We start from the raw sequence: 63,440 nt of genomic DNA, 5'->3' as shown, positions 1-63,440 counted from the left end.
GCTCAATGGCGTTGAAAAAGCGTCCAGAAGCGCATTGTAGTCCAAAAGTGTTGATGCTTTGGACGACGATGCGTTGACGCTTCGTCGTCTAGAGACATCAATCTGGATGATGATGCATCATCCAGATGTCATCTAGATGTGTCATCCAGATGTCGTCTAGATGTTGATCTGGACGAAGATGCATCGTCTAGAAGCATCGATCTAGATAACGATGCATTGGCGCTTTTGGATGTTTCTCCACCTCCGTTGAGCCACCGGATTTCGGTGGATCAGTGACTCACTTCAAATATTGAAACCCTAGGGAGAAATTGTAGTTTTTTAAAGTTTTATTATAAAGAAAATTATTGATTTTCTAAACTACGAGGGAAAAATGATATAAATTTTTGGAGTTTTGAAATTTAGTAATAAAATAATGATTTTACTTTTACCTATAACAAAAGTTAGTATATAGGTGAGTATTTAGAGTTTTGAACTATTGTGAAACAAACACCTCCTTCTCCCCAAATCTACCAGCCTCCAAACTTGTGGCACATGTGCCTTATTAATCTATCTCCATTTCAGCTTTGGTTAGTTTCCCCTTTATTATCTTGTAATAAAAGTACCTTCGAAAATAATGGCATTATTTGCCTTATGGCCAAATAAACTCGATTGACATTTTCTTCGAGTTTTATAACAACTAAGTCTCCATTTTATTTATTACATTGTGATGTTTCATGTACTCATAAGGCTCAAAATCATTAAAGGACACAATTTTTTCTTACAATTATTGACAATTTTAATAGATGCATTCATACGAATTTATCTAATACAAATAAATCAACGGTTCAAAAAAGTCGACAATATTTTATTACCTTCACAAAGACACAATGAAAGATTATTTCCAAATACATGACATCGAATATCAATAAACTTGTGTTTATATCCATAACATGATGGGTTTGTTAAACAAAAACATCGTATTATTTTTTTTTCATGCACTCGTTTTCCAATCCCTTTTTCCTCTTCTCTTTTGGGGTGAATGTGTTTTAACCACAATATACCTTATAAACAACCTTCCCTCACCATTATTAACCAATAAGTTTCCCTTTGAATTACTTCATCATCGACCTCCATCCCTTGCTCAATTGAGAGTTTTCAGTTGTCCGTGTCCTGTCATTATCATTCATCCACTTATAAATTTGATCCTTGTGCCAAACAATACATTTTTGTTGGATACCTAATTGGTCAAAAAGGATACAAACTTTATGACCCAGAGACACAAATTATTTCTAAGTCTGAGATATTAAATTTCATTCCTTTTCTCTTCATGGGCACGGATATCTCCTCACAATTTTATTTCTCCATTTAACACTCAAATTGCTCTTTTATCATCCTTCGAAAATCCCACCGCACCATCTCCTCTGCAAAGTTCACTAAAACAACTCACCCAACTCATTCATCCATCTCCAAAACTCGAAGAACTGCAAGACAAAATCCCCCAGGACATTTAGCCCATCATCCACAACCAAGTTTCACCCTCTGCAGCGCCCAATTTGCAAAATTGAGACACTATATTAGACATATTATTAATTTCACCAGCAACACATTCTCCCTCAGAGCGTCTTGAAACCATATCCCTCACGACTGGCATTCTCCTCTTCAGTTCCACATACTTGATTGATCCTCTGACTCAAACTCTTTGCCATTCAACCTGTTTTAAGACCCCAACATGGCATAAAGACTACATCAGGTCTCCTCTCATTAATCATTCAACTTCCACACCAAGTTGTGACAAAGGTACTCGTTCTCCTTTTTTTCATTTTCTTTCATATTCACTTCTCCTGCCTGCCCATTGTTCTTCTCTAGCTACCATCACAAGTCACAAAGAATCAAACTCATGTTCAAGCTATTCTAGATCCTTATTGGCAAGAAGCTATAAAATTGAATTAGAGAGGATTAGAAAACAATAACACCTGGAGTATGGTGCCTTTTTCTCCTAGTCATAAACCAATTGGTTGTGAGTTTATAAGATTAAGCATCATTCAGATCATATGATACTATTGAACAATACAAAGCTTGTTGCTAAAGGTTATACTCAAGTTAAAGGTCTTGACTGAGACCTTATCTTCTATAGCCAAGCTCACAACTCTTTGTTGCCTCCTTACTGTTGTCTTTACTCAAGATTGCTTCATTCATCACCTTGATGTTGAAAATCGACTCAACAAATCTCTTTATCATTTCAAATAAGCATAAGAAATTTGTTTTCCACTTTTCATACACTATTTAGAAGGCTAGTTATCTACAATTCATTTATTTACTTTTCACCAATATTTCTCTTACTACAGTCCTCATTTATGTTGATGATATACTCCTCACATGCAATGATCTTCAAGAATTAAAATGTCTCAAAGGGTTCCTCCTCAAATACTTTTGCATGAAAGATCTTGGTGATTTGAAATATTTTCTAGGCATTAAATTTTCTAGATCAAAGAAATGAGTTTTCATTTCTCAAAGAAAATATGCACCAGATATTTTAGAAGACTCAGGACTTCTTGGTGAGTAGATTGATCTATTTTGCCACATTTTAGCTCTACGAGTTCAGGTCAAGGTTTGTTATTTCCTCACAACATCACAAGAAGGGTATCTCATCTCAAGGAAATCCAAAAAGAAAATGAATGTCTCAACTTGAACCTCATCCTAGAAAATAAACTTCCTTGAAATTTTGTTATTAAAGTTTCATCCTCAAACGATTTCTATCTTAGATTCCGACATATTTTGTAGTTTTTGAAAGCCAGATTGGATTGGTTAGTATTTTTTAAATTCAAATTGGATTGGATATAGCTTCTGCTTTTAGATATAGTTAGTTCATGAGAATCCTGATAAATAAGAAAAACTGCTTCGTAACTTTATTAATTATTTTCAAACTAAAACATGCATGCTAACAGGATAAGAGGGAAATTCTATCTAGCTGGGCATACACAGATATGATAAACAGCTTGCTTAATCCATTCTGTGGCAAGCCATTTCCAAAGGAGTAGGAGGATCCGAATAATCTCCATTAACAATATTGTCATATATAAATTTGTTAGCTGCTTCAGTGAAATGGACTCCATCCCATACAACATATTCTCCTGGGTTCTCACATGCCTTTCCCAACATCACTGTTGTCCCATTCACCTCTTCTGTATATCCACACCCATTCTTAATGTTGAAATTATACTTTCCACCGTAACCACAGCAATTCTTTATCGTTTCACTGAATCCTGCATTCATAATATTTCCTCAATATGATAATTCATAAAACAGATTAACATTTTGTTAAACTAAAATATGGTCCTACCGTGCTTGGCTCCCTCGTGAAACATTTTATATTTTAATGTGTAAATATCAACGAATGTGAAGGCACCCAGTGGTAACTCCGCCCTCAATTGTGCCACAGCTTCTTTCAATTTGCTGTTGAAATATTGTGCCACTTCATTGAATGGGATGGCACATCCAGCCTCGTCAATCTGTGAAGCTAAAACCGGAAGACGTTCTAAAACATACGGCAAACAGCCAACCGGGCCTGTGTTGTGAATCCAAAAGCTTCTTCCTCCTTGCCAGTATATCCACTGTTACAAAATTACATCAATAAAATTAAAACTACTATGAAAAAAATGATACATAAATGAAACAAGAGTTTGCTTATGTGTTATGTATGACTAACGCTGATGATGTCTTTGAGCTTATTAACAACTTCTGGCACATATTCTCGAACTTCATCAGTAGTCTTGTTTAGGAAGTAACCAGCGGTGAGATCGTTTTGGCCAATATCGAATGTGTACAAGCCGTTGTTAAAGACATCAATGGGGGGCAATATATCCCTGTAAGCTGATTTGTCCTTGGGCAGTAGTATCTGGTAAACTCCACTGTGTTCACGAACAACTTGGGATCTGTTATGAAAATCATAGAATTCGTTCCACTGAACATCCAATGAAATGGGACTGAAACCCGTGTCATGAAAAGTTGTGTTTTGGGGTCTTATCGTTGATCCTGCCGTGGCGAAGTTGGCTCCATAGTTTAAGTCGCTTCCCACCGCACTCAGATATGGACTAATATATGGCAATCCAAAGTACTCAGCTGAAAATCGACATAAAAACATTCGATGTTATTAAAGGGTTGACGGATACTATAGACACGAATGAGATGAGTTCAATAGAGAAATGATGGTGAAAGTTGATTACCAATGAAGTCGACCATGACACGGCCATCACAGTAGCGGCCAGCGGGACCGCCGAAGAATGTCATGCCATGAGGGGGAGGAGCCTGGCCGAACACTGCTGACAATCCACCAGTATCGGAATTTGAGTCACCAAAGTTGAATATTGCCGGAAAGCAACACTTTTCTTTACTACCATTTACAGGGCGTCGGGCAAACACTAGCCATGGGCTCAAGCTCAGTGATGAAAACAAAAGGAAGGTCAAGACGGATGAAAAGAAACGAGAATCCATTAGTGAGTTTGAGGGAGAATTGAGAAGACAAGTCTTGGATGGTTGAACAATGGACTGCATACACTGGTGTGGGTACATATATATAGGATTACAAGGGGCAATTTTGACGTAATTGGAAGTAGAAACTGATGTTGATCTTATCCCAAGGAGAATATATCATACAGTTAAATTGGCTAAACACCTTAGGATTTGAAAAAGAATTTGAAAATCTGAAGGGATTGCTAGTGTAAGACTGTTCAAATCATAAGTTTGAATTGTGGCTTGTTGATGACTATCTCATCAAGCAATTTAATTACAGGAGAAGTACAAAGTAATTATCAAGTTAATCAATAATTACCGAAATAATAAATTAATCACTATTGATTGTACTAAATCTTTTCTCCTTATCAAATTTTTTTATTTGAAATTTTAAAATTCATATAGAGATAGCAAATCGATACTATGAGTCATTAGATAACACTAATCTTTAGAATTCTAAACCCAAATTTGATGTAAGATTGTATTTCTTCGTAACTATTCAAGTTTAAACCAAATAAAGTCGGTTTATATCAAAGAATGAGTTCGTTTGCAAAAATAAATAATTTGAAGGGATTTAAATATTAATTACAAAAAGTACAAAATAGTTATGGAAATTAATAAATAATCACCAAAATGGAAAACTAATTACTACTCTTCATAATATACCTTTCCCGAGATGACATGAATTTGAACTTGTCATCCTCTTTATATTTTTTTCATTTGAAAATTTAAAATTTGTAAAAAGACGACAAATCGACCACATAACCCATTGTATAAAACAATTTTCCACAAAACTTAATATCCATATTCGATGTAGGGTTGCTTTTCTTAAAAGCTATTCGAGTTTGAATTTGAGTTTAAATCGAATGAGTCAATCTGAGTCAAAGATTGAGTTTTTTTTTTATAAAATAAATTGAGTTTCAATCAATCTGAATGTTTAAATTTAAATCAACTTAGATCAAATCTAAAAATTTATTTTATAGTTGAGTTTGAACCTCAGCTCATCAATCATAAGCTGATTTCAAGGTAATTCTTTTATATTTGACTTGATCACGAACTAGACTTTGTTTAGACTTAATTTGAATCGTTTTATTCTGCAGTGGAGTTCATAAATTTATATTTTTATTTCAACAATAAAATTATGAATACATATTTTTGGTATAGAATTTAAATATACAGGTCATGTGTCATATAATTGGATAGTTTTAAATTAAAAATAAGATAACACTTAATTATATAATAATATATTATTTATATACTTAAATTATATATAAAAAACTATATATAATATTATTCTTATTTCAAATAACTAAAAGATTTTCAACTAAAATCAAAATCAAATTGACTAATTTGGGAAAGAGACCTTAAAAACAGTTGGGGTTTTGTAAATGGGCCCAAGAAGTGAAGCCCATGTTGAACTCTGTTCAAGATAATTCTACTCATCACATTTGATTTTCCACTTGGTGTTTATAATAAGGCCAAACGACTATTTCCCACCCAATGTATGTGCTTTTGTCAAGTTTCCCCCTATTAGCTTTGAAAATACCATTTATCCACCCGTGACCAGTTAAAATTAACGGTTTTAAGGGTAAAATCGTCATTTTATCTGTATTATTAAAAATAAACTTAAATTTGATTTTATTTTTCCCCCTAAACCCTAAAAACTAACAATTTCCCCCAACCCAAGTTTTAAAAAATAGCATTTTCCCCCTAGGGTTTTCAATTTTCTGATTTAGTTTTCTGGCGCAGTTTCTTCCTCTCCAGCGACCTCCAGGCCACTCCTCTTCCTCTTCGACGTGGCCTCCTTCCAACGGTTGTCCTGGAAACTGTCATCGACAAAGATGAATCGTCTTCGTCGTCGACGAAGACCTCTTCTTCATTTCTGGATGAAGACGATTTGTCTTCGTTAGAGACGAAGATGACTCGACGACCGTGCCTAGCATAATAGCCGGAAGGAGGCCGCGCCGGAGAGGAAGAGGAGTCACTTGGAGGTCACCGAAGAGAAAGAAACGACGCCGAAAAACTAACTCTGAAAAATTGAAAACCCTAAGGGGGAAAAAACTGTTTTTTAAAACTTGGGTGGGGGAAAATTGTTAGTTTTTTAAATTTTAGGGGTAAAATGAGATAAAATTTTCAAGGCTTAGGTTTTCGTTAATTTTAACTGGCCACGGATGGGTAAATGGTATTTTCAAAGTTAATGGGGGGAAACGGACAAAAGCGCATATTTTGGGTAGGAAATAGTCGTTTGACCTTATAATAATGTAGTTCGTCATTGGTTTTAAAAAAAGGCCAAATCACTATGTCCCACCCAATGTTTGATGCAAGCCAAATTTCTCAAATAACTAACTATTTGAAAATCTAAATATTCACCCATCTGTTAAATTTTACTGTTACTATTAGAAATTAAATTGTCATTTAATAAAATATTTAAAAAAACTAAAAATTTATCATATTTACCCTTTTAAGTTTAAAAATCTAACAAATTTCTTTTCATCCAAAATTTGAAAAATCAACATTTTCCCCTAAGATTTTAAGTTGGTGGCTGAAAAAACCTTAGGAAATTGGCCAGAGTTGATTTTTCCATCCAAGGTTTTCTAGGCTTCTCTCTCAGTCTCGCTCAATTTTTGGTTGTCACCAACTGAGGAAATTGGCCATCATCGTCATCGTCTTTGTTAGGAGACGAAAAAAAGCCTTCATTCCAGCTTTCATTAATTGAGGTTGATCGGGAACAAAACGGGATTGATAGAGAAGCCGATAGGAAGAGAGAATATTGTTGTCATCGTCTCTAGCCACCAACAGGGTGCTAGAAAAACCTTAGGGGAGAATTATAAGTTTTTCAAACTTTAATGGAGAGAATTTGTTAGATTTTAAACTTGAGGGGTGAAAATATGATCAATTTTTAGTATTTTTAAATATTTTAATAAATAACAATTTTACCCCCAATAGTAATAATAAAATTTAACAAACAGATGAGTATTTAAATTTTTGATAATTAACAATGAGAAATTGCATTTATATCAAACCTTGGGTGGGAAATAGTCATTCGACCTTAAAAAAGGAGGAGTTTAGTGCTAAGTAGTTTTACTTTGATTTTTTTTATTTGTTCTCATTTGATGGTATAGTAAATCAGTAGTCTTAGTAGTGTCCTGGTATTAACTAAATAAAAGGCCAAACGATTATTTCCCACCCAAGGTTTGATGTTTTCTCAAGTTTCCACCCTTTAACTATGGAAACACCAAACACCCACCTATGACCGGTTATATTTAACAAAATCCTAACGGTGGTAAGGGTAAAATCGTTATTTTTGCTATAATATTAAAAATAAACTAAAATAGAATCTAATTTTTCCCCCTAAACTTTAAAAATTAAAATTTTCCCCAGCTTAAGTTTTAAAAAATGGCAGTTTCACCCTAGGGTTTGGTTTTGAAATCTCCGACGACCGTTCTGGCTCCATTGCCGACAGCCTCTCCCTCCCGAAGCAGCCTCTCCTTTCGGCGAATGCTTTCCTCCCATTTGGAGGCTCGATCGGCTTCGTCTTCGCCTTGGGAGACGAAGAACTTCTTCGTCTTCCCAGGCGAAGACGAAGCCGTCGTCTTCATCTGGGAAGACGGGCGTCTTCCCAGAGGTCTTCTTCTGGGAAGACGAAGAATTTCGTCTTCCCCGACGAAGTTCTTCATCTCCCAAGGCGAAGACGAAGCCGATTGAGCCTCCAAATAGGAGGAAAACATTCGCCGGAAGGAGAGACTGCTTTAGGAGGGAGAGGCTGTCGGCAATGGAGCCGGAACGGTCGTTGGAGATTTCAAAACCAAACCTTAGGGTGAAACCGCCATTTTTTAAAACTTAGGCTAAGGGAAAATTTTAGTTTTTAAAGTTTAGGGGGGCAAAAAGAGATAAAATATTCAAACGTTAGGGTTTTGTTAAATCTAACCGGCCATGAGTGGGTGTTTGGTGTTTCCATAGTTAAAGAGGGGACATTTGAGAAAACATCAAACCTTGGGTGGGAAATAGCCGTTTGGCCTAAATAAAATTTAATTCATATCCAAGGAAAGTGACACTTTCAAAACAATGGTTAACAAAATTGATCAAACTTCAGCAGAACTTTCAAGTAAAAGAAGACACGGGTTCGAGTTCAGAGCCAGAAGTTTAAAAATGATAAAAAGGATAGTGAGTATTTCTTTAAGAAACTGGTCACATTATAATCATCAATCATTAAGCTTGAATATTTGATTCCCTCAACCATGAATATCTTTATCGAAAAATAACCATAAATTAAAATCTGAAAAACAATAAAATGAGAAGCAAATGCTACCTAGTATATAAGTGCACCAATATTGCAGAAAAAGCAATTGTTGGTATAAAACTGTCATGCCCACTTAATTTCAAGCACAATTTATTATAAACCACTAATATTGTTGCCTTTTTATTTATTTTAGTAAAGGCTAACATCCTTAACAAAAGAAAAGGGCAATCACAAGCTTGGAGTATCTATTACTTCTCATGCTAAGGATTGGATTGGATTGGATAGGATAGAAAAAGTTTACATCTCTTAATACAAGAAATTTATAATTTAACACAAACAAACACAACTTTGAATTTTAACAGAGCAACGTCTTTGCATCTAGTTATGAAAAACTGGTTCATGCACTCAAGTTAAGAGAGAGACACTAACGTGCATGTGATCTCAAAAAAGTCAGAGAATAGGCTTTCTACAAGCTTTGTTAAGGGGAATGGAAGGGTCTGAGAATGAGCCATCTACAATGCGGTTGGCAATCCAATGGTTTGCAGCTTCAGAATAATGTATGCTATCCCAGCTAATGTATTTTGAAGCATCCTTGCATACTGCATTCGTTGCATTCACTATAGCTGTGTTCCAACAGTTGATATCATGATCCCCACAACAGTACTCAATTGGACTAACAAAACCTGCAACAGAATACCCCATTTCTCATTCAATTTTACACAGTATCTGCATTTGCCCCAACTTTATAAATCTATATAAAGAATGCATACCATACTTATTTGCTTCACTGATTAGAGTATATTTTGCTGAATAGATATCCACATAAAGAAGCAGTGCATCCTCAAATTGGGTCCTTAATTCAGAAACCCGGTCTTTAAGCTGCTTGTTGAATTCTCGAGCAATCTCATTGTAAGACTTAATGCAACCATTTTGGTCAGCATCAACAGGCTTTGGAGGATATGCAATAACCAATACAGGCAAGCAGCCAATGGGACCAGTATTATGAATCCAAAAATTTCTTGCCCCTTCTTGATATAGTTTCTGTAACAATTTCGGAAGACACGGTGCAAGATGAATAACTATTTAAGCCGTGTTGAGCAGCAAAATTGTACGCGGTAAATAGTTCAAAAGAAGAAAAAAACCTCAATGGCAAGAGCAAACTGATTAATTATAGGAGGGATGGATGGCTTCACTTGGTCCACCTTCATCGTCGTAAGCCAAAAATAAAGATCATTCTGTCCAATATCTAAGGTGTAAAGGGCTTTTGAGAAGTCCTCCGGTTTTGGGAGATTACTTTTGATCTTTGAAGTTTTTGCTGGAAAACAGACAATAGGCATAAAGTCAATGAATGAAGGAACTCTTTTGCTTTTGAGACATTTTCAAATTCAAAAGACACTAACCTTGACTGTACAACTCATTAGTGCGATCTTTGAGTTGCTCAAACTGGGAAAGTTGAATATTGAGAGTTAAAGGGTTCAAACCCGCCTCTAACAATTTCACATCAAAGGGCTGAATTGTAGAACCACCGGCAGCGAAATTTGCTCCATTTCTGAAATACGGTTGCAAAGCATCAAGATATGGACTCAAAAAGGGTCGTTCCAGCTTCTCGGCTGCATCAATTTCAGAAAGAACAGATAGACTGAGTTAATTTCAGTGGTTTATGGTTAAGAAAATGGATGACTGAAATGTAATAGTGGGTTACCTATAAAGTCAATGAGCAGACGGCCATCTGAATAGCGACCAGAAGGTTTACCGAAAAAAGTACGGCCATTAGGCCAAGTGACTCGACCAAATGTAGCTGAGACGGAGCCAGTGTCAGAATTGGAATCGCCGAAGTTGTAAATTGCCGGAAACCGGCAATCATCTGAAGTATCAGCAAAAGACACAATTAAAAGAAAGCTTGTCACCACAACTAATACAGTAATCTTTTTCAGTTTCCTGGGGCCTTTCCATCTATTCTTTCTAATAGATCTCAGACAATCCATGGATATCTGTAGGTTTTCCAGGACTCACTAAAACAAAGCAAGGCAGGTATGACAATCCATGCTTAGGGGTGGTTTGATTGACGATCACACATGTTCAAAGTGAGTTTGTAGAGACCTCCATTCAATGCCGTAAGAGGAATGGAGAACTACTTTTCGGATAAACGTTGGGAGACTAATCAATATGGCGAAAATTCTCGATTTTAGATAAATCAATCATATCAATGAATTATTTAGTTCTTGTATTATACTTTAAATTTTTCCATCACGTGAAAGACAATTTGGAAAACTTTGTGGGAATTTGTTTAATACATTGAGGGCTGCATCTAGTGCAAGCCTTAGGAGACTCAATTAGGCAAGGAATTCTTTGTCTTAAGTGTTGTGGCAGAAAATTTTCCGACATAAAGAACCCCTCCCCTCTTCTTACATTTTGTTGTATTCTCTTTCACTGTATTTAAGCATTTTGCTCTTAATCTTCAAGCTATAAATCATTAATATCATACTAGTTTCAATTTTCTTTCCAGTTAGTCAAATTTATAAAAGATGATGAATTATAATCTTTTATTTATAAATTAATTAAAATGACCACTATACCATAGGTTATGCGATTATGACTAAAACCCAATTTGAAATATAAAAATACCCTCATCTCTGGCCTTTTATAAAACCGTTATGTTTACGGTCAAACAAACAACCCAACCCGTCCCAACATTTTTTTATAACTTTCTCATTCACATTTTGACATTGTAAGTATCACTCTACCTCTCATATCTAAGTTTAGTGTATATGTCAAACTTTAACTAATAACTATCTATCATACTATATCTTTATTAAGATGAAGTGAATTCGAATTTTTTGTCTTTATCAGATTTTTTTATTTCAAATTTTAATATTCGTAAAGAAACAACAAATCAATTCCATAAGTTATTGGATAAGACACTTATTTATAAAACTCTAAATCCAAATTTGATGAAGGATTGTATTTCATTGTAACTATTCAAGTTTAAATTTAAATTTAAATTTAAATCAAACAAGTTAGTTCATGTCAAAGAAAGAGCTCATTTTCATAAAATAAATAAAGCTTGAAGGGATTTAAATATTAATTACAGTAAGTATAGAATAATTATCAAAGTTAATTAATAATCACCAAAATGGAAAACTAAATACTACTCTTCATACTATATCTTTCTCGAGATGACATTAATTTGAATTGTCGTCCTCTTTATATTTTTTATTTGAAAATTTAAAATTTGTAAAGAGATGACAAATCGACCACATAACCCATTGTATAAAGCAATTTTCCACAAAACTTAATATCCATTTTTGATGTAGGGTTGCTTTTCTTGAAAGTTATTCGAGTTTGGGTTTGAGTTTAAATTGAATGAGTTGGTTCGAGTCAAAGATTGAGTTTTTTTTTTTTATAAAATAAATCGAGTTTCAATCCATCTGAAAACTTAAATTTATATCAAGTTAGATCAAATCTAAAAATTTATTTTATAGTTGAGTTTGAACCTCACCTCATCAATTATGAGTTGATCTCGAGATAATTATTTTATATTTGAGTTGATCACGAATTAGACTTTGTTTAAACTTAATTTGAATTGTTTTGTTCTACAGTGAAGTTCGTAACTTTACATTTTTATTTGGCCAAATGACAAGTCCTATACTATGTTCAGCTTTAAGTTTTACAAATAATTGAGTTTTAAGTGTATAATAGGATGAGCTATATTTCACCAGTAAAATTATGCATACATATTTTTTGTATGCAATTTAAATATACATATCATATATCATATAATTAAATAATTTTAAATTAAAAATAAAATAATATTTAATTATATAATAATATATTATATATATACTCAAACTATATATAAAAAATATATACCTATAACATTATTTTTATTTCAAATAACAAAAAGATTTTCAACCAAAATCAAAATCAAATTGACTAAGTCGGGAAAGAGGCCTTAAAAACAGTTGGGGTTATGTAAATAGGCCCAAGCAGTGAAGCCCATGTTGAACTTTGTTCAAGATATTTCCACTCATGACATTTGATTTTCCATTTTGTGTTTATCATAATGTAGTACGTCATTGGTTTAAGAAACGGCCAAACGACTATTTCCTACCCAATGTTCGAGCAAATTTTTTATTTATTAATTATTAAAAATTTAAATATTCATCTGTCTGCTAAATTTTATTATTATTATTAGAGATAAAATTATTTTTTGATAAAATATTAAAAAAACTAAAAATTTATCATATTTATCTCTCTAAGATTAAAAATTTAAAAAAAAAATTTTCATTCAAGGTTTGAAAAATTAATATTTCCTCCTAAGATCTTAAGATGCTGGTTGGAAAAACCTCAGGAAACCAACTAAAGTTGTTTTTCCACCCAAGGTTTTCTCAAGCTTCTCCCTCAATCCCACTCAATTTTTGGCTGTCACTAACCAAGGAAACCGACTATCATCGTCATTGTTAGAAGACGAAGAAACACCTTTGTTTCGGCTTTTGTCAGTCAAGGTTGGTTGGGAATGAAACGAGATTGATAGAGAAGCTGGGAGAAAGAGAAAATGTCATCGTCATCATCTTCAGCCACTAGTAGGGTGTTGAAAAAACCCTAAAGGAGAATTGTAAGTTTTTTAAACTTTGATGGAGAGAATTTGTTATTTTTTAAATCTGGGGGTGGAAATGTGATCAATTTTTTTGTATTTTTAAATGTTTTAAAAAATGACAATTTTATCTCTAACAGTAATAGTGAAATTTAACAGACAGTTGAATATTTAGATTTTCAATAACTAGCAAATAAAAAATTAGGTTTATATCAGACCTTGGGTGGGAAAAAGTCATTCGACCTAAAAAAAAAAAAGAGTTTAGTGCTAAGTAGTTTTCCTTTGATTTTTTTATTTGTTCTAATTTGCTCGTATAACAAATTAGAAATCTTAGTTATGTCCTGCTATTAACTAAATAAAATTTAATTCATATCCAAAGGTTAACAAAACTGATCAAACTTTAGAACTTTCAAGTAAAAGACATGGGTTCGAGTTTTTCCAACTATGTGAAAAATTATTTTGGCATCCAATTTTAAATTATTACTGTTTAGTATTTTATCACTTAATGCATGCATGAATCATATGTTGAATGAGCCATATAAAGAGATTATTACATATCTTTTTATTATAAGCCACCACCAGGATTAAAAGACAAAGAATTCTAGTTAGTGGTAGTACACTCGACCAAAGAAACAAAAAAATGTTGGTGAGGGACTTAACATGTTCTCGAGGAAAATCGGAGGATCTGAAAATGAGCCGCTCACAATGCGGCTTGCTATCCAATAGTTTGCAGCAGCTTCAGTAAAATGAAAACGCTATCCCAGCTTAGCTTGTGTATATTGAAGGACCATTGGATGTACTAATCTTTGTTGCAGATGTCTCACAGCATTTGCAACCATCATTCTCACAACAATACTCCAAAGGAAAAGCAAAACCTGCAATAATTAACCATTTTATCATAATTAACTTCTCTCAAAAGTTAACTAGTTTGATGTATATAAAGAGTGTATCTATAGATACGTACAGTAACTGGTTGCTTATCTAATTCAAGTGTACTTAACTTGGTCCTCGGTCATCGTTGTAACTAGATAATGAAGATCATTATGTCCACAATCTATTTTGTAAAGAGCCTCTGAGATGTCTTTCGGCCTTAGCAGAGCACTTTTGACTTCGATTGGTGTATGAGCTATTGGTTAAAAATGTAGAAAGCAGAATGTAATGTTAAAGCATAAGGAGGGAATGGGAATTCCTTAATTTGATTTTCAGGTACTTTTTGTACCTGTAACCCTGAATGTAAAACTCATTAGTGCGGATTTTAAGTTGATCAAACTCCATAAGCTAAACACCCAGGGATGAAGGGCTATAATGTCCCTCAAATGGAGCATTTTCTAGCTGAATTGTTGCTCAATTAGCAACAAAATTTGCCCCATTCGGAAATTTGATTACAAAGAATCAAAACACAAATTCAAGAAAGGTAATCCCAATTTTTCAGCTGCACCGCATGGACAGCCGGAGGATTAAGATATAAATTGATGCACAAATACTTAACGAAGAAGTTTAATAAAAATTAGATGTCAAGCTAATTACCCTAAAACAAATGGTGAGACGACCATCACAATTCTAGCCACAAGGTTTACCGAAATAGGTCTTACCATTAGGGTAAGGAAGTTGACCAAATGTAGCCGAGTCAGCTCCAACATTAGAATTGGAATCCCTAGAGTCGTAAATTGCTGGAAAGTTGCAAGCACTTGAACTACCTATAATAAATGAGACAATCAAACAATTGATCCTCTCACTACGGCTAATACACTGTAACTCTTGCTCAATTTCCCTATTTCTTCATTTCTTACTTCACCTGACCATTTAATTCTCTTTATATGAGATTCAAACATACGTAACCTTCCTCATTGAAACTGCTAACTACTAAATTTTGTATTACTTCAGCCACTAACAGCCACCAAGTACCATCTTCTTACCTAAATAAAGTAATCAAGTAATTCCATGCACAAGAATTGTTCACTGCCAATGTTGACAACTGATATAACAAATTGCAGGTACCATGTGAACAAAAGAATTTAATTAAACATACTAACTAGATTGAGAAAAAGAGCCGTCCTGCTTTCTAGCTCCCTACTCAGAAGAAATACAGTATATATGTAAGATAATAATACATCATCATATGTTAATCTCCAGTGAAATCGATTATAACCTTTAAACTATGCTCTTTGACTGCAAAACAGATCCTTAAGTATATATGAATATTTCTTCTCATAAGGAGAGTGTGTTGGTTGCCACCCTTACACAAATTATACACAAAAGCAAAAAGGAAAAGTTAACTCAGAAGTCAGAAGAGGCCTTACCACATGCACCATCACTCAATTTGACTTGATCTTCAGTTAATCTACTCCAATTTAAACACTAATACTTCAAAAAAATGCATCAGCAGACAAGTCTTAGCTAATTGACACTTTAAATGTTTAATTTAACGAAAATAAAATCAAAATCGTATATTTATATATGTTTAATTGGCAGCATCCATAGAACAAGTCCCTTGCTCTATGTATATGCATTATAATAATAATGAGATGGTAATGGTGTTGGCATATATAACAATATGATATATAAAGGTAAGAGAAAGTATCATGAAATTGTAATCTTTATACATGACATGGGTAACTTGCAAAAAAATGTTTTATAATTCCCATCTCCCTTAGTATTTTTTTTTTTTTCTCCATCTTAGTGTGTGGCATTAGTTAATTGGAATTGGTTAGAATTTCCACTTTGCTATCTGTTGTGCTTGATATATGCTTGCTTGCTTGTTTCTTTCTTTCTTTTTTTTACTATTTTTAAATTTTGTTCTTTCTACCAATCTATAAAAACTTTAGAAATGCTCACTGAAAGGAATATATATTAATTTTTAATTTTTTCAACATTATTTGCTAATTTATTCTTATTTTTAAAACCAATAATTTTAATAGAATACAACCAAAACTATATCAAGGGGTATTATCGCTTTAGAGCCAGAAGTCTAAAAAATGATAAAAAGGACACTGAGTATTTCTCTAAGAAAATGGTCACATTATCCTCATCAATCATTAAGCTTGAATATTCGATTCCCCCAACCATGAATATCTTTATAGAAAAATAACCATAAATTAAAATCTCAAAAACAATAAAATGAGAAGCAAATGCTGCCTAGTATACAAGTGCACCAATATTGCAGAAAAAGCAAATGTTGGTATTAAACTGTCATGCCTAGTTAATTTCAGGCACAATTTATTATGAACCACTAATATTTGTCATCAACTGTTTTGCCCTTTTCTTTATTTATTTATTTTTGTAAAGGTTAATATCCTTAACAAAAGAAAAGGGCAATCACAAAGGCTTTCTACAAGCTTTGTTAAGGGGAATGGAAGGATCTGAGAATGAGCCATCCACAATGCGGTTGGCAATCCAATGGTTTGCAGCTTCAGAATAATGTACGCTATCCCAGCTAATGTATTTTGAAGCATCCTTACATACGGCATTCGTTGCATTCACTACAGCTGCGTTCCAACAGTTGATATCATGATCCCCACAACAGTACTCAATTGGACTAACAAAACCTGGAACAGAATACCCCATTTCTCATTTAATTTTACACAGTATCTGCATTTGCCCCAACTTTATAAATCTATATAAAGAATGCATACCATACTTATTTGCTTCACTGATTAGAGTATATTTTGCTGAATAGATATCCACATAAAGAAGCAGTGCATCCTCAAATTGGGTCCTTAATTCAGAAACCCGGTCTTTAAGCTGCTTGTTGAATTCTTGAGCAATCTCATTGTAAGACTTAATGCAACCATTTTGGTCAGCATCACCAGGCTATGGAGGATATGCAATAACCATTAAAGGCAAGCAGCCAATGGGACCAGTATTATGAATCCAAAATTTTCTTGCCCCTTCTTGATATAGTTTCTGTAACAATTTCAGAAGACACAGTACAAGATGAATAACTATTTAAGCCGTGTTGAGCAGCAAAATTGTACGCAGTAAATAGTTCAAATGAAGAAAAAAACCTCAATGGCAAGAGCAAACTGATTAATTATAGGAGGGATGGATGACTTCACTTGGTCCACCTTCACCGTCGTAAGGAAAAAATGAAGATCATTCTGTCCAATATCTAAGGTGTAAAGGGCTTTTGAGAAGTCCTCCGGTATTGGGAGATTACTTTTGATCTTTGAAGTTTTTGCTGAAAAACAGACAATAGGCATAAAGTCAATGAATGAAGGAACTCTTTTGCTTTTGAGACATTTTCAAATCCAAAAGACACTAAACTTGACTGTACAACTCATTAGTGCGATCTTTGAGTTGCTCAAACTGGGAAAGTTGAATATTGAGAGTTAAAGGGTTAAAACCCGCCTCAAGCAATTTCACATCAAAGGGCTGAATTGTAGAACCAGCGGCAGCAAAATTTGCTCCATTTCTGAAATAGGGTTGCAACGCATCAAGATATGCACTCAAAAAGAGTCGTTCCAGCTTCTCGGCTGCATCAATTTCAGAAAGAACAGATAGACTGAGTTAATTTCAGTGGTTTATGGTTAGGAAAATGGATGACTGAAATGTAATAGTGGGTTACCTATAAAGTCAATGAGCAGACGGCCACCTGAATAGCGACCAGAAGGTTTACCGAAAAAAGTACGGCCATTAGGCCAAGTGACTCGACCAAATGTAGCTGAGACGGAGCCAGTGTCAGAATTGGAATCGCCGAAGTTGTAAATTGCCGGAAACCAGCAATCATCTGAAGTATCAGCAAAAGACACAATTAAAAGAAAGCTTGTCACCACAACTAATACAGTAATCTTTTTCAGTTTCCTGGGGCCTTTCCATCTATTCTTTCTAATAGATCTCAGACAATCCATGGATATCTGTAGGTTTTCCAGGCCTCACTAAAACAAAGCAAGGCAGGTATGACAATCCATGCTTTGGGGTGGTTTGATTGACGTTGACTCATGTTCAAAGTGAGTTGGTAGAAACCTCCATTCAATGCCGTAACAGGAATGGAGAACTATTTTTCGGATAAACTTTAGGAGACTAATCAATATGGCGAAAATTCTCGATTTTAGATATATCAATGAATATGTGAGTTGATCATAAATTAGACTTTGTTTAGAATTAATTTGAGTTATTTTGTTCTACAGTAAAATTCGTAACTTCATATTTTTATTTGGCCAAATGACAAGTCCTATACTATGTTCAACTTCAAGTTTTACAAATAATTGAGTTTTAAGTGTATAATAGGATGGGCTATATATATATATTTTTTATAAATAATTTAGATATATATATATATATATCATGTGTTATATGATTTGATAATTTTAAATTAAAAATAAAATAATATTTAATTATATAATAATATATTATATATATATTCAAACTATATATACAAAATATATATATATAACATTATTTTTATTTCAAATAACTAAAAGATTTTCAACCAAAATCAAAATCAAAATCAAATTAACTAAGACGCGAAAAAGGCCTTAAAAACAGTTGGGGTTATGTAAATAGGCCCAAGCAGTGAAGCCCATGTTGAACTTGGTTCAAGATATTTCCACTCATGACAATTGATTTTCCATTTTGTGTTTATAATAATATAGTAGGGCATTGGTTTAAGAAACGGCCAAACGACTATTTCCAACCCAACGTTTGATGTACACCAAATTTTTTATTCATAAACAATTAAAAATTTAAATATTCATCAATCTGTTAAATTTTGTTATTACTATGAAAGATAAAATTGTTTTTAATAAAATATTTAAAAAACTAAAAATTTATCGCATTTACCTTTTTAAAATTAAAAATTTAACAATTTTTTTATCAAAAATTTGAAATACTAATATTTCCTCCTAAGATCTTAAGTTGGTGGTTAGAAAAACCTTAGGAAACCGGTTGAAGTTGATTTTTCCACCCAAGGTTTTTTCAAGCTTCTCCCTCAGTCTCACTTAATTTTTGGCTGTCACTAACCAAGGAAACCCGCTATCATCGTCATTGTTAGAAGATGAAGAAACATCTTTGTTTCAGCTTTTGTCAGTTGAGGTTGGTTGGGAACAAAACAAGATTGATAGAGAAGTTGGGAGGAAGAGAAAATGTCATCGTCATCGTCTTCGACCATTAGCAGGGTGCTGAAAAAACTCTAAGGGAGAATTGTAAGTTTTTTAAACTTTGATGGGGAGAATTTGTTATTTTTTAAACCTAGGGGTGGAAATGTGATCAATTTTTGGTATTTTTAAATGTTTTAAAAAATAACAATTTTACCCTTAACAGTAAGGGTGAAATTTAACAGACTGTTAGATATTTAGATTTTCAATAAAATAAAAAATTAGGTTTATATTAAACCTTGGGTGGGAAATAGTCATTTGACCTAAGTAGTTTTCCTTTGATTTTTTTATTTGTTCTAATTTGCTCGTATAACAAATTAGCAATTTTAGTTGTGTCCTGATATTAACTAAATAAAATTAATTCATATTTAAAGGTTAACAAAACTGATCAAACTTTATAACTTTCAAGTAAAAGATGTGGGTTCGAGTTTTTCCAACCATGTGAAAAATTATTTTGGCATCCAATTTTAAATTATTAATGTTTAGTATTTCATCACTTGATGCATGCATAGATCATATGTTGAATGAGCCATATGAAGAGATTATTACATATCTTTTTATTATAAGCCACCACCAAGATTAAAAGACAAAGAATTCTAGTTAGTGGTAGTACACTCAACCAAAGAAACAAAAACATGTTGGTGAGGGACTTAACATGTTCTCGAGGAAAATTGGAGGATCTGAAAATGAGCTGCTCACAATGCGGCTTGCTATCCAATAGTTTGCAACAACTTCAGTAAAATGAAAAAGCTATCCCAGCTTAGCTTGTGTATATTGAAGGACCATCGCATGTACTAATCTTTGTTGCTGATGTCTCACAACATTTGCAACGATCATTCTCATAACAATACTCCAAAGGAAAAGCAAAACTTGCAATAATTAACCATTTTATCATAATTAACTTCTCTCAAAAGTTAACTAGTTTGATGTATATAAAAAGTGTATCTACAGATACGTACAGTAGTTGGTTGCTTCTCTAATTCAAGTGTACTTAGCTTGGTCTTCAATCATCGTTGTAACTAGATAATGAAGATCATTATGTCCACAATCTATTTTGTAAATGGCCTCTGAGAAGTCTTTCGGCCTTGGCACACCACTTTTGACTTCGGTGTATAAGTTATTGGTTAAAAATGCAGAATGTATAATGTGATGTTAAAGCATAAAGAGGGAATGGGAATTCCTTAATTTGATTTTCAGGTACTTTGTTGGATTTTAAGGATAAAGGAATATAGAAAGAATAATATGATCATGCAGCAGAGTTCTGAAATAAAATTTAAGAGGATATGCAGAATACACACTTTTTATTTTTATTTTTTTTAGCAAGCTTATATAGAAGCTGAAACAGATAACTTAATGGCTTAGAATAAAGCAATGAACAGTAACACGAATTTAACAAACTGACCACTATAGCAACACAAACTGACCACTTCCTAAAGACTAGGACAACAATTAAAAATAAAACACATGAACTGCACATGGACATGTTTCAGTCCTGAAGCATTTTCCTGACACTCCTCCTTGCTTTAGGAGCTGCAAACACCAATATTCTGTCTTAGAAACTCGAATCTGCTCATTGGAAGTGGCTTTGTAAACAAATCTGCCAGCTGATCTTCAAACTTGCAGTAAACCAGAGTCACAAATTTTTCTTTCTGCATTTCTCTTAAGAAAAATAACTTGATGTTGAAATGCTTAGTTTTCCCATGAAACACAGGATTATGGGAAATAGCAATGGCAACTTGGTTGTCAACAAAAATTTCAATACTTTCTTTCTGCTCCAGATTGAGATCCATTCAAATCTTCCTTAACCACAAAGCTTGATTAACAACAGTTGTTGTAGCAACAAATTCTACTTCAGCAGTGGATTGTGCCACAGTTTCTTGCTTTTTCGAGCTCTATGAGAAAACACTAGATCCAAGAGAAAAACAATAGCCTGAAGTACTTCTCATATTATCAATGGAACCTCCCCAGTCACTGTCAGAGAAACTAACCAGCTTGAACTCTTTGCTTCTTGTGAATTTAATACCAAAATCACTTGTGTTTTTGATATATCGAATCACTCTTTTGGGAGCCTTGAGATGCAATTCACTTGCACAGTGCATAAATCTGGACAGAATACTTACAACATTTAAAATGTCAGGCTATGTTGCTGTAAGATACATTAAGCAACCAATTATCATCAACTTTATCAGCACCATCTTCCTTGCACAACTTCTCCTTTTGATTCATAGGAGTGCTTACTGCCTTGCAATCTTCAAGCTTAAACTTATTCAAAATCTCTTTGGCATACTTCTTCTAGCAAATGAAGACTTCAGGCTCAGCCTATTTAATTTCCATTCCAAGAAAGAAGGTCATCAACCCGAGATCTGTCATTTCAAAAATCTTCATCATTTCTTGTTTGAACTCCTCAACCAACCATGCATAATTTCCTGTCATTAAAAGATCATCAACATAAAGAGAAACTATCAAAACATCATTGCTTTGATTTTTGACATAAAAAGTGGTCTCAGACAAGCTTTTTTTTAAAACCAAGGCTCAACAAATGGTCATTTATCTTGCTATACCAAGCTCTTGGAGCTTGTTTTAACTTATAAAGAGCCTTCTTGAGTAGAAACACCTTGTCCTCTTCTCCTTTCTTCACAAAACCTTCGGGCTGTTCAACGTAAATTTCTTCTTGCACAACACCTTTTAAAAATGTTGATTTTACATCAAGTTGATACATTCTCCAATTCATTTAAGCAGCTACAGCAAGCAAAAGCCTTATGGTATCTAGATGAGCAATTGGTGCAAAGGTATCCGAGTAATCCATGCCAAAAACTTGAGCATAACCTTTCACCACAAGTCTTGCCTTGTGTTTATTGATAGAACCATCAACATTTAGTTTAGTTTTGTACACCCACTTGACTCTAATCACCTTTCTATCTTGAGGTCTTTCTACTAGAATCCACGTATTATTTTTCTCTATCATGAACAACTCCTCATTTATTGCAATTGTCCACCTTTGATCCTTTTTTGTTTCTTCATAATCTGCAGGTTCACACATAACAATGTTATACCTTTCATAAATGTCAGAAAGCAACCTAGCTCCTCTCACAGAGATTTCATCCACTGTTTCATTTTGCCACTCTACTTCTTCTTCAATATTAGAACCAAGAAACTTGAGTTTCAACTCTGTCATGGGTTGACCCTTCTTTTCTGCATTGTCCCAATTCCACTCTTTATCCTCCATAAAGTGAACATCCCTGCTAACAACAATATTTCTAGTTTGTGGCTGGAAAATTTTATAGGCCTTGCTGACAGTGCTATAACCTATAAAAATGCCTAGTGATGCTCTTCTATCTAGCTTGTCACATTTGTTTTGTGGAACATAAGTGAAACACAAACAACCAAATACTTTTAAAAAACTTCAGTGATGGTTTGTAACCATACCAGCCCTCAAATGGTGTTTGATCTTTTACTACCTTTGTTGGGAGCCTATTTTAAAGAAACACAGTCATATTTGTTGCCTCTACCCAAAACTTTTTTGGCAAATTTTTCTCATGCAACATGTATCTTGACATTTCCAAGATGTACCTATTTCTCCTCTCATTAACTCCATTTTGTTGTGGAGTGTAAGAAGCTGTAAACTAATGTTCAATGCCTACTTCTTCACAAAACTAGTTGAATTCTCTCGAAGTATACTCTTTCCCATTGTCTGAACTCACAATCTAAATTTTGCAGCCACTTTCATTCTCAACTCTTACCTTAAATTTCCAAAAGACTTAAGCTATTTCTGATTTAAACTTTAAAAAGAAAATCCAACACATTCTGGTGAAATCATCAATGAAGCAATATAATAAAGACTACCTTTTAAAGAAGGTCATCTTTGAAGGTCTGAGACATCCGTGTGAATCAATTGCAGCTTCCTTGATGCTCTACCAGTTGCCTTTGAAAATTGTTTTCTATTGAGCTTGCCAAATTGACATGCCTTGTAGCTTGGAATCTGATCTTCAAATTCTGGAAGATCTTTCGCCATCATCTTGGACTTCATTTACAGTAGCCCTTGGTGGTGATAATGCTTGAGCCTTTTGTGCCAAACTTCTGTGATATTTTCCTTGACTGAAAAAACTGCTTGCTTCTCCTCAAACGGATTTAGAGCAAAACTTTTGCCTTTTATTCTGACTTTAAAAATATCATGATTGGTTGCATCTCTAATTAGACAATACTTGTCTTCAAAAACAACTTTAAAACCTTTTTCCATAAATTGGCCAACACTCAACAAGTTTTGTTGAATTTCAGGAACAAAAAGAATATCATGAATTAGTTTTGTACCTGAACAGCTTGTTATTGTAATTGTCCCCTTTCTTTTGACTGAGATGTAATCACCATTGCCGATTCTAAATTTGGTAAGGTTGGTTGGCTTCAATTCTCTGAAACGTTCGTTGTCATTGGTCATATAACTGGTGCAACCACTATTAATTAGCCAGTTTTCATTTGATTCACTGCCTGAGACATGTAGCCATGAACAATTGATCTTCCTCCCCTTGATCAGCAATTTGTGCTTCAATCTCTTGCTGCTGAGTTTTTCCTTTGCAAATTATTGCTTTATGTCCTATTTGATTGCATTTGGAACATTTTGCATCAGAGCTCTTCCAACATTTGAATGGAAGGTGTCTTTCCTTTCCACAATAATGGCAAGGAGGGTATTTACCATTGAAGCTTCCTTTTTTGCCTTTGTTGTTAGGAACAAAAAAGTTTCCTTCTCGGCCTTTCTTTTTTTTCTTTTTGTTTTTGTCAGCTCCATGATATTTTGCAAATAAGGCTCCTTCAGTGTTGACATCTTGCCTCATATGCTTTCTTTGTTCTTGTGCCTACAGAGAATTAAGTAATTTCGCTAAGGAGATTTTTGACAGATCCTTAGTATTTTCCAAGGTTGTAATTGTCACTTTATACCTCTCAGGTACTGTGACAAGGATCTTCTCTACAATTCTTGAATCATTAAATTCAGACCCGAGTAGTCTGCTTTGTTTGTAATTTCAAGAAGTCTATCTGAATACTCTTTGATTGTTTCAGACTCCTTCATCTTTTACAACTCAAAATCCCTTATCAAATTTAAAACTTGCATTCCTCTTATTTTTTCATCTCCTGCATATTCTTTCTTGAGATAATCCCATATAGACTTAGCTGTCTTACGGGAAATTATTCTTGTGAAGATCGTCGATGACACTGCATCAAACAAGCATGCTTTGGCCTTCGACTTTTTCATCTTTTTCTCCTTATACATTTTAATCTGTGCCATGAAGGGATTTTTTGGAAATGTAGGAACATCACAGTCTTCTTCCACTACTTCCCAAAGATCCAAAGCATCGAAATATGCCTCCATGCGAACTGCCCAAATCTGGTAGTTTTCTCCATCAAACACTAGCGGAGCAATTGAGGAGAAACTGGCTTCGGCTTCCATGATGTTTTCAAAAACTCACACAGAGATCCCATAAGAAGAAAGCTCTGATACCAATTATTGGATTTTAAGGATAAAAGAATAGAGAAAGAATGATATGATTATGCAACAGAGTTCTGAAATAAAATTTAAGAGGATATACGGAGTACACACTTTTTATTTTTTATTTTTTTAGTAAGCTTATATAGAAGCTGAAACAGATAACTGAGCCTTGAACAGTAACACGAATTTAACAAACTGACCACTATAGCAACACAAAGCGACCACTTCCTAAAGACTAAGACAACAACTAAAAATAAAACACATGAACTGCACGTGGACATCTTTCAGTCCAGAAGAATTTTCCTAACATACTTTTTGTACCTGTAACCCTGAATGTAAAATTCATTAGTGCGGATTTTAGATTGATCAAACTCCAAAAGTTGAACACCCAGGGATGAAGGGCTATAATGTCCTTCATATGGAGCATTTTCTGGCTGAATTGTCGCTCGATTAGCAGTAAAATTTGCTCCATTTGGAAATTTGATTACAAAGAATCAAAACACAAATTCAAGAAAGGTAATCCCAATTTTTCAACTGCACCGCATGGACAGTCGGAGGATTAAAATATATATTGATGCACAAATACTTAACAAAAGAAGTTTAATGAAAATTAGATGTCAAGCTAATTACCCTAAAACAAAGGCCAAACGACTATCTCCTACCCAAGGTTTGATGTTTTCTCAAGTTTCACCCTTTAACTATGAAAACACCAAACACCCACCCATGACTGGTTAAATTTAACTAAACCCTAACGTCTGAAAATTTTATCTCCTTTTGCCCCCCTAAACTTTAAAAACTAAAATTTTTCCTCACCTTAATTTTAAAAAATGGCAATTTCACCCTAGGGTTTGGTTTTGAAATCTCTGACGACCTCTCTGGCTCTATTGCCGATGGCGTCTCCCTCTTGAAGCATTTTCTCCTTCTGGCAATCCCTTTCCTCCCATTTGGAGGTCCGATCGACGTTGGAGACGCCTTGAGAGATGAAGAACTTCATCGGGGAAGACAAAGTTCATCGTTTTCCCAGACGAAGACGAAGCCATCGTCTTCGTCTGGGAAGACGATTGTCTTCCCAGAAGAAGACCTCTTAGTGGGTGTTTGGTGTTTTCATAGTTAAATGGTGAAAACTTGAGAAAACATCAAACCTTGGGTGGGAAATAGTCGTTTGGCCTAAAACAAATGGTGAGACGACCATCACAATTCTAGCCACAAGGTTTACCAAAATAGGTCTCACCATTGGGGTAAGGAAGTTAACCAAATGTAGCCTTGTCAGCTCCAGCATTAGAATTAGAATCCCCAAGACGTAAATTGCTGGAAAGTTGCAAGCACTTGAACTACCTATAATAAATGAGACAATCAAACAATTGATCCTCTCACCACGGCTAATACACTGTAACTCTTGCTCAGTTTCCCCACTTCTTCATTTCTTACTTCACTTGACCATCTAATCCTCTGTATATGAGATTCAAACATACGTAACCTTCCTCATTGCAATTGCTAACTACTAAATTTTGTATTACTTCAGCCACTAACAGCCACCAAGTACTATCTTCTTACCTAAATCAAGTAATCAAGTAATTCCATGCACAAGAATTGTTCACTGCCAATGTTGACAACTGATATAACAAATTGCAGGTACCATGTGAACAGAAGAATTTAATTAAACATACTAACTAGATTGAGAAAAAGAGCCCTCCTGCTTTTTAGCTCCCTACTCAGAAGAAATACAGTATATATGTAAGATAATAATACATCATCATATGTTAATCTCCAGTGAAATCGATTATAACCTTTAAACTATGCTCTTTGACTGCAAAACAGATCCTTAAGTATATATGAATATTTCTTCTCATAAGGAGAGTGTGTTGGCTGCCACCCTTACACAAATTATACACAAAAGCAAAAAGAAAAAGTTAACTCAGAAGTCAGAAGAGGCCTTACCACATGCACCATCACTCAATTTGACTTGATCTTCAGTTAATCTACTCCAATTTAAACACTAATACTTCAAAAAAATGCATCAGCAGACAAGTCTTAGCTAATCGACACTTTAAATGTTTAGTTTAACGAAAATAAAATCAAAATCGTATATTTATATATGTTTAATTGGCAGCATCCATAGAATAAGTCCCTTGCTCTATGTATATGTATTATAATAATAATGAGATGGTAATGGTGTTGGCATATATAACAATATGATATATAAAGGTAAGAGAAAGTATCATGAAATTGTAATCTTTATACATGACATGGGTAACTTGCAAAAAAATGTTTTATAATTCCCATCTCCCTTAGTGTTTTTTTTTTTTTCTCCATCTTAGTGTTTGGCATTAGTTAATTGGAATTGGTTAGAATTTCCACTTTGCTATCTGTTGTGCTTGATATATGCTTGCTTGCTTGTTTCTTTCTTTCTTTTTTTTACTATTTTTAAATTTTGTTCTTTCTACCAATCTATAAAAACTTTAGAAATGCTCACTGAAAGGAATATATATTAATTTTTAATTTTTTCAACATTATTTGCTAATTTATTCTTATTTTTAAAACCAATAATTTTAATAGAATACAACCAAAACTATATCAAGGGGTATTATCGCTTTAGAGCCAGAAGTCTAAAAAATGATAAAAAGGACACTGAGTATTTCTCTAAGAAAATGGTCACATTATCCTCATCAATCATTAAGCTTGAATATTCGATTCCCCCAACCATGAATATCTTTATAGAAAAATAACCATAAATTAAAATCTCAAAAACAATAAAATGAGAAGCAAATGCTGCCTAGTATACAAGTGCACCAATATTGCAGAAAAAGCAAATGTTGGTATTAAACTGTCATGCCTAGTTAATTTCAGGCACAATTTATTATGAACCACTAATATTTGTCATCAACTGTTTTGCCCTTTTCTTTATTTATTTATTTTTGTAAAGGTTAATATCCTTAACAAAAGAAAAGGGCAATCACAAAGGCTTTCTACAAGCTTTGTTAAGGGGAATGGAAGGATCTGAGAATGAGCCATCCACAATGCGGTTGGCAATCCAATGGTTTGCAGCTTCAGAATAATGTACGCTATCCCAGCTAATGTATTTTGAAGCATCCTTACATACTGCATTCGTTGCATTCACTATAGCTGTGTTCCAACAGTTGATATCATGATCCCCACAACAGTACTCAATTGGACTAACAAAACCTGGAACAGAATACCCCATTTCTCATTTAATTTTACACAGTATCTGCATTTGCCCCAACTTTACAAATCTATATAAAGAATGCATACCATACTTATTTGCTTCACTGATTAGAGTATATTTTGCTGAATAGATATCCACATAAAGAAGCAGTGCATCCTCAAATTGGGTCCTTAATTCAGAAACCCGGTCTTTAAGCTGCTTGTTGAATTCTTGAGCAATCTCATTGAAAGACTTAATGCAACCATTTTGGTCAGCATCACCAGGTTTTGGAGGATATGCAATAACCAATACAGGCAAGCAGCCAATGGGACCAGTATTATGAATCCAAAATTTTCTTGCCCCTTCTTGATATAGTTTCTGTAACAATTTCAGAAGACACAGTACAAGATGAATAACTATTTAAGCCGTGTTGAGCAGCAAAATTGTACGCAGTAAATAGTTCAAAAGAAGAAAAAAACCTCAATGGCAAGAGCAAACTGATTAATTATAGGAGGGATGGATGGCTTCACTTGGTCCACCTTCATCGTCGTAAGGAAAAAATGAAGATCATTCTGTCCAATATCTAAGGTGTAAAGGGCTTTTGATAAGTCCTCCGGTATTGGGAGATTACTTTTGATCTTTGAAGTTTTTGCTGAAAAACAGACAATAGGCATAAAGTCAATGAATGAAGGAACTCTTTTGCTTTTGAGACATTTTCAAATCCAAAAGACACTAACCTTGATTGTACAACTCATTAGTGCGATCTTTGAGTTGCTCATACTGGGAAAGTTGAATATTGAGAGTTAAAGGGTTAAAACCCGCCTCAAGTAATTTCACATCAAAGGGCTGAATTGTAGAACCAGCGGCAGCAAAATTTGCTCCATTTCTGAAATAGGGTTGCAAAGCATCAAGATATGCACTCAGAAAGGGTAGTTCCAGCTTCTGGGCTGCATCATTTTCAGAAAGAACAGATAGACTGAGTTAATTTCAGTGGTTTATGGTTAAGAAAATGGATGACTGAAATGTAATAGTTGGTTACCTATAAAGTCAATGAGCAGACGACCATCTGAATAGCGACCAGAAGGTTTACCGAAAAAAGTACGGCCATTAGGCAAAGTGACTCGACCAAATGTAGCTGAGACGGAGCCAGTGTCAGAATTGGAATCGCCGAAGTTGTAAATTGCCGGAAACCGGCAATCATCTGAAGTATCAGCAAAAGACACAATTAAAAGAAAGCTTGTCACCACAACTAATACAGTAATCTTTTTCAGTTTCCTGGGGCCTTTCCATCTATTCTTTCTAATAGATCTCAGACAATCCATGGATATCTGTAGGTTTTCCAGGCCTCACTAAAACAAAGCAAGGCAGGTATGACAATCCATGCTTTGGGGTGGTTTGATTGACGTTGACTCATGTTCAAAGTGAGTTGGTAGAAACCTCCATTCAATGCCGTAACAGGAATGGAGAACTATTTTTCGGATAAACTTTAGGAGACTAATCAATATGGCGAAAATTCTCGATTTTAGATAAATCAATAAATATGTGAGTTGATCATAAATTAGACTTTGTTTAGAATTAATTTGAGTTATTTTGTTCTACAGTAAAGTTCGTAACTTCATATTTTTATTTGGCCAAATGACAAGTCCTATACTATGTTTAGCTTCAAATTTTACAAATAATTGAGTTTTAAGTGTATAATAGGATGGGCTATATTTTAATAGTAAAATTATATATACATATATTTTTTTTTATAATTAGTTTAGATATATATATATTATGTGTTATATGATTTGATAATTTTAAATTAAAAATAAAATAATATTTAATTATATAATAATATATTATATATATACTCAAACTATATATAAAAAATATATACATATAACATTATTTTTATTTCAAATAACTAAAAGATTTTCAACCAAATTCGTAATCAAATTGATTAAGACGCGAAAGAGGCCTTAAAAACAGTTGGGGTTATGTAAATAGGCCCAAGCAGTGAAGCCCATGTTGAACTTGGTTCAAGATATTTCCACTCATAACAATTGATTTTCCATTTTGTGTTTATAATAATGTAGTACGACATTGGTTTAAGAAACGGCCAAACGACTATTTCCGACCCAACGTTTGATGTATACCAAATTTTTTATTCATTAACTATTAAAAATTTAAATATTCATCAATCTGTTAAATTTTGTTATTACTATGAAAGATAAAATTGTTTTTAATAAAATATTTTAAAAACTAAAAATTTATCACATTTATCTCTCTAAAATTACAAATTTAACAATTTTTTTTTCTAAAATTTAAAAAATCAATATTTCCTCCTAAGATCTTAAGTTGGTGGCTAGAAAAACCTTAGGAAACCGGTTGAAGTTGATTTTTCCACCCAAGGTTTTTTCAAGCTTCTCCCTCAGTCTCACTCAATTTTTGGCTGTCACTAACCAAGGAAACCCGCTATCATCGTCATTGTTAGAAGATGAAGAAACACCTTTGTTTCAGCTTTTGTCAGTTAAGGTTGGTTGGGAACAAAACAAGATTGATAGAGAAGTTGGGAGGAAGAGAAAATGTCATCGTGATCGTCTTCGACCACCAGCAAGGTGTTGAAAAAACTCTAAGGGAGAATTGTAAGTTTTTTAAACTTTGATGGGGAGAATTTGTTATTTTTTAAACCTGGGGGTGGAAATGTGATCAATTTTTGGTATTTTTAAATGTTTTAAAAAATAACAATTTTACCCTTAACAGTAATAGTGAAATTTAACAGACTGTTAGATATTTAGATTTTCAATAAAATAAAAAATTAGGTTTATATTAAACCTTGGGTGGGAAATAGTCATTTGACCTAAGTAGTTTTTCTTTGATTTTTTTATTTGTTCTAATTTGCTCGTATAACAAATTAGCAATTTTAGTTGTATCCGGGTATTAACTAAATAATTCATATTTAAAGGTTAACAAAACTGATCAAACTTTACAACTTTCAAGTAAAAGATGTGGGTTCGAGTTTTTCCAACCATGTGAAAAATTATTTTGGCATCCAATTTTAAATTATTAATGTTTAGTATTTTATCACTTGATGCATGCACAGATCATATGTTGAATGAGCCATATGAAGAGATTATTACATATCTTTTTATTATAAGCCATCACCAAGATTAAAAGACAAAGAATTCTAGTTAGTGGTAGTACACTCAACCAAAGAAATAAAAACATGTTGGTGAGGGACTCAACATGTTCTCGAGGAAAATCGGAGGATCTGAAAATGAGCCGCTCACAATGCGGCTTGCTATCCAATAGTTTGCAGTAACTTCAGTAAAATGAAAAAGCTATCCCAGCTTAGGTTGTGTATATTGAAGGACCATTGCATGTACTAATCTTTGTTGCAGATGTCTCACAACATTTGCAACGATCATTGTCACAACAATACTCCAAAGGAAAAGCAAAACCTGCAATAATTAACCATTTTATCATAATTAACTTCTTTCAAAAGTTAACTAGTTCGATGTATATAAAAAGTGTATCTACAGATACGTACAGTAGTTGGTTGCTTCTCTGATTCAAGTGTACTTAGCTTGGTCCTCGGTCATTGTTGTAACTAGATAATGAAGATCATTATGTCCACAATCTATTTTGTAAAGGGCCTCTGAGAAGTCTTTCGGCCTTGGCACACCACTTTTGACTTCGGTGTATAGGCTATTGGTTAAAAATGCAGAATGTATAATGTAATGTTAAAGCATAAGGACGGAATGGGAATTCCTTAATTTGATTTTCTGGTACTTTGTTGGATTTTAAGGATAAAAGAATAGAGAAAGAATGATATGATTATGCAGTGGAGTTCTGAAATAAAATTTGAGAGGATATGCAGAATACACACTTTTTATTTTTATTTTTTTTAGCAAGCTTATATAGAAGCTGAAACAGATAACTTAATGGCCTAGAAGAAAGCAATGAACAGTAACAGAAATTTAACAAACTGGCTACTACAGCAACACAAATTGACCACTTCCTAAAGACTAGGACAACAATTAAAAATAAAACACATGAACTACACGTGGACATGTTTCAGTCCTGAAGCATTTTCCTGACACTCCTCCTTGCTTTAGGAGCTGCAAACACCAACATTCTGCTTTAGAAACTCGAACATGCTCATTGGAAGTGGCTTTGTAAACAAATCTGCCAGCTGATCTTCAAACTTGCAGTAAACTAGAGTCACAAATTTTTCTTTCTGCATTTCTCTTAAGAAAAATAACTTGATGTTGAAATGCTTAGTTTTCCCATGAAACACATGATTATGGGAAATAGTAATGGCAGCTTGGTTGTCAACAAAAATTTCAATACTTTCTTTCTGCTCCAGATTGAGATCCATTAAAATCTTCCTTAACCACAAAGCTTGATTAACAACAGCTGTTGTAGCAACAAATTCTACTACAGCAGTGGATTGCGCCACAGTTTCTTGCTTTTTCCAGCTCTATGAGAAAACACTAGATCTAAGAGTAAAACAGTAACCTGAAGTACTTCTCATATTATCAATGGAACCTCCCTAGTCACTGTCAGAGAAACTAACCAGCTTGAACTCTTTGCTTCTTGTGAATTTAATACCAAAATCACTTGTGCTTTTGATATATCGAATCACTCTTTTGGGAGCCTTGAGATGAAATTCACTTGCACAGTGCATAAATCTGGACAAAATACTTATAGCATTTAAAATGTCAGGCCATGTTGTTGTAAGATACATCAAACAACCAATTAAACTTCTAAAGTATCCATCATCAACTTTATCAGCACCATCTTCCTTGCACAACTTCTCCTTTTGATTCATAGGAGTGTTTACTGCCTTGCATTTTTCAAGCTTAAACTTATTCAAAATCTCTTTGGCATACTTCTTCTGGCAAATGAAGACTTCATGCTCAGCCTGCTTAATTTCCATTCCAAGAAAGAAGGTCATCAACTCGAGATCTGTCATTTCAAAAACCTTCATCATTTCTTGTTTGAACTCCTTACCCAACCATGCATCATTTCCTGTCATTAAAAGATCATCAATATAAAGAGAAACTATCAAAACATCATTGCTTTGATTTTTGACATAAAGAGTGGCCTCAGACAAGCTTTTTTAAAACCAAGGTTTAGCAAATGGTCATTTATCTTGCTATACCAAGCTCTTGGAGTTTGTTTTAACCCATAAAGAGCCTTCTTGAGCAGAAACACCTTGTCCTCTTCTCCTTTCTTCATAAAACCTTCGGGCTGTTCAACGTAAATTTCTTCTTGCATAACATCTTTTAAAAATGCTGATTTTACATCAAGTTGATACACTCTCCAATTCATTTAAGCAGCTACATCAAGCAAAAGCCTTATGGTATCTAGACGAGCAATTGGTGCAAAGGCATCCGAGTAGTCCATGCCAAAAACTTGAGCATAGCCTTTCACCACGAGTCTTGCCTTGTATTTGTTGATAGAACCATTAACATTTAGTTTAGTTTTGTACACCCACTTGACTCCAATCACCTTTTTATCTTAAGGTCTTTCTACTAGAATCCACGTATTATTTTTCTCTATCATGAACAACTCCTCTTTCATTGCAGTTGTCCACCTTTGATCCTTTTTTGCTTCTTCATAATCTACAGGTTCACACATAACAATGTTACACCTTTCATAAATGTCAGAAAGCAACCTAGTTTCTCTCACAGAGACTTCATCCACTGTTTCATTTTGCCACTCTACTTCTTCTTCAGTATTAGAACCAAGAAACTTGAGTTTCAACTCTGTCATGGGTTGACCCTTCTTTTCTGCATTGTCCCAGTTCCACTCTTTATCCTCCATAAAGTGAACATCCCTGCTAACAACAATATTTCTAGTTTGTGGCTAGAAAATTTTATAGGCCTTGTTGACAGTGCTATAGCCTATAAAAATGTCTGGTGATGCTCTTCTATCTAGCTTATCACATTTGTTCTGTGGAACATAAGTGAAACACAAACAACCAAATACTTTAAAAAACTTCAGTGATGGTTTGTAACCATACTAGCCCTCAAATGGTTTTTGATCTTTTACTACCTTTGTTGGGAGCCTATTTTGAAGAAACACAGCCGCATTTGTTGCCTCTACCCAAAACTTCTTTGGCAAATTTTTCTCATGCAACATACATCTTGACATTTCCAAGATGTACCTATTTCTCCTCTCACTAACTCCATTTTGTTGTGAAGTGTAGGAAGTTGTAAACTGATGTTCAATACCTACTTCTTCACAAAACTGGTTGAATTCTCTCGAAGTATACTCTTTCCCATTGTCTGATCTCACAATCTAAATTTTGCAGCCACTTTCATTCTCAACTTTTACCTTAAATTTCCAAAAGACTTAAGCTACTTCTGATTTAAACTTCAAAAAGAAAATCCAACACATTCTGGTGAAATCATCAATGAAGCAATATAATAAAGACTACCTTTTAGAGAAGGTCTTCTTTGAAGGTCTGAGACATCTGTGTGATACAATTACAGCTTCCTTGATGCTCTACCAGTTGCCTTTGAAAATTGTTTTCTGTTGAACTTGCCAAATTGACATGCCTTGCAACTTGGAATCTGATCTTCAAATTCTAGAAGATCTTTCGCCATCATCTTGGACTTCATTTACAGCAGCCCTTGGTGGTGATAATGTCTGAGCCTTTTGTGCCAAACTTCTGTGATATTTTCCTTGACTGAAAAAACTACTTGCTTCTCCTCCAACGGATTTAGAGCAAAACTTTTGCCTTTTATTCTGACTTTAAAAATATCATGATTGGTTGCATCTCTAATTAGACAATACTTGTCTTCAAAAACAACTTTAAAACCTTTTTTCATCAGTTGGCCAACACTCAATAAGTTTTGTTGAATTTCAGGAACAAAAAGAATATCATGAATTAGTTTTGTACCTGAATAGCTTGTTATTGTAACTGTCCCCTTTCCTTTGACTGAGATATAATCACCATTGCCGTAACTAACTTTGGTAAGGTTGGTTGGCTTCAATTCTCTGAAACGTTCCTTGTCATTGGTCATGTGACTGGTGCAGCCACTGTTAATTAGCCAACTTTCACTTGATTCACTGCCTAAGACATGTAGCCATGAACAATTGATCTTCCTCCCATTGATCAACAATTTGTGCTTCAATCTCCTGCTGCTAAGTTTTTCCTTTGCAAATTATTGCTTTATGTCCTATTTGATTGCATTTGGAACATTTTGCATTAGAGCTCTTCCAACATTTGAATGGAAGGTGCCCTTCCTTTCCACAATAATGGCAAGGATTTGTGTCAGGTTTCTTCCAATATTTGAATGAAGGGTGACCTTCCTTTCCACAATGATGGCAAGGAGGGTATTTACCATTGAAGCTTCCTTTTTTGCCTTTGTTGTTAGGAACAAAAAAGTTTCCTTCTCGGCCTTTCTTATTTTTCTTTTTGTTTTTGTCAGCTCCATGATATTTTGCAAATAAGGCTCCTTCGGTGTTGACATCTTGTCTCATATGCCTTCTTTGTTCTTGTGCCTACAGAGAATTAAGTAATTCCGCTAAGGAGATTTTTGACAGATCCTTAGTATTTTCCAAGGTTGTAACTGTCGCTTTATACCTTTTAGGTACTGTGACAAGGATCTTCTCTACAATTCTTGAATCATTAAATTTAGACCCGAGTAGTCTGCTTTGTTTACAATTTCAAGAAGTCTATCTGAATACTCTTTGATTGTTTTAGACTTCTTCATCTTTTGCAACTCAAAATCCCTTATCAAATTTAAAACTTGCATTCCTCTTATTTTTTCATCTCCTACATATTCTTTCTTGAGATAATCCCATATAGACTTGGCTGTCTTACGGGAAATTATTCTTGTGAAGATCGTCGATGACACTGCAGCAAACAAGCATGCATTGGCCTTCGACTTTTTCATCTTCTTCTCCTTATACATTTTAATCTGTGCCATAGAGGGATTTTTTGGAAGTGTAGGAACATCACAGTCTTCTTCCACTATTTCCCAAAGATCCAAAGCATCGAAATATGCCTCCATACGAACTGCCCAAATCTGGTAGTTTTCTCCGTCAAACACTAGCGGAGCAATTGAGGAGAAACTGACTTCAGCTTCCATGATGTTTTCAAAAACTCACACACAGATCCCGTAAGAAAAAAGCTCTGATACCAATTGTTGGATTTTAAGGATAAAAGAATAGAGAAAGAATGATATGATTATGCAACAGAGTTTTGAAATAAAATTTGAGAGGATATGCGGAGTACACATTTTTTATTTTTTAGCACGCTTATATAGAAGCTCAAACAGATAACTGAGACATGAACAGTAACACAAATTTAGCAAACTGACCACTACAGCAACACAAAGTGACCACTTCCTAAAGACTAGGACAACAACTAAAAATAAAACACATGAACTGCACGTGGACATGTTTCAGTCCAGAAGAATTTTCCTAACATACTTTTTGTACCTGTAACCTTGAATGTAAAATTCGTTAGTGCGGATTTTAGGTTGATCAAACTCCAAAAGCTGAACACCCAGGGATGAAGGGCTATAATGTCCCTCATATGGAGCATTTTCTGGCTGAATTGTCGCTCGATTAGCAGCAAAATTTGCTCCATTTGTTTAGAATTAATTTGAATTATTTTGCTCTACAGTAAAGTTCGTAACTTCATATTCTTATTTGGCCAAATGACAAGTCCTATACTATGTTCAGCTTCAAGTTTTACAAATAATTGAGTTTTAAGTGTATAATAGGATGAGCTATATTTTAATAGTAAAATTATATATACATTTTTTTTTTTTATAAATAATTTCGATATATATATATCATGTGTTATATGATTTGATAATTTTAAATTAAAAATAAAATAATATTTAATTATATAATAATATTTTATATATATACTCAAACTATATATAAAAAATATATATATAACATTATTTTTATTTCAAATAACTAAAAGATTTTCAACCAAAATCAAATTGACTAAGACGCGAAAGAGGCCTTAAAAACAGTTGGGGTTATGTAAATGGGCCCAAGCAGTGAAGCCCATGTTGAACTTGGTTCAAGATATTTCCACTCATGACAATTGATTTTCTATTTTGTGTTTATAATAATGTAGTACGACATTGGTTTAAGAAACGACGAAACGACTATTTCCGACCCAACGTTTGATGTATACCAAATTTTTTATTCATAAACTATTAAAAATTTAAATATTCATCAATCTGTTAAATTTTATTATTACTATGAAAAATAAAATTGTTTTTAATAAAATATTTAAAAAACTAAAAACTTATCATATTTACCTCTTTAAAATTAAAGATTTAACAATTTTTTTTATCTAAAATTTGAAAAATCACTATTTTCTCCTAAGATCTTAAGTTGGTGGTTAGAAAAACCTTAGGAAACCGGTTGAAGTTGATTTTTCCACCCAAGGTTTTTTCAAGCTTCTCCCTCAGTCTCACTCAATTTTTGGCTGTCACTAACCAAGGAAACCGGCTATCATCGTCATTGTTAGAAGATGAAGAAACATCTTTGTTTCAGTTTTTGTCAGTTGAGGTTGGTTGGGAACGAAGCAAGATTGATAGAAAAGTTGGGAGGAAGAGAAAATATCATCGTCATCGTCTTCGGCCACCAGCAGGGTGCTGAAAAAACTCTAAGTGAGAATTGTAAGTTTTTTAAACTTTAATGGGGAGAATTTGTTATTTTTTAAACCTGGGGGTGGAAATGTGACCAATTTTTGGTATTTTTAAATGTTTTAAAAAATAACAATTTTATCCTTAACAGTAAGGGTGAAATTTAATAAACTGTTGGATATTTAGATTTTCAATAAAATAAAAAATTAGGTTTATATTAAACCTTGGGTGGGAAATAGTCATTTGACCTAAGTGGTTTTCCTTTGATTTTTTTATTTGTTCTAATTTGCTCGTATAACAAATTAGCAATTTTAGTTGTGTCCTGGTATTAACTAAATAAAATTTAATTCATATTTAAAGGTTAACAAAACTGATCAAACTTTATAACTTTCAAGTAAAAGATGTGGGTTCGAGTTTTTCCAGCCATGTGAAAAATTATTTTGGCATCCAATTTTAAATTATTAATGTTTAATATTTTATCACTTGATGCATGCACAGATCATATGTTGAATGAGCCATATGAAGAGATTATTACATATCTTTTTATTATAAGCCATCACCAAGATTAAAAGACAAAGAATTCTAGTTAGTGGTAGTACACTCAACCAAAGAAATAAAAACATGTTGGTGAGGGACTCAACATGTTCTCGAGGAAAATCGGAGGATCTGAAAATGAGCCGCTCACAATGCGGCTTGCTATCCAATAGTTTGCAGTAACTTCAGTAAAATGAAAAAGCTATCCCAGCTTAGGTTGTGTATATTGAAGGACCATTGCATGTACTAATCTTTGTTGCAGATGTCTCACAACATTTGCAACGATCATTGTCACAACAATACTCCAAAGGAAAAGCAAAACCTGCAATAATTAACCATTTTATCATAATTAACTTCTTTCAAAAGTTAACTAGTTCAATGTATATAAAAAGTGTATCTACAGATACGTACAGTAGTTGGTTGCTTCTCTGATTCAAGTGTACTTAGCTTGGTCCCCGGTCATCAGTCATCGTTGTAACTAGATAATGAAGATCATTATGTCCACAATCTATTTTGTAAAGGGCCTCTGAGAAGTTGTAATACCCTCAAATATATTCCAGGGGTAATTATGTCTTTTGACTCTGTTTGGAGATATTTCCAATTGTGTGTGTGTGTTTTAGTTTATATAGATATATATATATTTATAAAAAAAAAAAAAAAAAAGTCAATAAAAGAAGGAAGGAAGAGAGAAAGAAACTTGACCTTTGCTTCTTTGATCATTTTTCCAGCAGCTTCTCGTCTCCTAGAGAGGAAGGCAATGTTTTTCATTTCTTTGTTGTATTTTAAGAACAGTGAGTGATTTTGAAGGGATTTTGGAAGATAAATAAGGAAAGAAAAAGAAAAGGAAGCACTTGGAAGCTTTGGTAACCAAATATCTCCTTCTTTTCCCTTTTATCTATGTTTATATGCATGTTATGTAAATATGTTAGTGTGTTTTGGTATTGATTTAAAGTGATCTTGGTGATAAAGGAAACAAAACAAAGAGAAGGAAGTCAATTTGCAAAGATTTGGCTTGAAACAAGGTAAGGGGAATCATTATTGATATGTTGCATGTTTTAAGCTTTTGATTCCTCGGATCTATGTTATAAATGGTGATTTTGAAGTTGAGGAATGTTGTTTTGCCATCTGGGATGTCTATGTGTGTGATTTGGTTTAAGGCAGAAAGTTGCATGATATTTACAGTTTTTGCCACTGAGTTCGTCTCATGTTTTGGCTGCCTTATCTATTGAATTATGAATGCTATTATATTTTGTTGGAAAGCTCTTTGAATCCTCTTTCCAATGATATATAGCTTGTATGAATTCGAAACCGTTTGGGTGGTTAAATTGTATGAAAAGAAGGCTGCCCTGCTAAATGTCTGTTCTGTGAACAGTATTTCGTAATTTTATCACTGAATTTAGCTTACGTTTTGACTGCTTTATCTATTGATTTATGAGCGCTATTATATCTTGTTGGAAAGCTCTTTGAATCCTCTTTCCAATGATATATAGCTTGTATGAATTAGAAACCGTTTGGGCGGTTAAATTGTATGAAAAGAAGGCTGCCCTGCCAAATGTCTGTTCTGTGAACAGTATTTCGTAATTTTATCACTGAATTTAGCTTACGTTTTGACTGTCTTATCTATTGAATTATGAGTGATATTATAGCTCGTTGGAAAGATCTTTGAATCCTCTTTTCAACGATATATAGCTTGTATGAATTAGAAACCGTTTGGGATGTTAAATTGTATGAAAAGAAAGCTGCCCTGCTAAATGACTGTTCTGTGAACAGTGTTTCTTAATTCTGGGCAAGAAAGAAAGAAAGAAAGAAAGAAAGAAAGAAAGAAAGAGAGAAAAGGAAGAAGAAAGGAAAGAAAGGAAAGGAAAGGAAAGGAAAGGAAAGAAAAGAAAAGAAGAAAAGAAAAAGAAAGAAAAGCAAGAAAAAGAATTTGGGGCTCAAGATTTAGGGGTCGTCCCAAGAGTAATGTCTGGTAAGTTATGAATAAATTTAAATGGAAGCAAAATTAGTAAGATATAAGACTCGCATGCATGCTATAAACTATGAGGGGGCACTTTACACTACGCCGCCTACAGTAGGGCATGTCCGCAGTAGGACACGTCCGTAGTAGGACATAGACCCCTAGTAGGGTCCGCTCGCAGTAGAGCATGGTCGCAGTAGAGCTCAATTCAGATTCAAAAATAGTGTAGTGAAAGAAAAAGAGCTTGAGCTTAGAAAAGTACCAAATCCCTATAGTTAGCTTCCAGAAAGTATTAAATAGACACCAGATGGGACAAAGTATGACCCTAATAGTAAATAGTGAATTAAATTATCCCCTCAATCTCTTGTAGAGGTTAAGATGTGAGGTTGAGTCCCAAAAGTGAGATAGAACAGGAAAAAAAAAAAGAGGATAGTTTACTTGATTCTTTCCCCTTACTGAGTGTTCTTATCACTCACTCTCTTTTCTTTCCTGATTGTAGGTACAGGTGATCGAGGTAGCTGCGAGGCAGGGTCAGGTCAGCGTAGGTAGATCCGGCTGGAGTAGGTTATCTCTGGTTTATATTACATGCATACAGTGGCATGTTTTTATCGACTTTTGACTTTTTGAGATTATGGTACAGTTACATATGATTACTTCCTGTTTTCAGATACTTTTAGATGAGTCTTCATATGAGTATATACATCTTTTGTTCGCTTCCAAATTTTTAGTTTTCTTGGAATACTTCCTAAACACTTTTAATGATGCGTTTATTGTAAAGTATTTTTAAAAAGAAAAAAAAAATAGACGATACGAATATTAATTCGTAACATTTCTCCTTCGGTGGGTAGTACTACTAGGGAGGGATGTTACAGTTGGTATCAGAGCATGATTTTGGAACCCAAAAGATTTTTTTCTAAAGCAAAATGGAGTAATCAAAGTAACACAGAGATGAAATACCCTTCAGCCACACTGACCACCCTCGCAGCCGATCACTGTAAGTTAAGTTTTCATTTATACCTGCTGAGTTTTATGAAACTAATGTGTTCATTTTCAGGACCTATGAGTCAAACACCAATAGATCCCTCTCAGAGGAGCCAGAATGAAGAAGTAGCCCCTCAGGTACCCCAAGGGGCATTCAGTGCACATGATGTGCGAGAGATTTTCAGAGAAATGATGAGAGAGCACAAAGGTGCTCCTACACAGGGAAGTGAGACGGCTTATACGCCGCTAATCCAGGGACATGATATGAAGGAGGTTACTTCAGCATATACAATAGCCCCAGTGAGGACTTAGTTGCATCCTATTTTCAACCTCCCTAGTATGCACCAACCTCAAAAATTTGATGGTACAAGGGACCCAATAGCAGCTGAAGAGTGGTTGGAATCAGTAGAGAGTGCCATGGCCTTGTTTGACATGACTAACCAAGAAAGAGTGAGATATGCCACCTATCTTTTCAAATCAGGGGCAAGAATATGGTGGAACTTAGTTAGGAAGACAGTCAATGTCTCAGAAATGACATGGTCAGAGTTTAGGCGCCGATTTGAGGCAGAGTACAGGGGCGCTGATGTTACTTGTATCAGGGCCCAGAAGTTTATCAATCTAGTGCAAGAGACAAACTCTGTAAAAGAATATTCCACAAAGTTTAATCAATTGTCCCAGTATGCCCCCGAGATAGCTAGCACAAAAATGGGGCGTATACAGAAGTTTGTGTACGGGCTGGATCCAGAGATAGCTCGAGATGTTATGCAGAGGCCCTTGATAGAGCTTTGAGGGCAGAGGTTTTTGTTAGGAGGAGGTTTGGTCAAACCATAGGGCAAAAGGTTACACCTCCTTCTACCATGCCAGCTCCCCCAATGAGTAGTGGTTCAGCTTCAGTACAGAGAGACCCTCCTCCAGAGTGAGACAGGAAAGGTAAACGACCTCTCCAGTTCAGAGGCATGAAAAAGAACTGGAAGAGTGGAAAGAAACAAAGAGGACCTGAGATACCAGCTTGCCAGAAATATGGGAAGCACCATAAAGGAGAGTGTTTGACAGGTCAGGCAGTTTGTTTTAGATGTCGTCAACCTGGACATATTGCTCGTTTCTGTACAGCTGCCCCAGTGAGAGTAGAGCAACAACAGCCTATAGGAGGGGCCACAGCCAGAGTTTATACGATCACCCAGGGCCCAACAGAGGCTAACCCATCAGCAGTCACGGGTCAGATTCTCTATCTTGATACTCCTATTTATGTTTTAATTGATTGTGGGGCTACTCATTGTTTTATAGCCAAGAGTTTGCTTGAGAGGTTAAAGTTGCAACCTGTTAGAATAGCCCAGAGGATTATGATTGAGTTGCTTGATGGGGGGTCAGTCATTAGTGAGATGATGCTACTAGGACAGAGTATTATGATTCAGGGTCGACAGTTACTAGTGGACCTGATTGTGTTCGAAATGCTAGATTTTGACATGATTTTAGGGATGGACTTTTTGGGGAGATATGGAGCTGAAATTGATTGTAAAAAGAAGAAAGTGAGATTTAACCTAGACTCTGGAGATCAATTCGAGTTTGGTGAGGGTCATATCCAGAGTTTGATGATCAGTATGTTAAAAGCTAATAAAATGTTGAAAAATGGGTGTACAGGATATTTGGCTCATATAGTGAGGAAGGTTGAGTCAGGCTCAACTATTGAGGAAACACAAGTGGTACATGAGTTTCCAGATGTGTTTCCAAGTGAGCTATCGGGATTAGCTCCCGAGAGAGAGATTGAGTTTAGCATAGAGTTGGCACCTGGCATAGCACCTATTTCAAGAGCACCCTATCGAATGGCCGCTGCCGAGTTACAAGAATTGAAAAAGCAGCTCCAAGAGTTATTAGATCATGGTTTTATCAGACCGAGCCATTCTCCTTGGGGAGCTCCCATCCTATTTGTGAAAAAGAAAGACGGGTCTATAAGAATGTGCATTGATTACAGAGAGCTAAATAAAGCCACAGTTAAGAACAAGTACCCGTTACCCAGGATTGATGATTTATTTGATCAGTTGAAAGGATCTGTGGTCTTCTCTAAGATAGATTTAAGATCTGGTTATCACCAGGTGAGAGTGATAGAGAAGGATATACCCAAGACAGCTTTTCGAACGAGGTATGGCCATTTTGAGTTTGTAGTGATGTCATTCGGATTGACAAATGCCCCTGCAGTATTTATGGATTTGATGAACAGGGTATTTCACAACTGCCTGGATAAATTTATTGTGGTATTCATTGATGATATCTTAGTATATTCTTGCAGTCGAGAGGAGCATGAACAACACTTGAGGTTTACCCTCTAGAGATTGAGAGATAAAAAACTGTATGCCAAATTCTCAAAATATGAATTTTGGCTAGATAGAGTTACCTTTTTGGGGCATGTGATTTCAGCAGAGGGTATATCAGTGGATCCCAATAAGATTGAGGCAATAGTTGAATGGCAGAGACCAAAAACAGTCAAAGAGGTTCGTAGTTTCCTAGGTTTGGCAGGGTATTATCGGAGGTTTGTGGAAGGATTTGCCAGATTAGCTAGACCTCTTACAACCCTCACGAAGAAAGCAACGTCATTCCAGTGGTCAGGTGCTTGCAAGGCAAGCTTCCAAGAATTGAAAAGAAGATTGACTACTGCTTCGGTGTTAGTACTTCCAGAAGAGGGAGTTGAGTATGATTTATACACCGATGCCTCACACGGTGGTTTAGGAGCAGTATTGATGCAACAAGGCAAGGTGATAGCATATGCCTCAAGACAGTTGAAACAATTTGAAACCCGATACCCTACGCATGATTTGGAGTTAGCAGCAGTGATTTTTGCTTTAAAAATCTGGAGACACTATTTGTATGGGGTAAGATGTAATATTTATACTGACCATAAGAGCCTCAAATATTTCTTCACTCAGAAGGAATTAAATATGAGACGGAGGCGATGGCTCGAGTTAGTAAAAGACTATGACTGTGATATTAAATACCATCCAGGCAAAGCTAATGTGGTTGCAGATGCCCTCAGTAGAAATGTGATGATATCACAACTGATGATCCAGAGAGAAATTCAGAAAGACATGGACCGAGAGCAGATTGAGCTTGTGATTGGGGTCCTCGCTAGACTAGAGATTCAGCCCACTCTTATAAATGAGATTCAAGAGGCTCAGACACAAGATGAATGGTGTCAACAGAAAATTCAGAAGGTTCAAGAGGGTCTCGAGACAGATTTTCAAGTAGCGAATGGAATTCTCAAATTCAGAGATCAAGTATATGTTCCTCAGAGGACTGAATTGAGACGGAAAATTCTTACAGAGGCTCATAGTTCTCTTTACACTGCCCATCTTGGAGGTGTAAAGATGTATCAGGATGTAAAAAGATATTTTTGGTGGTCAGACATGAAAAAGGATATAAGTGAGTTTATTACCAGATGTCTCACCTGTCAGCAAATTAAGGCCGAACACCAGAGACCTGCAGGGTTACTTCAGCCTCTGCCTATTCCAGAATGGAAATGGGAGCATATTTCCATGGACTTCATCAGTGGACTCCCTAGAGTTCAGAATGGATGTAATGTTATCTGGGTGATTGTTGATAGATTGACTAAGTCAGCTCATTTCCTACCCATCAAAGATACTACTACCACAGATCAGCTGGGAAGATTATATGTTAGGGAGATTATTAGATTGCATGGGGTACCCAAGACCATAGTATCTGATCGCGATACAAGATTTGTATCAGCTTTTTGGAAGAGTCTTCAAAGATCCTTGGGTACTAATTTAGCCTTTAGTACAGCCTATCATCCTCAGACGGATGGTCAGATAGAGAGGGTTAATCAGATTTTGGAAGACATGTTGAGAGCTTGTTGTCTTGATCATAAAACTACATGGGTAGAAATATTACCCTTAGTGGAGTTTGCTTATAATAATAGCTACCAGACGACTATTCAAATGGCACCTTATGAGGCATTATATGGTAGGAGGTGTCGCTCTCCTCTCCATTGGGATGAGATAGGAGAGAGAGAGGTGTTATCCCGATCTCTTGGGCCTGAGTTGACCCAGAAAATGATTGATGATGTCCAATTGATCAGGCAGAGAATAAAACAGGCCCAGGATCGACAGAAAAGTTATGCAGATCGTCGACGTCGAGACTTGGAATTTAATGCAGGTGAATTTGTATTTGTAAAGGTTGCTCCATTCAAGCATTTGATGAGATTCGGAAAGAAGGGAAAACTAGCTCCCAGATTTATTGGTCCATATGAGATAATTGAGAGAGTTGGTAATGTGGCTTACAGATTGGCCTTACCAGTGAGTATGGACCGGATTCATGATGTATTTCATGTCTCATCGTTAAGAAAATGTCTTGGTGATCATTCCCAGGTTGTGAATACAGAAGATATTAAGTTATCAAAAGACCTTAGTTATAAAGAAAAACCGATTCAGATATTCGACAGGAGAATTAAACAACTAAGGAATCGACAGATTCCTCTAGTAAAGGTCTTATGGAGAAATCAAAAGGTAGAGGAGGCCACCTGGGAAATGGAGCAAACTATGAAGGAGAAGTATCCAGAGTTGTTTTTATGAATTTCGAGGACGAAATTCTTGTAAGGGGGGAAAAGTTGTAATACCCTCAGATATATTCTAGGGGTAATTATGTCTTTTGACTCTGTTTGGAGATATTTCCAATTGTGTGTGTGTGTTTTAGTTTATATAGATATATATATATTTATAAAAAAAAAAAAAAAAGTCAATATATATGTGCCAAAAGTCAATAAAAGAAGGAAGGAAGAGAGAAAGAAACTTGACCTTTGCTTCTTTGATCATTTTTCCAGCAGCTTCTCGTCTCCTAGAGAGGAAGGCAATGTTCTTCATTTCTTTGTTGTATTTTAAGAACAGTGAGTGATTTTGAAGGGATTTTGGAAGATAAATAAGGAAAGAAAAAGAAAAGGAAGTACTTGGAAGCTTTGGTAACCAAATATCTCCTTCTTTTCCCTTTTATCTATGTTTATATGCATGTTATGTAAATACGTTAGTGTGTTTTGGTATTGATTTAAAGTGGTCTTGGTGATAAAGGAAGCAAAACAAAGAGAAGGAAGTCAATTTGCAAAAATTTGGCTTGAAACAAGGTAAGGGGAATCATTATTGATATGTTGCATGTTTTAAGCTTTTGATTCCTCGGATCTATGTTATAAATGGTGATTTTGAAGTTGAGGAATGTTGTTTTGCCATCTGGGATGTCTATGTGTGTGATTTGGTTTAAGGCAGAAAGTTGCATGATATTTACAGTTTTTGCCACTGAGTTTGTCCCATGTTTTGGCTGCCTTATCTATTGAATTATGAATGCTATTATATTTTGTTGGAAAGCTCTTTGAATCCTCTTTCCAATGATATATAGCTTGTATGAATTCGAAACCGTTTGGGCGGTTAAATTGTATGAAAAGAAGGCTGCCCTGCTAAATGTCTGTTCTGTGAACAGTATTTCGTAATTTTATCACTGAATTTAGCTTACGTTTTGACTGCTTTATCTATTGATTTATGAACGCTATTATATCTTGTTGGAAAGCTCTTTGAATCCTCTTTCCAATGATATATAGCTTGTATGAATTAGAAACCGTTTGGGCGGTTAAATTGTATGAAAAGAAGGCTGCCCTGCCAAATGTCTGTTCTGTGAACAGTATTTCGTAATTTTATTACTGAATTTAGCTTACGTTTTGACTGCTTTATCTATTGAGTTATGAGCGCTATTATATCTTTTTGGAAAGCTCTTTGAATCCTCTTTCCAATGATATATAGCTTGTATGAATTAGAAACCGTTTGGGCGGTTAAATTGTATGAAAAGAAGGCTGCCCTGCCAAATGTCTGTTCTGTGAACAGTATTTCGTAATTTTATTACTGAATTTAGCTTACGTTTTGACTGCTTTATCTATTGAGTTATGAGCGCTATTATATCTTTTTGGAAAGCTCTTTGAATCCTCTTTCCAATGATATATAGCTTGTATGAATTAGAAACCGTTTGGGCGGTTAAATTGTATGAAAAGAAGGCTGCCCTGCCAAATGTCTGTTCTGTGAACAGTATTTCGTAATTTTATCAGTGAATTTAGCTTACGTTTTGACTGCCTTATCTATTGAATTATGAGTGCTATTATAGCTCGTTGGAAAGATCTTTGAATCCTCTTTTCAACGATATATAGCTTGTATGAATTAGAAACCGTTTGGGATGTTAAATTGTATGAAAAGAAGGCTGCCCTGCTAAATGACTGTTCTGTGAACAGTGTTTCTTAATTCTGGGAAAGAAAGAAAGAAAGAGAAAGAAAGAAAGAGAAAGAAAGAAAGAAAGAAAGAAAGAGAGAAAAGGAAGAAGAAAGGAAGGGAAAGGAAAGGAAAGGAAAGAAAAGAAAAGAAGAAAAAAAAAAGAAAGAAAAGCAAGAAAAAGAATTTGGGGCTCAAGATTTAGGGGTCGTCCCAAGAGTAATGTCTGGTAAGTTATGAATAAATTTAAATGGAAGCAAAATTAGTAAGATATAAGACCCGCATGCATGCTATAAACTATGAGAGGACACTTTACACTACACCGCCCACAGTAGGGCATGTCCGCAGTAGGACACGTCCGTAGTAGGACATAGACCCCTAGTAGGGTCAGCTCGCAGTAGAGTATGCTCGCAGTAGAGCTCAATTCAGATTCAGAAATAGTGTAGTGAAAGAAAAAGAGCTTGAGCTTAGAAAAGTACCAAATCCCTATAGTTAGCTTCCATAAAGTATTAAATAGACACCAGATGGGACAAAGTATGACCCAAATAGTAAAGAGTGAATTAAATTATCCCCTCAATCTCTTGTAGAGGTTAAGATGTGAGGTTGAGTCCTAAAAGTGAGATAGAACAGGAAAAAAAAAAAAAAGGATAGTTTACTTGATTCTTTCCCCTTACTGAGTGTTCTTATCACTCACTCCCTTTTCTTTCCTGATTGCAGGTACAGGTGATCGAGGTAGCTGCGAGACAGGGTCAGGTCAGCGTAGGTAGATCCGGCTGGAGCAGGTTATCTCTGGTTTATATTACATGCATACAGTGGCATGTTTTTATCGACTTTTAACTTTTTGAGATTATGGTACAGTTACATATGATTACTCCCTGTTTTCAGATACTTTCAGATGAGTCTTCATATGAGTATATACATCTTTTGTTCGCTTCCAGATTTTTAGTTTTCTTGGAATACTTCCTAAACACTTTTAATGATGCGTTTATTGTAAAGTATTTTTAAAAAGAAAAAAAAAATAGACGCTACGAATATTAATTCGTAACATTTCTCCTTCGGTGGGTAGTACTACTAGGGAGGGATGTTACAGAAGTCTTTCGGGTTTGGCACACCACTTTTGACTTCGGTGTATAAGCTATTGGTTAAAAATGCAGAATGTATAATGTAATGTTAAAGCATAAGGAGGGAATGGGAATTGCTTAATTTGATTTTCAGGTACTTTGTTGGATTTTAAGGATAAAAGAATAGAGAAAGAATGATATGATTATGCAGTAGAGTTCTGAAATAAAATTTGAGAGGATATGCAGAATACGCACTTTTTATTTTTATTTTTTTTAGCAAGCACATATAGAAGCTGAAATAGATAACTTAATGGCCTAGAATAAAGCAATGAACAGTAACACGAATTTAACAAACTGGCCACTACAGCAACACAAACTGACCACTTCCTAAAGACTAGGACAACAATTAAAAATAAAACACATGAATTGCACGTGGACATGTTTTAGTCCTGAAACATTTTCCTGACACTCCTCTTTGCTTTAGGAGCTGCAAACACCAACATTCTGCCTTAGAAACTCGAATCTGCTCATTGGAAGTGGCTTTGTAAACAAATCTGCCAGCCGATCTTCAAACTTGCAGTAAACCAAAGTCACAAATTTTTCTTTATGCATTTCTCTTAAGAAAAATAACTTGATGTTGAAATGTTTAGTTTTCCCATGAAACACAGGATTATGGGAAATAGCAATGGCAGCTTGGTTGTCAACAAAAATTTCAATACTTTCTTTCTGCTCTAAATTGAGATCCATTAAAATCTTCCTTAACCACAAAGCTTGATTAACAACAACTATTGTAGCAACAAATTCTACTTCAGCAGTGGATTGCGCCACAGTTTCTTGCTTTTTCGAGCTCTATGAGAAAACAATAGATCCAAGAATAAAACAGTAGCCTGAAGTACTTCTCATATTATCAATGGAACCACCCCAGTCACTGTCAGAGAAACTAACCAGCTTGAACTCCTTATTTCTTGTGAATTTAATACCAAAATCACTTGTGCTTTTGATATATCAAATCACTTTTTTGGGAGCCTTGAGATGCAATTCACTTGTACAGTGCATAAATCTGGACAGAATACTTACAACATTTAAAATGTCAGGCCATGTTGCTGTAAGATACATTAAACAACTAATTAAACTTCTAAAGTATCCATCATCAACTTTATCAGCACCATCTTTCTTGCATAACTTCTCCTTTTAATTCATAGGAGTGCTTACTGCCTTGCATTCTTCAAGTTTAAACTTATTCAAAATCTCTTTGGCATACTTCTTCTGGCAAATGAAGACTTCATGCTCAGCCTGCTTAATTTCCATTCCAAGAAAGAAGGTCATCAACCCGAGATCTGTCATTTCAAAAACCTTCATCATTTTTTGTTTGAACTCCTCAACCAACCATGCATCATTTCCTGTCATTAAAAGATCATCAACATAAAGAGAAACTATCAGAACATCATTGCTTTGATTTTTGACATAAAGAGTGGCCTCAGACAAGCTTTTTTTAAAACCAAGGCTCAACAAATGGTCGTTTATCTTGCTATACCAAGCTCTTGGAGCTTGTTTTAACCCATAAAAAGTCTTCTTGAGCAGAAACACCTTATCCTCTTCTTCTTTCTTCACAAAACCTTCGGGCTGTTTAATGTAAATTTCTTCTTACATAACACCTTTTAAAAATGCTGATTTTACATCAAGTTGATACACTCTCCAATTCATTTAAGCAGGTACAACAAACAAAAGCCTTATTGTATCTAGACGAGCAATTGGTGCAAAGGTATCCAAGTAGTCCATGCCAAAAACTTGACATAGCCTTTCACCACGAGTCTTGCTTTGTGTTTGTTGATAGAACCATCAACATTTAGTTTAGTTTTGCACACCCACTTGACTCCAATCACCTTTCTATCTTGAGGTCTTTCCACTAGAATCCATGTATTATTTTTCTCTATCATGAACAACTCCTCCTTCATTGTAGTTGTCCACCTTTGATCCTTTTTTGCTTCTTCATAATCTGCAGGTTCACACATAACAATGTTACACCTTTCATGAATGTCAGAAAGCAATCTAGTTCCTCTCACAAAGACTTCATCCACTGTTTCATTTTGCCACTCTACTTCTTCTTCAGTATTAGAACCAAGAAACTTAAGTTTCAACTCTATCATGGGTTGACCCTTCTTTTCTGCATTGTCCCAGTTCCACTCTTTATCCTTCATAAAGTGAACATCCCTGCTAACAACAATATTTCTAGTTTGTGGCTGGAAAATTTTGTAGGTCTTGCTGACAGTGTTATAGCCTATAAAAATACCTGGTGATGCTCTTCTATCTAGCTTGTCACATTTGTTCTGTGGAACATAAGTGAAACACAAACAACCAAATAATTTAAAAAACTTCAGTGATGGTTTGTAACCATACCAAGCCTCAAATGGTGTTTGATCTTTTACTACCTTTGTTGGGAGCCTATTTTGAAGAAACTCAACCGCATTTGTTGCCTCTGCCCAAAACTTTTTTGGCAAATTTTTCTCATGCAACATGCATCTTGACATTTCTAAGATGTACCTATTTCTCCTCTCACTAATTCCATTTTGTTGTAGAGTGTAAGAAGCTGTAAACTGATGTTCAATGCTTACTTCTTCACAAAACTGGTTGAATTCTCTCGAAGTATACTCCTTCCCATTGTCTGATCTCACAATCTAAATTTTGCAGCCACTTTCATTCTCAACTCTTACCTTAAATTTCCAAGACTTGAGCTACTTCTGATTTAAACTTCAAAAAGAAAATCCAACACATTTTGGTGAAATCATCAATGAAGGCAATATAGTAAAGACTACCTTTGAGAAAATGTCTTCTTTGAAGGTCTGAGACATCCGTGTGAATCAATTGCAGCTTCCTTGATGCTTTACCAGTTGCCTTTAAAAATTGTTTTCTATTGAGCTTGCCAAATTGACATGCCTTGCAGCTTGGAATCTAATCTTCAAATTTTGGAAGATCTTTCGCCATCATCTTGGACTTCATTTACAGTAGCCCTTGGTGGTGATAATGTCTGAGCCTTTTATGCCAAACTTCTATGATATTTCCTCAACTAAAAAAACTGTTTGCTTCTCCTCCAACGGATTTAGAGCAAAACTTTTGCCTTTTATTCTGACCTTAAAAATATCATGATTGGCTGTATCTCTAATTAGACAATATTTGTCTTCAAAAACAACTTTAAAACCTCTTTCCATTAGTTGGCCAACACTCAACAAGTTTTGTTGAATTTCAGGAACAAAAAGAATATCATGAATTAGTTTTGTACCTGAACAACTTGTTATTGTAACTGTCCCCTTTCCTTTGACTGAGATGTAATCACCATTACTGATTCTAACTTTGGTAAGGTTGGTTGGCTTCAATTCTCTGAAACGTTCCTTGTCATTAGTCATGTGACTGGTGCAGCCACTGTTAATTAGCCAACTTTCACTTGATTCACTGTCTGAGACATGTAGCCATGAACAATTGATCTTCCTCCCCTTGATCAGCAATTTGTGCTTCAATCTCCTGTTGCTGAGTTTTTCCTTTGCAAATTATTGCTTTATGTCTTATTTGATTGCATTTGGAACATTTTGCATCAGAGCTCTTCCAACAATTGAATGAAAGGTGTCCTTCCTTTCCACAATAATGGCAAGGATTTGTGTCAGGTTTCTTCCAACATTTGAATGAAGGGTGACCTTCCTTTCCAAAATGATGGCAAGGAGGGTATTTACCATTGAAGCTTCCTTTTTTGCCTTTGTTGTTAGGAACAAAAAAGTTTCCTTCTCGGCCTTTCTTCTTTTTCTTTTTGTTTTTGTCAGCTCCATGATATTTTGCAAATAAGGCTCCTTCAATGTTGACATCTTGCCTCTTATGCCTTCTTTGTTCTTGTGCCTACAGAGAATTAAGTAATTCCTATAAGGAGATTTTTGACAGATCTTTAGTATTTTCCAAGGTTGTAATTGTCGTTTTATACCTCTCAGGTACTGTGACAAGGATCTTCTCTACAATTCTTGAATCATTAAATTCAGACCCGAGTAGTCTGCTTTGTTTGCAATTTCAAGAAGTCTATCTGAATACTCTTTGATTGTTTCAGACTCCTTCATCTTTTGCAACTCAAAATCCTTTATCAAATTTAAAACTTGCATTCCTCTTATTTTTTCATCTCCTGCATATTCTTTCTTGAGATAATCCCAATAGACTTGACTGTCTTACGGGAAATTATTCTTATGAAAATCATCGACGACACTGCAGCAAACAAGCATGCTTTGGTGTTCGACTTTTTCATCTTCTTCTCCTTATACATTTTAATCTGTGCCATAGAGGGATTTTTTGGAAGTGTAGGAACATCACAGTCTTCTTCCATTACTTCCCAAAGATCCAAAGCATCGAAATATGCCTCCATACGAACTGCCCAAATCTGGTAGTTTTCTCCGTCAAACACTAGCGGAGCAATTGAGGAGAAACTGGCTTTGGCTTCCATGATGTTTTCAAAAGCTCACACACATATATCCCGTAAGAAGAAAGCTCTGATACCAATTGTTGGATTTTAAGGATAAAAGAATAGAGAAAGAATGATATAATTATGCAACAGAGTTCTGAAATAAAATTTGAGAGGATATGCGGAATACACACTTTTTATTTTTTATTTTTTTAGAAAGCTTATATAAAAGCTGAAACAGATAACTGAGCCATGAACAGTAACACGAATTTAACAAACTGACCACTACAGCAACACAAACTGACCACTTCCTAAAGACTAGGACAACAACTAAAAATAAAACACATGAACTGCATGTGGACATGTTTCAGTCCAAAAGAATTTTCCTAACATACTTTTTGTACCTGTAACCCTGAATGTAAAATTCGTTAGTGTGGATTTTAGGTTGATCAAACTCCAAAAGCTGAACACCCAAGGATGAAGGGCTATAATGTCCCTCATATAGAGCATTTTTTGGTTGAATTGTCGCTCGATTAGCAGCAAAATTTGCTCCATTCGAAAATTTGATTACAAAGAATCAAAACACAAATTCAAGAAAGGTAATCCCAATTTTTCAACTGCACCGCATGAACAGCTGGAGGATTAAAATATATATTGATGCACAAATACTTAACAAAAGAAGTTTAATGAAAATTAGATGTCAAGCTGATTACCCTAAAACAAAGGCCAAATGACTATTTCCCACCCGAGGTTTGAAATCTCTGACAACCTTTCCAGCTCCGTTGCCGATGGCGTCTCTCTCCCGAAGCATTCTCTCCTTCTAGCAATCTTTTTCCTCTCATTTGGAGGTCCGATCGACGTCGGAGATGCCTTGGGAGACGAAGAACTTCGTCGAGGAAGACAAAGTTCTTCGTCTTCCTAGATGAAGACAAAGTTGTCATCTTCATCTGGGAAGACGATCGTCTTCATCTGGGAAGACGATCGTCTTCCCAGAAGAAGACCTCTGAGTGGGTGTTTGGTATTTCCATAGTTAAAGGATAAAAACTTGAGAAAAAATCAAATCTTGGATGGGAAATAGTCGTTTGGCCTAAAACAAATGGTGAGACGACCATCACAATTCTAGCCACAAGGTTTACCAAAATAGGTCTCACCGTTGGGGTAAGGAAGTTGACCAAATGTAGCCGAGTCAGCTCCAGCATTAGAATTGGAATCCCCAAGACGTAAATTGTTGGAAAGCTGCAAGCACTTGAACTACCTATAATAAATGAGACAATCAAACAATTGATCCTCTCACCACGGCTAATACATTGTAACTCTTGCTCAGTTTCCCCACTTCTTCATTTCTTACTTCACTTGACCATCTAATCCTCTTTATATGAGATTCAAACATACGTAACCTTCCTCATTGCAGCTGCTAACTACTAAATTTTGTATTACTTCAGCCACTAACAGCCACCAAGTACCATCTTCTAACCTAAATCAAGTAATCAAGTAATTTCATGCACAAGAATTGTTCACTACCAATGTTGACAACTGATATAACAAATTGCAGGTACCATGTGAACAGAAGAATTTAATTAAACATACTAACTAGATTGAGAAAAAGAGCTCTCCTGCTTTCTAGCTCCCTACTCAGAAGAAATACAGTATATATGTAAGATAATAATACATCATCATATGTTAATTGATTATAACCTTTAAACTATGCTCTTGGACTGCAAAACAGATCCTTGAGTATATATGAATATTTCTTCTCATAAGGAGAGTGTGTTGGCTGCCACCTTTACACAAATTATACATAAAAGCAAATAAAAAAAGTTAACTCCGAAGTCAGAAGAGGCCTTACCACATGCACCATCACTCAATTTGACTTGATCTTCAGTTAATCTAATCCAATTTAAACACTAATACTTCAAAAAAATGCATCAGCAGACAAGTCTCAGCTAATCGACACTTTAAATGTTTAGTTTAACGAAAATAAAATCAAAATCGTATATTTATATATGTTTAATTGGCAGCATCCATAGAACAAGTCCCTTGCTCTATGTATATGCATTATAATAATAATGAGATGGTAATGGTGTTGGCATATATAACAATATGATATATAAAGGTAAGAGAAAGTATCATGAAATTGTAATCTTTATACATGACATGGGTAACTTGCAAAAAAATGTTTTATAATTCTCATCTCCCTTAGTGTTTTTTTTTTTTTCTCCATCTTAGTGTTTGGCATTAGTTAATTGGAATTGGTTAGAATTTCCACTTTGCTATCTGTTGTGCTTGATATCTGCTTGCTTGCTTGTTTCTTTCTTTCTTTTTTCTACTATTTTTAAATTTTGTTCTTTCTACCAATCTATAAAAACTTTAGAAATGTTCACTGAAAGGAATATATATTAATTTTTGATTTTTACAACATTATTTGCTAATTTATTCTTATTTTTAAAACCAATAATTTTAATAGAATACAACCAAAACTATATCAAGGGGTATTATCGCTTTAGAGCCAGAAGTTTAAAAAATGATAAAATGGACACTGAGTATTTCTCTAAGAAAATGGTCACATTAGCCTCATCAATCATTAAGCTTGAATATTCGATTCCCCCAACCATGAATATCTTTATAGAAAAATAACCATAAATTAAAATCTCAAAAACAATAAAATGAGAAGCAAATGCTGCCTGGTATACAAGTGCACCAATATTGCAGAAAAAGCAAATGTTGGTATAAAACTGTCATGCCTAGTTAATTTCAGGCACAATTTATTATAAACCACTAATATTTGTCATCAACTGTTTTGCCCTTTTCTTTATCTATATATTTTTGTAAAGGTTAATATCCTTAACAAAAGAAAAGGGCAATCACAAGCTTGGAGTATCTATTATTTCCTATGCTAAGGATTGGATAGAAAAAGTTTACATCTTTTAATACAAGAAATTTATAATTTAAAACAAACACAACTTTGAATTTTAACAGAGCAACATCTTTGCATCTAGTTATGAAAAACTGGTTCATACACTCGCGTAAAGAGAGAGACACTAACGTCCATGTGATCTCAACAATGTCAGAGAATAGGCTTTCTACAAGCTTTGTTAAGGGGAATGGAAGGATCTGAGAATGAGCCATCCACAACGCGGTTGGCAATCCAATGGTTTGCAGCTTCAGAATAATGTACGCTATCCCAGCTAATGTATTTTGAAGCATCCTTACATACGGCATTCGTTGCATTCACTATAGCTGTGTTCCAACAGTACTCAATTGGACTAACAAAACCTACAACAGAATACCCCATTTCTCATTTAATTTTACACAGTATCTGCATTTGCCTCAACTTTATAAATCTATATAAAGAATGCATACCATACTTATTTGCTTCACTGATTAGAGTATATTTTGCTGAATAGATATCCACATAAAGAAGCAGTGCATCCTCAAATTGGGTCCTTAATTCAGAAACCCGGTCTTTAAGCTGCTTGTTGAATTCTTGAGCAATCTCATTGTAAGACTTAATGCAACCATTTTGGTCAGCATCACCAGATTTTGAAGGATATGCAATAACCATTAAAGGCAAGCAGCCAATGGGACCAGTATTATGAATCCAAAATTTTCTTGCCCCTTCTTGATATAGTTTCTGTAACAATTTCAAAAGACACAGTACAAGATGAATAACTATTTAAGCCGTGTTGAGCAGCAAAATTGTACGCAGTAAATAGCTCAAAAGAAGAAAAAAACCTCAATGGCAAGAGCAAACTGATTAATTATAGGAGGGATGGATGGCTTCACTTGGTCCACCTTCATCGTTTTAAGCAAAAAATAAAGATCATTCTGTCCAATATCTAAGGTGTAAAGGGCTTTTGAGAAGTCCTCCGGTATCGGGAGATTACTTTTGATCTTTGAGGTTTTTGCTGAAAAACAGACAATAGGCATAAAGTCAATGAATGAAGGAACTCTTTTGCTTTTGAGACATTTTCAAATCCAAAAGACACAAACCTTGACTGTACAACTCATTAGTGCGATCTTTGAGTTGCTCAAACTGGGAAAGTTGAATATTGAGAGTTAAAGGGTTCAAACCCGCCTCAAGCAATTTCACATCAAAGGGCTGAATTGTAGAACCAGCGGCAGCAAAATTTGCTCCATTTCTGAAATAGGGTTGCAAAGCATCAAGATATGCACTCAAAAAGGGTAGTTCCAGCTTCTGGGCTGCATCAATTTCAGAAAGAACAGATAGATTGAGTTAATTTCAGTGGTTGATGGTTAAGAAAATGGATGACTGAAATGTAATAGTGGGTTACCTATAAAGTCAATGAGCAGACGACCATCTGAATAGCGACCAGAAGGTTTACCGAAAAAAGTACGGCCATTAGGCAAAGTGACTCGACCAAATGTAGCTGAGACGGAGCCAGTGTCAGAATTGGAATCGCCGAAGTTGTAAATTGCCGGAAACCGGCAATCATCTGAAGTATCAGCAAAAGACACAATTAAAACAAAGCTTGTCACCACAACTAATGCAGTAATCTTTTTCAGTTTCCTGGTGCCTTTCCATCTATTCTTTCTAATAGATCTCAGACAATCCATGGATATCTGTAGGTTTTCCAGACCTCACTAAAACAAAGCAAGGCAGGGATAGCCATGTTTAGGGGTGGTTTGATTGACGTTGACTCATGGTCAACGCGAGTGGGTTGAGACTTCCATTCCATTGAATGGAGAACCATTTTTCGGACAGACTTTGGGAGACTAATCAATATGGCGAAAATTCCCGATTTTAGATATATCAATGAATATTTAGTTCTTGTATTATAATTTAATTTTTAATATATACTTTAAATAATTTTTTACATTTAAAAAATATTAATTTGGATATTACTATGAAATTATTTTAGGCAATCTCTCACTAAATACTTTTTAAATTTAATTACCTAAATTGGTAATTCAAAATTTTACCAATGGTAAAAAGCTATATAACATATCTAATTTTTCCCTACTTATATTTAGGATTTTGAATCATGGGAGAAAATTATAAAGTTATTTTAATTTTATGATAAAAGACGAAATCTTTTTAGTTTTGGATGATGAGGATTTTTTTTTTTCTAAAAATCATACCAATTATTCACAAAAATAATTTAAAAAAACAAATTCAACACATGAATTTTCATATTTAGTTAATTAATTAGTTTCATGTTATATTTCCACCACGTGAAAGACAATTTGGAAAACTTTGTGGGAATGTATTTAATACATTGAGGGCTACATTTAGTGCAAGCTTTGGGAGTCTTAATTGGGCAAAGAATTCTTTGCCTTAAGCGTAGGGGCAGAAAATTTTTCTATGTAGAGGGTTGCCCACTTTGCATTTTGTTGTACTCTCCTCCTTCACTTTATTTGAGCATTTTGCTCTTAATGTTCAAGCTATTAAATCATTAATATCATACTAACTAGCTTCAATTTTCTTTCTAGTTAGTTAGATTTGTAACAAATGATGAATTATAAACTTTTTTTCTTTATGTATAAATCAATTAAAATGACCACTGCACCATTAGGTTATGCCATTATGACCAAAACCCAATTTGAAATGAAGAGGATTATACTTAACAGCTCTCTGTCCAGACTCGAACAGCCCAATGATGCCGATAATTTGAGAGAAACAGAGCTGCAGAAAATTCAACTGAGAAAAAACTGATTTATAAGTATAATACAAAATGTTGTTTCTATTTCTTACTGTTACATTTTAATACGGTGGCATCGCAGCAATGATTTCCTGTAAGAGTTTGCCCGGGAAGCAAAAACATGTTATATTATGTACAACAGAAAAATGCATCCCCATCCAAAACATAATCAGATGAACTGACTGCCACAAAAAGAAAAGAAAAAAAATATGATGATGATAATAATAACAATTAAACTAGAGAATCCCACAGTGTTCAATAAAATTTGAGTCCTAAGAACAATACAGACTCCATGCATCAGAGCAGGCAAAAAGAAAGGGGAACATTTCCAATCTTACATAGTTTCAAGATCAACGCAAGGAGTTCCCAGTCACAGTTCTCAATAAATCCTAGCTCCATTTTCAGAGCAAGTAAAAACAAGATAACAATTTTTTAAAACCAAAAAAAGGTGAGACAAAATATTATTATCTTCAGCTTGTCAAATGCATAGGAGATAATGATTCTACACCCACTAATTCTTCACCATCTCTCTCTTGATCTTTGCCTGCCAAATACATAACAAACATTACTCCATTTTCTTATACCACAAACTTCACAGTAAATAACATATAGATTCCCACAAGAGCACCAAAAGATCAAGAGCCTAATCCTCACTATTCAAGCATTAAATTGTGGAGAACTATAATAGGATCTAAATGATTGTTTTCTTAAGCAAAAAGTGATCCAAGCATTTCATTAAAAGCTCTATTTTTTTCAAATTTTCTTGCTCCCTTTTTTGGCCATGTTCACTTTTCATCCCAATCTCACATAAATGACAGTTTACAACTTTCTTTCCAATGCTGCAAGATAATTTCACTTAAACAAAACTTTTAACATATAAAATTTCATAACCAAACTCTTAATAAATTTCAAATTTCTCTCCACAATATTGTTAATAAATGCTTTTAAGTCATGTATCTTTACTTGATGCTATTTATGATGGTAAGGGAAAAAATTAATTCTCCTAAGATTAAATATGACAGAGAATAGATGCAGCAAAGCAGGCCAACTTTCTTTAGTGATGAGACAGACTAAGGATTAAATATGCCAGAATAAGACAAATAAATTACCTGTCCATGTCCCTGTTACCCAGAAACCCCCTATCCCTGCCACCCTGAAATCCTCTCCTGTCATCTCCAGGCCTTGTTGATACATCTCCCATGCCTCGTGAACGAGGCCTATCCATGAACTCCACACTTCTTGACTCATCAAAAGATCCAAATTGAGGAGGTCTCTCAGGAAAGCCAGAAGCCCTACCTGCTCCAGAACCAGGTCTTTCAATGGATTTCTGCCCAAACCGAACTTTGTTATCCAAATCCCGGATAAGCATTTCCAATTCCCTCTCTTTCTGGAGTATAGAATTATGCAAACTAGATTTCTCTCCACCAGATCCCTGCATGGATTCCCTGTCTGATTTCATTGCAGATTCTTTCTCAAGTTCCTTTTTCAAGCGGTCAATTTGTTCTTTCAATATCTTTTCCTCCTCAGTTTCAGGCCTGAAACAAATTTATTTTTTTATCTCAATTATAGTTCCAATACTCAACAATTAAGTACACAGGAGATTGGCAAGTTATATATCAACAGTAGGTCCACCAAAAAAAATTGACTAATAATGATGCCCGTGAGCAAATGCACAGATAAGAACCATTCCAACAATATAAAATATACTGAAAGACAAGCTTATGAAGTAAACCACCTATGAAGGATTATATTGCAAAAACTGACAGATCTTTCCACTGAGCAACAGTCAAGAAATTGTCAGGAGCCAACTTAATTGCATCATACAAATCCATAAGCAAAAGAGTATCCCTACACATAAAAATCCCTATACCAAGTTTTATGCCCTAAATAAAGCAACATCATTTAGGATTTCTATGTCATTTATTTTATTCCTTATCCAATAGGGAAAAAAAAAAGGATATGAAGTGACAGATGGCATGGATTGCCATGTCATTCATAGCTTCAATGCATCATTCGTGTCCCATGTGCTACAGCCTTAAAGATATAAAACTTGGGATAGGAACTTTGTACAAACAATGGATTACCTTAAGCAAAAAATGAATATCTAAAAATGAACGTAGGCATAGAAATAAATTATAAGACTCCTGCATAATTTGGTCCTAAATCTAGTCTCATGACTCAAAGATCAATCGATTAGAATACCAAGCAAAGATTTACATGCAGTTCTACCCAATTCAAAGTAGACCTATGGTCTGTGCAACAACACTATCGGAGTAGTTGCTGTATTATCTTGTTGATTTCCACACTACACAGCAAATAACAAGATCAAGTGACAGGGAGTGACTACAGGGCAATCATCTTACCACATTCTTAATAATTACAGCAGCAAATAGTAATCAAATAATATTTGTTTGATATATCAGAATTAGCCACTTAAATTATTTTTTTTAAAAACACATAAAAGAAGTATATGTTTCTTTTTGAGACAAAGTACATTACAAGAAAAAAGATAGTAACGTTTTCATAAATTATTCAATTCCAGATAATATAAATTGATAAAAAGGCATGTATTAAGCACCAAACTGTCTTTTCATAATCCCACAATTCTTTCTCAATTTTTTATGATTTATATAAGACACACAAAATTAAACTCTTTTCAGAAAAGATGATGATTTTTCCTTAAAAAATTGTAATTTTTCATAAATTATTCAATCCCAAAAATTGATCAAAATAGCATAAATTCATGTATTAACCCAAATTTTAACAATACCACAATATTTTCACTCCGCTCACAATTCTTCATCTTCAAATAAACCTCTTGCTATAATATTCACAAGGGAAAAGTTTCTCTCTTTCTCAAAAATCTTTCTACATCTAAGCCTCCTTAACTTGTATGTATGTTCAAATGCCAATTTCAGTGTCCCTAACCCATGGATTCTTTTTTAACACAGGCTAATTCTTGCAAAGGTACATAGTATATTAGAGTGATGTGCAAAACTGACTGTTGATGTCAATTAAAACATTATATTTTGTTTGATGGCAAGTCTTGCAATTTAGAGCAAAGTTTATTCTACTTTAATTAACTCATTTGGTCTCAAACTTTGGGAATAAAACTTTTACACATGCCATTAACAGAGGCAAGCGAGTGACCAGGCAAGTGCATAAGAGATTAACCTCGGCACTGCTCTAAAACTTACATAGCACCTTATGAAACATATAGAAAGCATAATCATAATTTTCATCTCAGGAATTTTCCAACAATACACAAGAGAACAGGTTCTCACTTCATGCTTCAGACATCATTGACAATTCTAATACAGCAAACATCATTTCTTTATTTAGCAATCCTCTCCTCAAAACATCCTTCTCTCAGAAATATCTCACGACTCAGTGCGACCACACTTGGAAAACCTTAATTCAGTTCTACTCTCAGCATTACTAAGAATGCACAGAGTAGAGTGACTTCTACAACAAAGAAACAAGCACCACTTAACTAGTACACCTATAAGTTGTTTTTGAACAAATGCTTTGAATACTATAATCAAGATATGTCCTAATTCAGTGCAACAAATAAAAACATCTGCCTATAAGGTTATTTTTTTGGTTCCAAGATATCAATAGTGCAGTGAAGAACATAAGAAAATATACTAAAATTTTATAAAAAATAAAAATATATCAATCACACTGGTCACCTTTAACCATTTGCTTAAAACATCATATGCAACCATTTTCCAGAAAAAGTTAATCAATATCCTAAACATTCGTCACATAAATCCTTTCTGCTTTATGTATTTGACAAAATGCTAATGACTATTACAAATGCATTGGCAAAAAGGAATCAGAGAAACGTCAACAGCTATGGTGGCTACTTTACATGCCGCCAATCTGGTAATGATTGTTAGTGCTTACACTACAACAATAACTAGAATGACATTTTGGGTGGTTTATGAGAAACTTGGTGTCAAGAACAGAGCTTCACAGAGCTAAAGAGGGCACACTCATTCTACCAGTGACATGTTCCACAATTCAGTTCAGCTTCAACAGTACAAATCCAGAAGCATGATCTGCCTTGCTTATGGTATATTCCAAAGGAATGAATAGATTTTGTTTGCATTTTCTAGCATGAAAAGGTCATAAAAATAAATCTTTTTGGTACATTGGGAATATGCCAGAATAAAATATGTGATGTACAACACAAAAGAGCTACCTAAAAGCACATGAAGATACCATGTAAATAGTTAGTCTTCCACAATTTATCCTAGATAAGATCCACCAGACCTGCTCAAATCACATTCATGACAAATAATGCCAGTACTACCTAGAAATTAGCTAACATTAATATCTTAAGAATTTTCCCAAAGATCAAGTACATTAGGAATATCATCTACAGTCACAGGTTACAATAATAGCACCCATGATTAAAGCAGCTCCAAAAGGTTAATGTTGTTGTCCATGCACACTTTATAGTTGTAAACAGTCAAATAATAACGAAGAAAAAACCAAAATGCAATCACAAAATCTCAATTAATAACAGATATTTAATCCTAAGCTTTACAAAAAGCGTCATTGGATAAATAACAATGGAGTTAATTGCAATAAATTCCCTATTTAATCATATAACAATGAAGAACAACAATACCTGTCAATCCGTCGATGCTCCAAATGAAGATCCATCTTACGCCAATCCTGACCCCGCTCCTCCAATAAAACTTCCCTAGGTTTTGCATCTCCAAATGGATTCACCTTTGGCCTATTGAGCCTCCCAACACTCTCCAATCCTTGAGATCCCTGACTCTCCGACCTGCTCGACTGGGCACTTGAAGGCCTGCTGGAGTGGGAGCTAGTAGGCCTACTACTGGTCGCTTTCTTGGACTCAATCTCCATTTCCATCTTTTTCCAATCCACTCCC

General features: G+C 34.7%; 5 protein-coding genes and 1 pseudogene across 7 annotated transcripts in view; all 6 read right to left on the bottom strand.

Annotated features, from left to right (window-relative positions):
- Nucleotides 1-2,859: 2,859 nt before the first annotated feature.
- Nucleotides 2,860-10,943, bottom strand: LOC123216334. Its single transcript, XM_044636767.1, has 10 exons — nucleotides 10,431-10,943; nucleotides 10,129-10,338; nucleotides 9,871-10,043; nucleotides 9,499-9,769; nucleotides 9,180-9,411; nucleotides 4,652-4,741; nucleotides 4,203-4,606; nucleotides 3,686-4,098; nucleotides 3,320-3,590; nucleotides 2,860-3,242 (listed from the first exon to the last, which is right to left on the bottom strand). The coding sequence occupies exons 1-10, from the start codon at nucleotides 10,711-10,713 to the stop codon at nucleotides 2,980-2,982; spliced, it is 2,610 nt and encodes an 869-aa protein (XP_044492702.1). The 5' UTR covers nucleotides 10,714-10,943; the 3' UTR covers nucleotides 2,860-2,979.
- A 5,355-nt stretch (nucleotides 10,944-16,298) lies between these two features.
- On the bottom strand, nucleotides 16,299-18,368 carry LOC123217311 (annotated as a pseudogene).
- A 9,136-nt stretch (nucleotides 18,369-27,504) lies between these two features.
- Nucleotides 27,505-29,565, bottom strand: LOC123217310 (GDSL esterase/lipase At5g14450-like). Of its 2 annotated transcripts, none has more exons than XM_044638255.1 (5): nucleotides 29,093-29,561; nucleotides 28,791-29,000; nucleotides 28,533-28,705; nucleotides 28,161-28,431; nucleotides 27,505-28,073 (listed from the first exon to the last, which is right to left on the bottom strand). In XM_044638255.1, exons 1-5 carry the CDS (start codon nucleotides 29,373-29,375, stop codon nucleotides 27,844-27,846), a joined length of 1,167 nt encoding a protein of 388 aa, XP_044494190.1. In that variant the 5' UTR covers nucleotides 29,376-29,561; the 3' UTR covers nucleotides 27,505-27,843. The 2 variants fall into 2 exon arrangements, with proteins under 2 accessions (XP_044494190.1, XP_044494191.1); XM_044638256.1 differs by having other exon boundaries at nucleotides 27,932-28,073; nucleotides 28,166-28,431; nucleotides 29,093-29,565.
- A 6,098-nt stretch (nucleotides 29,566-35,663) lies between these two features.
- LOC123216333 lies at nucleotides 35,664-36,143 on the bottom strand. The gene has a single exon (XM_044636766.1). It carries the CDS (start codon nucleotides 36,141-36,143, stop codon nucleotides 35,664-35,666), a length of 480 nt encoding a protein of 159 aa, XP_044492701.1.
- A 19,325-nt stretch (nucleotides 36,144-55,468) lies between these two features.
- Nucleotides 55,469-57,617, bottom strand: LOC123217312 (GDSL esterase/lipase At5g14450-like). 2 transcript variants are annotated; one of them, XM_044638259.1, is made up of 5 exons: nucleotides 57,164-57,617; nucleotides 56,862-57,071; nucleotides 56,604-56,776; nucleotides 56,237-56,502; nucleotides 55,469-56,144 (listed from the first exon to the last, which is right to left on the bottom strand). In XM_044638259.1, the coding sequence occupies exons 1-5, from the start codon at nucleotides 57,444-57,446 to the stop codon at nucleotides 56,135-56,137; spliced, it is 942 nt and encodes a 313-aa protein (XP_044494194.1). In that variant the 5' UTR covers nucleotides 57,447-57,617; the 3' UTR covers nucleotides 55,469-56,134. The 2 variants fall into 2 exon arrangements, with proteins under 2 accessions (XP_044494194.1, XP_044494193.1); XM_044638258.1 differs by having other exon boundaries at nucleotides 56,232-56,502; nucleotides 57,164-57,616.
- A 1,112-nt stretch (nucleotides 57,618-58,729) lies between these two features.
- The window catches only part of LOC123217010 (eukaryotic translation initiation factor 4B2-like), a 5,759-nt gene continuing 1,048 nt past the window's right edge, over nucleotides 58,730-63,440 (bottom strand). The window contains exons 1-3 of the mRNA XM_044637738.1: nucleotides 63,171-63,440; nucleotides 59,641-60,066; nucleotides 58,730-59,075 (exon numbers count right to left, since the gene is read on the bottom strand). The exon at nucleotides 63,171-63,440 is cut by the window's right edge and continues 1,048 nt beyond it. Of these exons, the coding sequence (XP_044493673.1) occupies nucleotides 59,051-59,075; nucleotides 59,641-60,066; nucleotides 63,171-63,440 (721 nt within the window). The 3' untranslated portion in view covers nucleotides 58,730-59,050. The remainder of the gene's footprint in view (nucleotides 59,076-59,640; nucleotides 60,067-63,170) is intronic.

The sequence above is a fragment of the Mangifera indica genome, chromosome 5 (assembly GCF_011075055.1).
Source record: "Mangifera indica cultivar Alphonso chromosome 5, CATAS_Mindica_2.1, whole genome shotgun sequence".
In the NCBI taxonomy this organism is placed as follows: domain Eukaryota; kingdom Viridiplantae; phylum Streptophyta; class Magnoliopsida; order Sapindales; family Anacardiaceae; genus Mangifera; species Mangifera indica.
The sequence above is the reverse complement of the archived record's forward strand: the minus strand, read 5'-3'. Positions and strand labels throughout refer to the sequence as shown.

What these genes read in the sequence shown, in the direction of transcription:
- LOC123216334 (XM_044636767.1), bottom strand. Translation starts at nt 10,713, where the DNA reads ATGGATTGTCTGAGATCTATTAGAAAGAATAGATGGAAAGGCCCCAGG. An exon ending in TCTGCTCATTGACTTTATAG is followed by an intron (nt 10,339 to 10,430) that starts GTAACCCACTAT and finishes AAATTGATGCAG; the next exon opens with CCGAGAAGCTGGAACGACCC. An exon ending in CAGTGAAGCAAATAAGTATG is followed by an intron (nt 9,412 to 9,498) that starts GTATGCATTCTT and finishes ATTCTGTTGCAG; the next exon opens with GTTTTGTTAGTCCAATTGAG.
- LOC123217310 (XM_044638255.1), bottom strand. Translation starts at nt 29,375, where the DNA reads ATGGATTGTCTGAGATCTATTAGAAAGAATAGATGGAAAGGCCCCAGG. An exon ending in TCTGCTCATTGACTTTATAG is followed by an intron (nt 29,001 to 29,092) that starts GTAACCAACTAT and finishes AAAATGATGCAG; the next exon opens with CCCAGAAGCTGGAACTACCC. An exon ending in AGTTTGCTCTTGCCATTGAG is followed by an intron (nt 28,432 to 28,532) that starts GTTTTTTTCTTC and finishes AAATTGTTACAG; the next exon opens with AAACTATATCAAGAAGGGGC.
- LOC123216333 (XM_044636766.1), bottom strand. Translation starts at nt 36,143, where the DNA reads ATGGAAGCTGAAGTCAGTTTCTCCTCAATTGCTCCGCTAGTGTTTGAC.
- LOC123217312 (XM_044638258.1), bottom strand. Translation starts at nt 57,446, where the DNA reads ATGGATTGTCTGAGATCTATTAGAAAGAATAGATGGAAAGGCACCAGG. An exon ending in TAATGAGTTGTACAGTCAAG is followed by an intron (nt 56,777 to 56,861) that starts GTTTGTGTCTTT and finishes TCTGTTTTTCAG; the next exon opens with CAAAAACCTCAAAGATCAAA. An exon ending in CAGTGAAGCAAATAAGTATG is followed by an intron (nt 56,145 to 56,231) that starts GTATGCATTCTT and finishes ATTCTGTTGTAG; the next exon opens with GTTTTGTTAGTCCAATTGAG.